Source organism: Juglans regia, chromosome 7, assembly GCF_001411555.2.
Source record: "Juglans regia cultivar Chandler chromosome 7, Walnut 2.0, whole genome shotgun sequence".
Taxonomy (NCBI): Eukaryota; Viridiplantae; Streptophyta; class Magnoliopsida; order Fagales; family Juglandaceae; genus Juglans; species Juglans regia.
In genome coordinates, this window is record NC_049907.1 from 33,427,900 (window position 1) to 33,499,365 (window position 71,466).

Genomic DNA, 71,466 nt, shown 5'->3' on the forward strand with positions numbered 1-71,466 from the left:
CATTCCTCTTAAATTTCCTCATTCAGCACCCACCTCATAGTACATCCACCAACCTGCATTCAACCATTGTTTTACCCTGTTTTCTTTTTGAAAACCTCCTCCCCACCCATGTCTATTCTATCTGACTCTAACCCTCCCCCACCCAAACTTAAAGCCTTAAAATGGGAAGATCTAAAACTTGAACCTAAAACTCAAGCAACCACCCGCTTGTCTAAACATGTCCTAGTTAGGCATGTAATACCGACCAAAGTATTGAACAAACACTCACTTCATGCAGCAATCAAAGCAATCTGGAGCTTTTGCGCTGGTCTTTCCATTGTAGATCTCCAACCCAATACCTTCCTTTTCACGTTCCAGTTGCAACAAGAGAAGAATAGAATCCTTGCACATCGACTATGGAATATTACGGGGTTTCATCTTCTCCTCTCCGAATGGCACCCAAGTTTGAGCCTCCTTGAACTTTAAAATGTCGATCTTTTGGGTTTAAATGCATGGGTTACCGTTGGAGTTTATGACAATACCAAATGCTGCGCAAATCGGTATGGTTTTGGGTAACCTTCTGCAAGTGGAACAAACGTCGAAATATGGGGTTGCATTTAGAAAGTTTATGCGGATCCAAGTTGAAATTAATGTAGAACAACCCCTTCCTGAAGGTTTTCCTCTAATCCGCCTGAGAAGGCTTGCAACCTGGATATCTTTTAAATATGAAAGATTATCTGAATTTTATTATTGTTGTGGGCATTTAGATCATACCCAACAAACTTGTCCAAACCTCCAAGACCTTCAAAACCCATCCCCTTTTGGCCCCTGGATGAGGGGCGTGTTTTCGGATTCCGGGAGGTCAAACCCCTTTGAGGAAAACCACACAAAACAGGGCATCCAACAATCGGAACTCATAGCTTTGTCCAACCCTACCCAGCAATTCAATAGAGGAGCATATGCATTCAATCCCGAACTTTGCAAAGGCATGTCAAGTACTCAAGTCCAGGACTCACAAATGAGAAATGAAAAATGGATGAATTTGAATTTCAAAGTTGCAAACACTGTCATTGAAGAGGATCCATAGTGTAACAGTCCAAGGATGAACTTCTTCCGAAACAACCATTTTTGCGTGAGTATGGATCTTTCTGGGATCAAATACGAGAGACGTGGCGAGTCCTCAAGTCTTCTGACTAAAACAAAGATATGAGGACTGAAAGCGGCGTGGGTCAGAGCAAATCAGCAGTCTGGGGAACAACAATATTTCCCACAAAGGTACAATCCCTTTCCCCTTTTGATTCAACCAACATCCGTGCTTTTAATTCCACCTTGGCAGATCCGAGGGACCTTATAAACCCTACACTCATAAAACCCAAACCAACATTTTCAGTCGTCGAATCCAGCCTTTTAAACCTATGACTCCACATGCTAAAACATTGGAAAAGCAAAGTCTGTCTGTCCCCCATGAACCCAGCCTCTACAATCTCTCATTGCCTAGTTCGATAATATTCTCGGGCATTCACTATTTGTCCTTGTGATCCCATCCAGACGAGCCTGTCTTGCCCTTCGACCAAAAGAACCGACAAACTCCTTTCTGATCTCAAAGCAGCATACCCAAAAAGCTTGTTTCCTTTATGAAGGCCCAACTCAATGGAGCCAAAACCTTTCCCTTTTTGCGAACCCACCCCACAACCAAACCCTATCTCTCTTCTCCAACCCTATGAAACCCGAAGGTCAGGGAGACTCCTTGCAGCATGACGTTACCTCAGGGCAAACATCAAAGGTCAAGAACAAAGGGAAGCAAACAGAAAACGTGAACAAAGGAGAGGACAATGTTCCTATTGCAAACCTGATCAAATCAACAAAGCTCAAACGAGTTGATTTAGGGGTTCAGGGAGGAAAAAAACCATGATTCTCTCCTTACTAGTGCACATGTGAAATAAGATCTGGTAATGTCTCTAAACCCAAACTCTCCAACTTTTCTCTCTTCATGAAACTCCTATCTTGGAATTGCAGGGGAATTGCCCATCCCCATGCAATAAGAAATTTGAGGGTAAGAATTAGGACCTACAATCCTGATGCCATTTTCCTTTTAGAAACTTTAATTAATTCGGATAATGCTAGTTATGTTGTTAACAGACTGGGTTTTGATATGTATTTATGTATTCTACCCACTAGTAAATGGGTGGACTTTTACTTTTGTGGAATACTGATTTGGATGTAGAACTTATTTATAGTGATGCTAATGTAATAGCTATGTTAGTCTATTCGAATCCCACCCATGCTCCTTGGTTGATTAGCTTGGTTTATTGCCCTGCTGCCATAAACAAAAAATGAAAATTTTGGGACACTTTGCATAAACTCATCAACATGTTTGGGAGTCCTAGTCTGTCCATAAGTGATTTCAATGCCATCTTGAGTCAGTTTGGAAAATTTGGAGGTAAACCCTTTGCCTCCTCTTCTCAAAAGAGTGGTTTAAAAAAAAAATAAAAAATTCATGGATGACAATGGTTTGGTTGATGTGGGGTTTTTGGGTCCAAAATTTACATGGAATAATAATAGACAAGGTTGGGGAAATATTAGAGAGCGATTAGATAAGGGGAGTTGCAAACCATCTTTGAATCACTCTGTTTCGAAATGCTTCCATAAAACATCTTCCTATCTCAACCTCGGATCATGCCCCATGGATCTAGGGGTCATCACAAGTCTTTCCATTTTGAGGAGTTCTGGATTAGGGATCCCACTTGTCAATTAGTCATTCAAAAAGCTTGGGATACTACTTGTGTGGGAACCCCAGCTTACATTTTGACAAAAAAACTCGAGAAGGTAAAAAAAGAATTAAAAATCTGGAACATAAATTGTTTTGGTCATATTCTGACTCAAATTAGGAATTTGACCAACTTTCTTTCCCTCCTTCAATCCAAAAAGTCCACTCAACCATACGATTTTATTGAAGATGACATTAAAAGGCCAACCTTCAAGAGATGCTAAAGAGGGAGGAAACTCTTTGGCGCCAAAAGTCTAGACTCCAATGGCTCACCACAACGAACTTAAACACCAAATTCTTTCATATGTCCACCACCATGAGGAGGAGAAATAGAGAGTCTGAGAACTAACCAAAATCAATGGACCAGTGAACTCTCTAAGATTCAATCCCTTTTTCTGGAACATTTCAAAAACATCTATATTTCCTTTAACCTTGAAATTTCCCCCGAGTTGGAAGAATTATTCCCTCAAAAAATTTCTAATCAAGACAACATCTTCCTCTACCAACTTCCCTCAGACGAAGAAATTTTTTCAACATAAAGGATTCCCCTTCCTCCAAAGCTCCTAGACCAGACTACTTTACGAGTTTGTTCTACAAGCACTATTGGGACATGGTAAAAAATGATGTGATTGAGGCTATTAGGAATTTCTTTTTATATGGAAAATTGTTAAAAGAGCTTAATCACACACACATCTTTTTTATCCCTAAAACAAGAAACCCAATTTTGTCCATCGATTTTGACCAATTAGCCTCTCTAATGTGTGCTACAAGATCATTTCAAAAATTTTGGCTAATCAGCTCAAGAGAATCCTTGGGAAAGTCCTTTCTTCCTATCAAACCGCTTTTGTACCAGGTAGACAGATCCATCAAAACTCAATTCTGGCCTGTGAAATCATTCATCATTTGAAAAGAAAAAGAGGAAATAGTCACTCTATTGCAGTCAAAATTGATATGGAAAAAAATTTGACTATATGGAGTGGAATTTTATCCTGATGATTCTTTCTTTTCTCGGTTTTTCATCCGTGTGGGTGAATTAGATTAATGAATGTATTTAATCTGTCACTTTCTCAATCATTGTCAATAGTTTTCCTAAAGGTTTCTTTCAGCCATCTAGAGAACTACAACAAGGTGACCCTTTATCACCATTCTTTTTCATCTTGGGGTCAGAAGTCCTTTATAGACTCATTGCAAAAGAAGAGACCAAAGGCAATCTTAAAGGTATTAGTATTAGTAGAGGTGCCCCTAAAATCAGTCATCTCCTCTTTGCTGATGACCTAATACTCTTTGGCTCGACAAATGCACATAATGCTCACCTAATACTCTTTGGCTCGGCAAATGCACATAATGCTCAATCTTTTCTTTCATGTATTAAAAAGTATTCCACTTGGTTTGGGTAGAAAATTCACAATGGGAAGTCATCTGTCTAGTTTAGTAATAACACTCCCACGCAGGTCAAAAGAAATATTAGAGATATTCTTATTTTCAAATTGGAAAATTTTAAACTGAAGTATCTGGGTCTCCCTCTTGCTTTCACACAAAAAAAAAAAAAAAAGGCCTTTTTGAGGATCTTTAGGAGAAAATTGCTAAAAAAACTCTCTTCTTGGAAATAAAAATTGCTCTCCCAAGAAGGAAGAACCATTCTCATTAAGTCAGTTGTAAGTGCTATGCCTTCCTATGTAAGGCCCACTCTTTGTGTAAGGATCATGAGGATGTGAGTAGTGCAATGTGGAATATATGTGCAGTAGCAGAAATTGGCTAAGTGTGAAAATTAAGAAGCTTTTGTGTCCTGTGGGACTGAAAATCAAAACGGTGTGTTTGAGATATTAATGAAACAGTGTGCAACAAGTAAAGGAAGAAGGCATTAAGTGAAATAGTGCGCATCAGCTAAGTAGTTCATGAAGGCAAGAACAAGTAACAAAAATAACAGATTGAAGGCAACAATTCTATTGCAATACGATGTCATTTTGTTTATCTTCTTCAGTGTATAAATATAGTGGAATTCATCAGAATAATCCATTCATCATTTAACTTAAAGATTGTTCATTTCTAGTAAAGAGGTTCAGGGTTCCTCCAAAACCTTGTTCAATAATCAATAAAAGTTGATTCTTGGTTTATATCTTTGTTTGGTGTGAGTTGGGTATTTTCTAGAAGCTGTGTATTGGTATCTTGCAGGGATACCTTACAATTGGTATTAGAGAGGATGATCCTTTCTTGGAGAATTCTTGGATGGCTGAGGCACGTGAAGGGCTATCAGGGCCCAGGGCGAAGGGAAACAATAGGTAGTTTAGAGGCAATTGGATGACCACAACAATGCAATTCATAGTATTGTTGACAGGTTAGAACAATTATCTGATATGATTAAATCTTTGGTTGAAAGTTACGAGGGGCTATCAGGGCCCAGGGCGAAGGGAAATAGCAGGAAGCAGTTCAGAGGCAATTGGATGACCACAACAATGCAATCCATAGTATTATTGACAGTTTAGAACAATTGTCTGATATGATTAAATCTTTGGTTGAAAGTTGACCAGTAGTTCACAATTTTGATTTGCATGGTAGTGGCGAAGAAGTATTGATTTTACCTCAAGGAGTGAGGCTAGAATTTTCTCATTTTGATGGCACTAATCCCTCAGGTTAGATCTTTAAAGCAACCTATTTTTTTGATTACCATCAAACACCTTTGAATAAAAGGTTAGTGATAACAGGGTATCACATGGAATGAGAGGCTTTGGTCTGGTACCAAGATGCCTTAGATGGGGGAATCTTTAATAGTTGAGATACTTTCATTAAGGCATTGCAAATTAGATTCGGGCCCACTTCCTATGATAATCATATGGAGGCTTTTACTTGCCTCAAACAGACTAGTACAATTACCATTTATAAGGCTCAATTTGAGGCTTTGTCTAATAGACTTAAGGGTCTTTCTGAAAGACATAAGCTGAGTTATTTTTTCAGTGGGTTGAGGGATGAAATTCGATTGCCAGTTAGAATGCTTAATCATGTTAACCTTAATGCTGCATTTGGATTAGTTAAGATCCAAGAAGAATATGTGGTGGCTTCAAGGAAGTCAACCAGAGTTATGGACAGTAATTTTGATAAGGGGCATTTTGACGGGCCTAATGATCGAGGTTAGAGGTTTGTAGGACCTGTTAAGAGAGTTTTTTCTTCACAAATGGATGAGAAAAGAAAGAAGGAGCTGTGCTACCACTGTGATGAAAAGTGGAGCTCAACTCATGTTTGCAAAAAGCCTAGAGTGTATTTGTTACATGGGGAAGAGCATGGATTCTCTGTTGCAAGAATCTAATGATCAAGAAGTGGAATTAGAAGCAAATGCTAACAGTAATGAGGGAAGGATGGAAATTTCTATACATGCATTATTAGTATGCATAAATAATAATTCAATGAAGCTGTTGGGAAGAATTAGAGATGTTTCTGTTGAAATATTAGTGGATTCTGGATCCACTCATAATTTTCTGGACCCTCTTGTTGTTGAAGCAGCCAATCTAAAAGTTAAAGAGGACGCTAACTTGTAACTTCGAGTTGTAGATGGAGCTACTCTTTTTAGTCATGGGAGATGTGAAGAAGTTCTCAAGTTTCAAAACTCTAAGTTCCTAATTCCTTTCTATGTGCTTAGCTTGGGAGGATGTGATGTGGTTCTAAAAGTTCAGTGGTTGAAGATCTTGGGGCCCATTATTTGGGACTTTTCTACTATGTCAATGAGCTTTACAGTTGGTCAGTCTGAGGTGAAGTTGAGTAGTATCTTAAATGCAGATTTGAAGTTGTGTGAGGGGACAGGGTACTTGAAATCTTCTTTTGTTAACCAACAAGCTTGGTTTCTCCAATTGGTGGCACAAGATTCTAATAAGCCAATGAGTAATCGTGTGGAAGAAGTGACTGTAGTAGTTGATGAATTTGCAGACATCTTTACTGAACTAGTAGGGTTACCTCCTAAGAGAAGTTTTGTCATCAAATTCTCTTGAAGGATAACACTATGTCTGTCTCAGTTCGACCTTACAAATACCCCATTTTTAGAAGACAGAAATAGAAAACATTGTTAAAGATTTGCTAAAATCTAGAGTTGTGAGGCCTAGTCAAAACCCTTTTTCTTCACTCGTTCTTTTGGTAAAAAAGGCTGATGGTTCATGGAAAATGTGCATTGATTATCGTGCACTTAATCAAGTAACTATTAAGGATAATTTTCTCATCCCTGTTATTGATGAGTTACTTGATGAACAATTTGGTGTATCACCAGTAACTATCAAGGATAAGTTCCTGTTTTTCAAAACTGGACCTTAGATCTGGGTACCACCAGATTAGGGTTAAGGAAGAGGACATTGAAAAAACAGCTTTTCAAACTCATGAGGGCCACTATGAGTTCTTAGTAATGCATTTTAGGCTTACTAATGCACCTGCAACTTTCCAAGACTTAATGAATGACATATTCAAGCCTTTTCTCAAGAAATTTGTCTTGATTTTTTTTTTATGACATCCTTATTTACAATTGTTCTTTGGCTGATCATTTGAAGCATTTGAGGATGATTTTGGAAGTCTTGAGGCAGCACACTTTGTTTGCAAATAGATCTAAATGCAAGTTTGGCTTGCAAGAGGTTGATTATTTAGGTCACTTATTTTGATGAAAAGGCTTGGAAATCCATTTATCAACCAAAAGCAGCTGGAGGGCTGGGACTGAGACTGACCTCCAATTTTAACAAAGCTTTGTTGAGTAAATTAAGTTGGCACTTCATGAATGGGACATATTTCATCTGGAAATCTATCTTGACTTTAAAATACTTGAAAAATCCTCCTTTCTTGAGGTCAAACCAAAAGGCACAGATTTTTGGATCTGGAGAGGGATTCTTAGGGCCCGTTTGTTTTCAGAGATGAGATGAGATGAGTTGAGATTAAAGTTAAAAAGTTGAATAAAATATTGTTAAAATATATTTTTTAATATTATTGTTGTTTTGGGATTTGAAAAAGTTGAATTGTTTATTTTATTTTGTGTGGGGATTTGTGAAAGTTGTAATGATGAGGTGAGATGAGATGAGATGAGATGAAATGTTTTTGGAAAACAAATAAGGCCTTAATCAGCGAGATTTGGTAAAAAGAAATTCTTGTTTTCAGATTAATAACAGTACAAATACCCATGTTTGGATGGATCCCTGGATTCCAACACATCCCAATCTCATCCCCACTCAACAATCCGATTCCATTTTAAGTAGTCTAAATATTCCCTCTGGTGAGAGTCACACCTTTCAATTGTTTGCTATTCTCGCCAGGGACTGTCTTAGTATCTGAGGAACAAAACTGTGCAAGAGGCTAGGATCCCGAAAATTGATGAGTCTAGTGTCCATCATACATTTTCTGAACATAAAGCAGCATGAGACAATAAACCACTAATTACACCTAGTAACTGGTTGATGTTTCCCAATGCTCATTCTTTCGTGACCTTCGATGTGGCGGTAAGAGGAAATTGTAGCACCATTGCAGCAGGGGACATTTTGTTCGTCACCACATGTAATATCCAAAGTACCAATCCGAACCAAGGGGAAGCGATGGCTCTATATGATGGCATCAAGGAAGCAGTTGCCAGGTCCATTAAATATATAGTTATAGCCGGAGATTCTCAGATTGCCATTGATGCTGTTAAAGACCCCGAAAAGGCCATGGACTGGTCAGTTCAGCCTATAGTAAGAGACATCAACCATCTCCTCCTCTCCTCTGAACGCTGGAAGCTTTGGAATATACATCGAGATTTTAATTGATGTGCGCATTCAATTGCACAATGGGCAGCCTCAACCAAAATGTATGGCCGCCTCCCTCTCATCTTTATACCGCCAAGTTTGCTACGATTTCATAGTGGGAAAGATCCTCCAGTGGATCCATAGCATGAGCACTAGTTTCCGTTTTGTATTAACTAAAGACAATGTAGCTGCATCTATCTATATAATCTTGCCTTTAAAAAAAAAAAAAGGAAAAGAAAATGACATTAACCTTCTTCTGGAGTAAATCCACTTGGTACATAGCATTCAGACTTGCTCGAGGGAAAAAGCATGACACTACCAAAAAGGACAATGATAATAACAGCGTAATATCTTAACATAGCTGATACCACATGTTTGAGTTTGAGAAAAATTTCAAATGAATCTGCAAGGAGAACAATTACTGCTCCGATTACAAGACTTCACAAGTTTTCTCCCTGAAATTGGCATGCAGATAAATAAGGTTCAAGGGGGTGTTGTGCAAGTACATCAGATCTTCTCCGAACTTCTAATTTTTCTCTTTATTTCATAGAAAAAATTGTATACAAATCTTCTTAGCAGGGATATAATCTTCAATGTCAACCACCATAGCGGGTTTTGAGGGATTCTGGGGGCTCCTCTTCCATAATGCCTGAACCCGTTGTTGCAAAGTACTCACGGATGGTTGTTTTACGGTCTGCAAGGAAAGTGTGATCCAGAAAGTTGTCGTAGGCGACATTGCTGAGGTTCTTCGCTGCCAATACACTACAGAACGTTTCATCAGCTTCAATTTATGTACAATGTGGTCAGCATAGCATATATGTTAGAAACAAAAGTTGTCGTAGGCGACACTGCTGGGGTTCGTATCGCTTTGCTGCCAATACACTACAGAACGTTTCATCAGCTTCAATTTATGTACAATGTGGTCAGCATAGCATATATGTTAGAAACAATGTATCTACATCGCATTATCTTTAATAACATCTTTGTAGGAAATATATATGATAAGTAAAGCCAGGAGAATACATTGGGTAGGAACGAGTGAACCGCCATCTTATATCATATAAAGAGAAGCGACTTCAAATCATCTCCAAGATGTTGATATATATGGTTATTAGGCAAAAGTTTGTGCTATGTAAACCACTCTGTGCGTGTCATGTCTGATCAAGACATCCAACCAAACCATGGAGAATGGCAGTCACACACACATATTAAAGAGTAGAAAAGAGGTTCCCACATGTACAAGTGCAAAATTTTCTACAGATCATTGCGGCTGCGCCCACAAGATTACAGGCCAATATTTTGTTTCTACCAGATTACTTGTCATCATGTTCCTTCATAGAAATACTTTTTTATCTTGAATTATACATAACAGATATGGATTCAAATAGCACTTACCAGTGTCTAAGATAAACACGGCAAGGTAAAATATCATTTCGCCAAATCTTATCGATGTTATAACGTCCGTAGTGCTGAAAATAGATCTCCTTGCTTCCTGTTGGAAAATAACTAGCATAACTATCATCACAGATACTCGCTTTTCATTTCTGAGCTTACAGTGAAAAGGGTGAAAACACTAAGTAAAATGAAGGGATGCAAGGGAGACCTCCCAAGTCCACATACAGTGAAAAGATGAGATTCATCCACATACAAGGGATGCAAAGGGAGACCTCCCAAGTCCTCAAGCTGATATATGATAACAGATAACTAGCAATAGCAGCATACACAATATCTTTTCAAGCATTTGAAGCATAAATGAGGGATAGCCCCTATCCCTACAGTGTCTGAAATAACGTTAGCAATATTTAAGATTGACAATTACAAGTATATTACTTGGAAGCTGGCTAATAAGCCAAAACGAAGCCGAGGATTCTTATCTGAAAGATGAACAACCTGAGTAGACAGGTAGTTTACATGATAAATCTCTAAGATAAGCCCCTATCTCAAAGTTACCGCCGCATCATATTCTCAAACTAATGATAACTAAAACCCTGAAAAGGAATACCTTTGCATCGAACTTGAAAAAATTCCTCATCACTAGACCGAGCACAAAGCACCTGTATCAATGTCCCAGCAAGTTTAAATTTATTATAGTTACCACCCAAATTACTATTATGTAACTTTTAACCGACATATTAGAAAACCTAACTGCTAGATTATCAAATGGCTTCCCATCAAGTGTTGTTGGCTGAACCTGCAAGAGAAACAGATAAATCTACAATTAAACCCGAGAGCCAATCCCTGGACGTAACTTGATATGATAAATTCAGTGTTTTATAACAATATAGCAACTCACAGCTAGAAACCGAAATTCGAGCTCCCTCTCGATAAAAGCCGGAATCTGAACATTAACAAAGTAACATTTTGAGTTGAACTTTGAAGAGAATTTAGCTCCTTTCACTTGTAGTTCATAATAATTTTCCAATCAAACACAAGAAAGCAACTGAAGCCATACACTACATATATACCTCTGATTTTTGTATCTCGAAAAGTGTAACTATTAGTGTTTCGTCTTCACAAGGCTCGACACTCAAGCTAGAAATCTCCTGAAAAGTTAACGAGCAACAAGCAACGAGGTCGTTATATTTTCATCCAAATTTAATAATTCTACAAAATTGAAGTAAAAGAAATGAAAACTGAAAATGGCGCAAAAACCTCAACTCAATATATCTTGTAATTTTCCCAACAGATTATATAAATGAAAATAAAAATAAAAAATGTTATCCTGAGGAACCTTGGTTTCTGGCTTGGCAATGCCACGCTCGAAGAAAATCGGAGCCGCGTGAGCGAATACGCGCCGAAAGCCGGTCAATTTTGCGACTCTGAATTTGATCAGATCCGGGAATGTACTCCTTGCACTCCTCTCTGGTTCGCACAGAAAGATTGGCCGTCCGAAAGAAAGAAAATTAAAAAACATAGAAACAACGATGATGATGAAAAATGTGACTTGGTTGTACGTACCGGAGAGAAGGGAACCGAAGCCACAGATGGAGATGAAGCCATCAGGGGAGACGATAGTTTCGAAATCGGACTCGTCATTGAGTTCACTGTAGTTCGCCGGAGAACTAAGCCGGCGGTGGTCGGAGGACATGTTGGTCCGATTACGTCGCCGGAAAATTCGTCTGTGACCGGATTGGAGAGGAGTAATTAGAAGAGGGAGAGCTGAGGGGTGGGGTGACGAGCGAGGCGCCAGTCGGGGAGGAATGGAGGGGAGTGAGAAGGAAAGAGAATCGAGCATGAGAGTCTGTAACTAAAGTCGAGAAAAAAGAAATAAAAGAAAGAGAATCGAGTATCATGTCATCTACAAACAAAACCAACGCTACAAGTGATTATATATGATAAATAATATAAATTAAATTTCATAATTTTCCATTAACCTAAACTCTTTTTTCATATAAATACAAGATGAATTGGTTTCAAGTAACTTGTATTTTCCCATGTAATTTGGCCTTTTCATCTTCCTAAGCACTTGAAAACTCAGGTGACGTTTGGATAGTAAATTAAGATTGAAGATAAAAGTTAAATAAAATACTATAAAAATATTATTTTTAAATATTATTATTGTTTTGAGATTTAAAAAAATTTGAATTGTTTATTATATTTTGTGCGAAAATTTAATAAAATTTTAATGATGAGATAAAATAAAATACTTCCTATATCCAAACCGGACCTTAGCATGCATGTAGTGGCTCCGAGTGATGCGTCCTTAACATGGAGAATTGGATCCATCATAACATATTGATATCTTAATAACCTCACAATCGACCTAATTCATTTTTCTCAACTTTATTTAGTTTTCTTTACTGCTACGCAATATTCAAAATTTCCCTTGTTGAGTGTGTTTTCCATTCAATACGCTTCACAATAATGAAAAATTCAAACTTGATTACAAGTATCATGATGTCACTCTTTCTTTGCTATATATCCAATGGTAGAAGTAAGTATATTCAGAACCACCTTGGACAGTTCAAACTCTGTGTATTCATGACAGTCGACAGATTTAGTACAAAGATTATATTTGGAGGACAAGGGCCCACGCAACCTGATTATTTGATGTTCGACAATTTTGATGATCACAGCTAATAAGACAATGGAAATAAGCAATCATTTTGAGACATGCACATCAGGGATTGGTTGAGGGGATGGAGTGTGAAAGAAGAGGCAAATAGCTGAGATGTCGTCCGTCGCAATGCCTCGCTTCTTGTGTTTCCATCCACGGACAGCGCACTCCACAAGCCTTTTTGCTGATTTTTCCCTATCAGGTGTTGAAGACACAATTTGTACAGCTTCTTGGTTCGAAATAACATCCCATATCTGAGAAGAGAAGAAGAAATATCACATACAATTTGAAGTAACTCGGACTCCATTGTTTATAAGACAAACATATGTCAAAAACATTATACTTACAATGGAATTTCACACCATATCTCATCATCTTATGCACAATAAATATGAAATTTGTAATCTTATTCATGAATAAAGCAGCGAAAAAAGAAATGCAAGTCATTCTGTGATTAAGAGAGAGTTGGGGATTTTGCTAGCCGAAAGGGAGGATAAGAAAGAGTGGGAACAACTATCAAGCAAGAAAAATGCATACCCCATCTGTTGCCAAGATGACAAATTTGTCTCTGCTGGTTAGATTCCTCTGTGTCACATCTGGCACAGAAATAAGCCCAAAGTCCTTTAGGCAGTAGTCACCCAAAGCTCTTGATAGTGCTAGTCCTGTTGTCTGACCATTAGGCTTCCAGATCCTGTACACTCCAGGTTCATCTTGTAAGCAAAAGACTCGTCCCTTGGACTCTGCTATTCGCTCAGCCTCCTCTGTAACCAAAATACATAGAAGTTGAAAATCTGTAGCAATAGATGAACATCTGCACAGAGAGAGAGAGAGAGAGAGAGAAAGAGAGAGCTAACGAGGTAAATTGGGCTTAAAGTCAATGCTAAGCTGAAGTGGTACCAAATGGCCAGCATCATCGGAAGTTGCCAATACAGCCCTAGAATCTCCAACGTTTGCAATGACAAGGTTTTCCCCCTGAAGAGACAATTGATGGTCAATACTTCAGGTTACTTATCAACATGAGTATTTCACATATATGCAACAGGCACATATAAAGTACTCAAAACAACCAAGACTTGCATGGGTCAAAGGCATTAAGGCAATTCCTATTTCTCTAAATAATTTTAGAAATCTAGCTAGATGACAATAAATTAATACTAGCTAGAAAGGATTCCAAGTTTTTAAGGGGAAACAGCAACAATAGTCCTATTACTCCAAACAAGACTTTCAAGGGACGACATTTTTTCTATGTTCATGAATGGTTCCTAGCAAGAAAGGAAAATTATTCCTGATTTATGCTAGATGACAATACATAGCATAGCCACAGATACTATGACAGTTGCAAATGAAGATGGAACCAAGTTAGACAAACATTAGGGTATACAGACACACACACACACACACATGTGACATATGCTGTAAATAGATAGTCCGATTACTCTTGTAACAGATCGTGATACAGATAGAGCATTTCCACTTGTATTTGGTGTCACTTATCTGTATCACAAAATTCTTGTATTCTCATTTAGTTTTAATCCTTGGCATTAGTATCATCTACTTTAGTTAGCAAACCGAACATACCCATCAAACAGGCAAAAACTAAGGCATGGTTGATGGAACTCAACATCGAATTTAAAATCTATTCCATGGGGAAAAAAACAAAGATATGGCAAATTCCTAAGCACCTGTTTAACAATCGTCAGAGCTGTAGTACCACTATGACAAGAATCGATTCGGGGATGATGCTTAAGCTCCTGGTCAACGGCAGCATAAGTTTTTAAGTAGGATTGCTTCCATATATTGAACCGATGAAGATTTCTATCCACTTCTATTTTAGGATCCAGGTCCAGTGAGGTCGAAGCTATAGATTCTTGCCAATTGCACAGCAAAGAAGCAGGCACTGATTTCCTGACCCTTTTGGATACAAGGTGTCCCCATGGGCCATGCCCATCAAAAATCCCACAAAAGATCATGTCTTCTTGACATCCAAACTCCTAAAAACCAGGCCATGCATTGATCACAAGTTAATCAGAATGAACAAACTAAAGAAATCATAACTGATACAAAAGCTCGATTTTTCAAGTAGTATGCTAAGTTAATCAATTAGCTAGATCTCAACATTAAACAGGCAGGAACATACCTCCCAAACAATTAAGCAGTCCTGATTTATTCCCTTCTTCCCTCTCTTAGAGCATACAGATGCAAAGTTGTTGGATTTGTTAGACTTAACGGTGCCAGAAGAACTCAATATCAACTCATTCTTCCTGGCTTCCTTTGCTAATGTTTTCGCAGTTTCCCTTCCAACATCATTCTCATAATTCTTGCCTTTCTTGAGGAGGGATTCAGATCGGGTCAGCCCATCAAGAAAGGATGGAAAAAGTACCATCGCCACTACAGTCGAATCATACCCATAATCACCTAGCTCTAGCTGCTTCACAATATATATATAACTTGCTTTAATTATTTGATAAAACTCCAAACCAAATCTCCAATAAACAACAAAAACAACTAAAAACTCTAGAATCACCAAAAGAAGAACAGAAAAATGATATCAGTAATGATAAAAGATAGCTGTTTTTCTTTGAAAGCCTTTGTAGAGAATAAGAGAACAAGTACGCAAAAAAAAAAAAACACTAATTTGATTGATCTTCACCGACTTTTGCTCAAGATAACGAACCAGTTATATGCCTGAAAGCAGAAGCTTCTGCCGGAGAAGCTCTCTTGATCAACCTTCGAGTCTGAGAGGCTTATACTGCACTGAGCATTCTCGTTTTCTCCACCTTGCAAATTCCCGTGGGTACTTACGTAAAGGGATACCTGTACATGCTTACGGCAACAGTATGTTGGTCAAATTACTGGAACACCTTTGGTAATGGCAAGCCGTGTGCCAACAAAGTAAGGGGTATTTTGAACATTCTGGCAGGTGATTCATATCGAGAGTTGCATATATCATCCCCGCCCACTTTTGACATGATTTTAAGTTTAGTTTAATGATTCAAACAAAGACATGTATTTGGAAGCATTAGTAGGTGGATTATCATCATGAGCTAATCGAAATATTTCTTTTATTTTATTAGGTCGGTATTTTAAAAATAACAAATGGTTAATGGTGCCTGCAATTTAAATAAGTTTCCTGAATGTGGAAGGGTCAACAACATGAATTGGGTTCCAAAGAAGGACAAGGTTGAGAGAGTTAGACACTTGTATTAGGTGGACCGTATGGGTGCCCAACTGCATAAAGTATAGATCATTGCTTTAAAATCGTGCATATTTTTTGCTAGAGGGACCGGATATGGGTGCTAGATTCTGGTCGTGGAATTCAAAGGAGGAAAAGACAAATATATAAGAAGTTGGGGCAAGAAGTATAAAAAGTAAAGCAAAGTGAATTCTGGGTTTTTTATATAAGTAATGATATACATATAATATATTTTATAATAATATTATTAGATGAGAGTATTTTTATAAAATAATATTATTTTATAAAAATATTTTTTATTTAAAATATAATTATATAAAATATTAAGAAAACTATTATGAATATATATATATTTTTTATATATATACTTGTGGCCAGTAGAATTTGCAAGTTGCACCTAGTGGATTCCCCAGTCATCATTACTGATAATGATGTCGAAAACATTCATTCATCTGTTTTAATAGAAAATGATAACGGTGGCCCAGCGAGATAGAGCTGCTACCAAAAGATAGATACTATTTCCAAGCTCGAATTGTGGTTGTCTTTCTTCCACCAAATCGAGGCTGCTTTCTAGAGTCAGCTTCGCTGAGTCAAACTCATAGTACCAAGGCAGTTTCATTAGCTCGAACAAGTTAGAGAAATTGGCACGCATTTGGTGGGATATACGTTAAAAATCTTTAGAAATAACACAAACGCTTCCTTTCTTTTGCTACACGTGTGAAGTGGACACTGACACAAAAGTATAATATATATATATATATATATATATATATATATATATATACATGAATAGTTGGTTTAGATAGTAAAATAAAATGATTTTAAATAAGTTGAATAAAATATTATTAAAATATTATTTTTTAATATTATTATTATTTTAAAATTTGAAAAAATTGAATTGTTTATTATATTTTATGTAAAAATTTAAAAAAATTATAATGATAAGATAAGATGAGATAAAACTATTTCTAAATCCAAACATGATTTTAATATCTATGCATGAATGCTAGTTGAGGTTACCAAGTAACCAAGGTTAGGAATCCTCCACGGCTCCGCGTGAGAAAAGATCGATTCTGGGCTAGGGGTGGGCAGCAGGGCCTCGCCCCCGCTACCCCGCCCCGCTTCCGCTCCGCCTCCGCATAGCAGGGCGGGCAACCCAGCTTCGCCCATGCGGGGGCAGGGCCCCCTGCCCCGCATCTAGGGGCCCTAGGGGGGCGGGTGACGGGAAGGGCCCAACCCCGCCCCGTCCCCATTTTTATATATATGTATATAATATATATTTATATATTATATACATATATATAAACATAAATATCTATTTATATTTTACAAATTATATATATATAAATATATATTACAATTTGTTAGACTTGTTCACAAAATATGTATTGACAAATTTAAAAACTACATAGTTTAAAAATTAATACATTACAATTTACACAAAATATGCAGTAACAAATTTAAAAATTATATAATTTTTAAATTATAGTCATATTTAAAAAATTTAAATTTATAATTTGGATCTAAAAATATATTTGTACACTTATAAATAATTTTTAAATAAAATAAATATAGTATTTTTTTTTTAAGTAAAAAGAAGCAGGGTGGATTGTGAATCTGCCCCGCACCCCGCCCACCGGGGTGGGGTACCCAGGCCCCGCATCCCGGGGCAGGGGACGCGGGTGAAAACCCTATTCCCCGCCCCATGCGAGGGCGGGGTGTGGGGAAGGGCACCCCTATTCTGGGCCAGCAAGTTTATGAGTTTTGTAGTTCTTTACACATTGAGACCTCATTTGATTACATAAACTATCTTATCTCATCTATTCATGATATTTTTCTCAAACTTCTACATAAAATACAATAAATAATTTAATTTTTTCAAATTTTAAAATAAAAATAATATTATAATAATATTTTATTTAACTTTCATCTTATCTATCTCATCTATGTAAACAAAAGAAGTCTAAATATAATTCAATCCATCTTATATAACAAGCTGAATTAGTTAGTGCACTGAACAAAATATTTCTCTAAAACAAAGATAATCCAATCTATTAGAAGGAAAGCATCTATTAATATCACAAGGGATAATGAAAGGATTATAGTTTGAACGTAAAAATAGCAGAGACCATTTCACAGCAAATGTGATTTTGTGTTCAAAACTCCTTTACATGCATACTGAATCCACTCACTCAAATGGACCTCGAATGCTTCCCGGAAATCATATGACTGCCCATCAATCCTCATTCGTAACTCATTCTGGGAAGGGCAAATACCAACATACATAATAACATATGAAACTAGTAGTTTCCTTCAAGTGCTCGACTAAAAATAAATAAAATAAAATAAATAAATAAATAAAATAATTAAGAAAAACAAACAATTCCAAAAAATAGCCACTGCCACTAACATGCAGACACCAAGTTATCTCGCCACAACCTCGAGTATGCACGTTTGGCAACCATCATAAAAGCAAAAATAAAAGATAACTGTACTTCTACTAATACAAGTGCGGTTCAAAATTCTCATGTCTTAGAAGACATGAGAAATGTAACAAATACATCATCAAGAAATTAAGAAAAAAAAAGAACAAAATAACAATTAGAATTCCAAGGCTCAATTCTTTATAATTGAAAGACAATCCACAAGAAGGAACCGTATTCAGTGTTCATCGTGGAGATGTTTCACTTCTCACTTCTTGGATTTTTTGCCCCCCCTACAATAACAAGGAAAAAAAAAAAAAAAAAACACTACATTAGACTGTTAAATTTGGGAGAAATAGCTAGCAGCACATGGGGACAGTATTAACATCATAAAAGGTAAAAAGACCCCCAAAATTCATGTCTAGAATTTTGGCACCATAATCTCTCCCTCTTTTTTTTTTTTTAGTCTTTAAGAAACAATAGTGTTAAAAAATCTAAAGTTTTCTTACTCTGCTTGTTGTGGTGCAGCAACTGGTGGTGCCCTCTCTCCAGGACCCTGCGACGTCAAGACAGTTAACTTACACTGCCAAAATATCTAGAAATACAAACATTGGAAAGTATGCATAACGAATGTATTCTGTCCAAAGCGTTCTTGCTTTCAATCACGGGTAAAAACACAATTTCAGTTTACAGGGAAAAAAGGTCATATTCTTCGGTGGCATCCTAGTCCATTCTTCAAAAATAAATAATAAAAAACTATTTTCCAACAATGGCTGTTGAAGCTTTGGCATACCTGTGCCAACCGTTCTTCTCTCCTGGCTATCTTTCTCTCCCTGCTTGCCTTGTTCTTAGCACGCTTGGCCTCAAACTGATCAGAAAGAGTCTTCTCTCTTGCCTTTTCGGCCTTTGACTTATGAATACTCTCCATGAGGACCCGCTTGTTTTTAAATACATTACCTTTCACCTTCATGTACATGTCATGGTACATGTGCTTGTCAATTTTCTTTGATTCCCGGTACTTACAGAGCAAACGCCTAAGCACACGCATTCTCCTCATCCAGAGGATTTTGGTTGGCAGCCTTGCCTCCCTGGTACCCTTGCGCTTACCTAAGAGTAAAAACAAAAAACGAGTGACACAGCTTCAAGACAATCAATGAGGCACCAATCAAGACACATCAACAGAAACAGACACTAAATCTTTTTGAGAAAACCTTCCTGCAGGTGTCTCCTATAACCCTCATATATCGGAAGCCAATGAAAACTTGCCACGTGTGCAGTACATAAAGGAACACTAGAGTTGCGCAGCAGACGAAAGCCCTCCCTCCTTCTCTGAAACGAAAACACTCCCTTTCTCTCTGCTCTCTCACTCTCTGCGTAAACAGACGAAACCCCTCCCTCCCTCTCTGCAGCCAAAACACTCCCCCTCTCTCACTCTCTCTCTCTCTCAATCCCCCTCTCTCTGCTCTCTCACACTGTCTCTTGATTCCGAAAGCGAAAACCCTCCCTCCCCCTCTCTGTCTCTCCAGCCTCCCTCTCTCTTTGCTCCCTCTCTTTGTCTCTCGATCCGAAGCCTTCTCACTCTCTCTGTCTCTCGAGCCTCCTCTCTCTCTTTCATGCATTTGCATACATAAATGGTAATACAAAATGTTGATCCCCACTTTGAAACTAGAACACGACACAAAAATTTGATTTTAGATGTTTGGCTAACTAAGTTACAGATATAATAATTTCAGGTGACCTTGTCAAGACGATCGATAACATCAATGCATCAAACAAAAGAATCGATAGCCATTTCAAGCATCTGGCTATGCACTAGCAGCACGCAAAACATGCTAGTTAAAATTGTTCATCCTGGTCGCAGTGTTGAGCTCCATGAAAGGCCCGTCCTTGCAGCAGAGGTCATGCATCGGAACCCAAGATGTTGCGTCGCCCATCCACATGTTTTCCAGCAGCCATGGGCAATTGTCGAACCTGAGACAACTCTAATGCCAGGCAAGAATTTCTACGTTGTACCCCTTGCAACCATACGGAAGCTTCAGCAGCTGAATGCTTTGAAAAATTCTCCCTCTTCAGGTCCGCAAACCCCAAGCACTCAATCTAGCAAAGGAGATCAGGAAGATCAAGATAATGGCAGTACGGGTTCAACTCGTCCAAAGCCAACACATGCTGCTACTAGCAATATGAAACCTAATACAGCCAAGCGGGGTTACTTTTCTGATGGTAATTGCTTTATCTGCTTGCTAAGGGGAGCCAAGATTCAAGAGAACAACGATATTGATTCGACTTGGGATCCTGTGAGAGATCGAAGGAGAGAGAGAGAGCTTCGACTGATTTCGGGATCCCGTGAGAGATTGAAGGGGAGAGAGAGAGAGCTTCGACTGATTTCGAGATCCCGTGAGAGATCGAAGGGGAGAGAGAGAGCTTCGAGCGATTGAGATCGAAGGAGAGAGAGAGAGAGAGAGAGAGAGAGAGAGAGAGAGAGCTTCAAGCGATTTCACTCTAGTCCTTTCCTTGAGAGATCGACCTGCATGAGAGAGAAAGTCGAGCGGGAAGGAGAAGATGGAAGATGATCACCTGCTATGCGTCCCCAAAGTGAGAATGGAGGAAGGCTTGTGTGGCAGCTTCCTATTGGTTTCCGATAACACCATTTTATAGGAGACACCGGTCAGAAGAGGAACTGAATCTTTTTATATATAAAATATACCATATCCGGAGTGGCGACCCTTCCTCTTGGCCTCCTTCATTCTGTTTGCTCGGGCACGAGAGTGGATCTTTGTTGGTTTCTTGATTATGAGACCATCCTTTGCCAGTTTCCTGACATTCTGCCCTGCGTATGATAATCATTTATAGCATTAGAATAAACTACTTAACACAGCCAACAACACGATAATCTGGATAGATTCATTTCATAAGCTAGCCACACTACAATTATTCAGCAATACCAACCAGGGATGAAGGCACCGGGCAGGGGTTATATATAACAAAAGCCCAAGAAAAACACAGTGAATTTCTGGGGAATTTCTCCCATGGCTATGGAAAACGCTGAAATCCTGGGCAAAACTTTTGGCCCTTGCCTCCGTCTGCCCACCCCACTCGCAGTGTGTGTGCCTGAAAGTGCATGCATTTCATTGGCAGAGCATAAAGAGCTAATTCATGGACAGTTTCGCTATAGCTTTTACTTTTGCCCCTAACTTTAAAAAGTGGGCCCTTCTTACCTTGCAATTAAATTGAGTTGGTGCCGTGTTTTCTTCTCCCCCATCCCCCATAATCAAGAACATAATCTGATTATCAGACTCAGAGAGGAGAACATAAACAGAGAGAAATGGGCACTCCTGACTTAGGCTTTTATTTGGGAATTTGTTATTTGTGCTTCTAAACAAATCGAACCAGATAGATTATTTCAATCCCCGAAAAAGGCTCCCCCGTATTACAATCTTGCTTCGTCCAATATGCCAACAATATTATACAGACCAAAAAAGAAACAGGTGTAGAAAATTAAGCCACTAAGAAACTACTAAGTTAAATGAGGCAGGTACACCTTATCATAATTAATCGCGCAACAAATTAAGAATAAACATGCAAGAGTACCAAATTCAGCACTGGGTTCTCCATTTTATTGATATTTTGGAATACCATATAAAAATATCTCCGGAACCACTTTTTTGTCAGTATTATTTGTCTAAACACAAACATTTTACAATGAGAAGGACAACAAAACAAATATACATTATAACTGGTTTGAGTTTGATATCCGAAAGTAATTATTTGCTGATCTAAAACGATCCCATCAAGAATGAATGGAGAAACTTCAAAAAATATTCCCTGGAAAGGAAGCAGACAATTCAAAATGGATTAAAGAAATCCTCAAACCAAATGGAGAACCAAGGATTTTATGCTACAACCATTAAGAATTTTCAATACGCAACGTCTAAGAATTAAATCATAAGTTTTTTCATATCAAGTTATCTATTAGATTCGAACCGATAAGGATCGAAGATAATGTTGGGCAAACAGAAGTGGGATTCTGAACTGAAATGAACAGAGAGAGGAGGGAAGGACGTACTAGAATTGGCCATAGAGATTTCATTGATCTCATTAGGGTCGAGCCAGACCTTCCCTCTGCCGCAGTTGAGCACGCTCGCGGCGAGCCGCTTCTGGAGCTTCAACGAGACCATGGCTTCTCTCTGCCCCTCCTCTCTCCCTCTCACACGGTGACCAACGGAGGGTTTGTCGCGAGAGAAAACTCGTCCGGGGATTCTTTTATAGCACGGAGGGCCATTTTAGGGTTAAGGTTTTGGGAGAGTTATTAATTATTATTTTTTGAATAAAGTCTCATCTCATTCATAAAAAGATTCAGAATATACATAGAAGAAAATGGAGAGTTTCCTATAAGTCCAGTAGACAGTATGAAACATGCAAGACTAGTATATGTGCAACAACATTTCCTTCCCTACAGACATATTAGTAAAACAAACATCAAAAAGTTGTAACTTCTGTTTTATATCTTCTATGATCATCTCAAAATAGCTCTCATCTTCTATCTGTTTTTGAATTGCCATGACAACTCTTTTTGCATCCCCTTCAAGTACCACTTGTTCCATACCTAGTTGAATACCAAAATCTGCTACAATCAGTTCTTCTATCACCTCTACTGTAGATGGATCATTACTATAACTTCCCTTTTTTTTTTCATTGTAGCCAAGAATTAACCTTCCCTATCTCTTACTGCCATGCCAATCCCTAACATACATTGCCTGTTATCCATAGCTACATCCCAATTAATTTTACAGAAACCTGGTGGTGGGTAATTCCATGTGATATTCCTTCGAAGATTGAACTGAGTTTGGGCCATAGTTCTAACTTGTAAGGTTGCTACTTCTTGTCTCATACTATTAACTCTGCTAATCACTGACTTGGGATCAATTAATATGTTTTTAAAAACATATTCATTCCTTCTCCGCCACAAATTCCATAAGATTAAAGCCAGTTCTTCCATGTCTTCTTTGTCTAGTATATTGAGCATATCTTCTATAAGTACTTTGATGTTCTTGACTGATGTTTTACTTTTTTGTATTCTCTTTGATCCTTACCTGAGAATATTAGAAGCTGATATGCAATCACATAATATATGTTCAACAGTTTCTGGTTCTACTAGGCATAATGGACACATTTGATCAGTTAGAATCTTCCTCTTGTATAAATTGACTTTTGTTGGTAGAATGTCAAGATATGCTCTCCATAAGAAATTCTTTGATGCTGGTGGAATGTTAAGTTTCCAAATCCTTGTCTAATCTTCACATTTCTCTGATTTCTGGGAGCATTGACCTTTGTTTCTGTCTTGAATATCACATTGCATGAAATAGACACTTCTAACTGTGAAAATACCATTGGCAGTTCCTCTCCACATCAACTTATCTTGTCTATTGTTTTTGCTGAGGGGTATTTGACAAATTACATTTGCCTCTTCTTGAGAGAAAATTTCTCTGATGAGAATAGTCCTCCATTGCTTAGTATCCTGGTCAATCAGTTCCTCGACTCTCATATTTGCTCTGAGTGAATTGTGTCCTCTTTGAGGAGTGAAGGTAGTAAGTGTTGGCAGCCATTTGTCTGACCATATCTTTATAGCTTTCCCATTTGCATCCATCCATATCAACCCTTCTTTAAGCAATGATCTTGCATAAAAGAAGCTTATCCAAATATAAGATGGATTAGTTCCCAGTTTTGCATTGAGAAAATCAGTTTAGGGAAAATACTTGTGCTACAGTACTTGTGAAGATAATAAATTTGGAAATTGAATCATCCTCCAACACAATTTTGCTAATAAAGCTTTATTAAAATTTTCAAAGTCTCTAAATCTCAAACCCCCTTCATTATTTGATTTCCCCATTTGAGTCCAGTTAATCCAACTCACTTTTTTCTCTTGATTAATCTGTCCCCACCAATGGCCTTTCATCAGTTTATTCAAACCCTTCAATAGACCTTTGGGAAATCTAAATACCTAGTACGATGGAATTGCTTGAACCACTGATTTTAGCAAAATTTCTTTACTTGCCTTGGATAAAGATCTCATCTTCCAGTTTTGCATTTTGCCTTTGACTTTGTCCATAATATTATTATTGAAATCTTTGATTCTTGTTCTCCCAACTAAGGCTGGTAATCCGAGGTAGTTCTCATAGGTAGTGGTTGAGCTGATTCCTGCAACATTGAGTATACTATCTCTAGTAGAGGCTTGTGTATTGTTGCTAAAATATATGGAAGACTTTCCTTTGTTCAGTCTTTGACCAGAGGCAGTTTCATACATAGAAATCAAGTTCATCATCCTACTCCAATGTATTAAGGAAGCTTGTCAGAAGAGAATACTATCATCTGCAAAAAATAGATGATTTATAGTAAGCTGTTCTCTATGCAGAGGAAAACCAGTTATTACTTTTTGTCTTTTTGCCTTGTTGAGGAGTTGAGTGAAGACTTTGGAACACAAAATAAAAATATAGGGTGATAGTGAATCCCCTTGTCTTATTCCCTTTGAAGGTAGGAAGAATGGTTGTGGATTCCCATTTAGTAAGATAGAATAAGAAATTGTTCTAATACAATTGAGGATCAGATCTATCCATCTTTCATCAAATCCCATTCTTTCCATAACTGCTACAATAAAACACCATTCCAATCTATCATATGCTTTATTCATGTCCAACTTGAGTACCAAATACCCATCTTTCCCTTTCACTTTGCTCTTCATAGAATGTAGGACTTCAAAAGCAACAATGAGGTTGTCAGTGATTACTTTACCTGGCACAAAAGCACTTTAAGTAGTGGATATCAAGTGAGGTAGGATTTTTTTAACCTATTGGCCAGTACTTTGGAGATGGCTTTGTATATGACATTACATAAACTGATTGGTCGATATTCAGTGACCTGAGTTGGATTTCTGATCTTTGGAATAAGAACTATATAAGTTTCATTTATAGTTCTATCCCAACAGTTAGTGTTTAAAGCCTTTGTCACAGTCTCATATATGTCAATGGTGCTGATAGAACCCTGCAGAGATACCATTTGGGCCTGGAGAGCTCATTGGATTCATGCTAAATACTATCTCTTGCACCTCTATAAAAGTAAAATCTTGAATTAACCAATTATTTATATCTTCTGTTACCATTGAGTGCATTGGTTCTAGACACTCTCTTTGTCCAGTGGGATTCGAGGTTGAAAACAGATTAGTAAAAAACCACTGAAACACCTGGTTTACACCATGAGGGGTATAGTAGCACTAACCCTATTCATCCTTTTATACTATTAATCTAAATAGCTTTTTTTCTTTGAGAAGTACATATATGAAAAAACCTAGTGTTTTTGTCCCCCTTTTGAAGCCAACTTTGTTTTGCTCTTTGTTTCCACTTTAAGTTCTCTTCCTCTAGTATCATTGTTACTTCCCTGTTCAGTTTTTGAATTTCTTGCAAATCATATCTTGTATTTCTTTGTTGTCGAAGCTGAAGTCTTGTTTTTTTGTTCTCAATATCTCCCAATGACTATTTTCTTTTGATTCTACACTAGTTCAGTAGCTTATGCTTGCATCGGCTTAGCTTATTCGATATTGCTGTAATAGAGCTAACATTTCTGTTATTATCAAGCCGAGTATTATCAATAAGGTCTTGACATTCCTTCTGTTGCCCCCAGTTAAATTCATCTGAATACCCTTCTGTTGTTCTTGTCATATCGAGCATGTGTATTCAGAGTTATTGTAATAGAATTGTGATCAGAAGTACATGCCATTGTTGCATGTATCTAAATATCTTGATTCAAATTGATAAATTGGGGATTTGCTTGCTACAAATCGATCTAGTCTTTCTTTTGTGAATTCAAAACCTTCTCTATTGTTTGCCCAAGTGTATTTAAGACCATTGTATCCTAAATCACTTAAATCATTGTCTTGTAAGGCTTTACTGAGAAAAGCCATTTGGGTATTAGATCTTGCTGCTCCCCCCACTTTCTCATGTTGTTGAAGAATTTCATTAAAGTCACCCATGCAGATCCATGGTTTATTGTCACTTGGTTTCAACTTTCTTAGCGATTGCCAGCTCCCTTCCCTAAGTGTTATACAAGGATTTCCATAAAATCCAGATAGATATCATTCCTTCCCATTTTGAGGCTCTATAACTTTGACAGATATATGTGAGTTTGTATAGGATTCCAACTCTGCAAAAATAAGAGAATCCCACATAAGAGCTATTCCTCCACTAAGACCTCTATTGTCAATAATGAAACTCCTATTAAAACCAAGTTTGTTTCTAATTTTTTCCATCCTTTCTCTCTTGTTTTTTGTTTCAATAAGAAAAATGATGTTTGGCCACTTTTTCTTTACTAAGCAGTAAAGCTCTTGAACTGTATGAGGGTTCCTAAGCTCTTGACAGTTCCAACTTATGCATTTCATTGATGATGGTGGGGCTGCTCAACAACCACCACATTTTCCTCCTGAGTTAAGATCCTTACAGGTTTGAGCATGTCCCTTGGTTTCTTGAAATGAGTTTGTTGATTACTGTTGTCGATTTCTGTGTTATCTCTTTTTCTACTGCTTGTTTCACTACCATCAGAAGTTTCCATTGCATTTTAGTTGTTCTGTATATCTCAGTTTGTCTTGCTCTCTTTTTCCAGCCAATCTATTTTTTCCTAGCTTCCTCACATTTCGCTATTTCCACAGGTTTTGTAACTGAATTTGACAGATTAATAGGGGTATCAGAAGAATTTGTTATTGAACTGCTTTCTGCTTGTGACACCCTCAATCCCCCGCTTGGGATAGAATGGAGACTTAGAGCGTCGGGACATGCAACACAAGATTACATACCCCCATTCGTGACAATTATATGCAATGCATCCTAGTATACAACTAGCAGTATGCAATAATCGTAGCGGAAATAAAAGGTTAAGGAGAAAAATATGCCAGAATAACTAAAACATCTCAACTTCAATAGATAATCATCATGTTCGAAATATTAAAGTAGCATAGACTTATATACAAAGTCATATCATTCTCTTAATGTGATCTAAAGCATAAAGGACTTGGGCTATGGACATCAAAATTAAGTCCAGCTTCCTCTCCAGATCCAACTCCTTCTCAATCATGCGAATCAGTGCTCCATCAATCTCGTCCTGGTCGATTTCTGACACAACTTCTATCATTCTGAGTGGAATGATAGTGGTCCTATAAAAGGGTGAGATTTACTCGAAATCTCAGTAAGTTAAATAACAACTGACACAAAGATAAATCAATCATGAAAAATAATAGATATGCAATGCATGAGATGTGGAAAAATCAGTATGCATATCTCCCATCCAGATTCTCAACATCTTTTTTTTTTTTTTAAATATGGAGACACGAGTTTTTACTCAATAAGTAATTTCGTCATCATTTTGAAAAGACATAACTTTTTCATAAAATTTTCATCATAAACTTTCATCATCATATACTTACATAATTATCTTAATTAATAATATAACGTGTGGTAATATCACAGTTCCCCATATGCACTATGAGTACCTGCCGGTGACAGTAGTATATAAGAAACTACGTTGTCTATAGACTCATTCTCAATGCATTGGTAAATAACATCACATCATAAAATTCATAACGTGTACATCCACCAGCGTTAGGTGTCATAACATCTTGACTTCGCTCCGGCGTTCTTTAAAAAGAATCCATTCGAAACCTGTTGGCTGTTCTTTGTCAACCCATTGGTTACTACTCCATTATCAAATACTCCAGAGTGGACAGAGGAGTTCCACCTGAATAATTCCCCATCCCAGCCTTTGGGGTCGTGACAAAATGATTTTCATGCTATGTTTAAAAAAATATATATTTTTCATGACATGTGCATATAAATGTAATATGCAAAAAAAGTGAAAATGTCATATGTTATGTAAGTATGCACTCAATGTGTCATATAACATGATAATTTATGCTCAAAATGATAATTGAATAATAAATTAAATATTTATCAATAATTCATAAGAAATTTATCAATGTGTAAGTTAGAGGCCAACTTACAAACTTCCGGGGAAATTCGAAATTAGCGTCGTAGCTTCTTAAATCGTGTGTATACCAAGTTAGGATTAATACTCTTATGGATAGGTTCAAAATCAAAGGCTTCAAAAATTAGATATTTACAAAAATACCCCTAGACTTTCAAAAATTGTTATTTAGGCCCTAAGTTTTCACTAATTGCAAGCGAACTCCAAATTTAACCAACTTTCATGGACTTCATATTTTTGACATTATAAAACTATCTATGCCCTTTATATTTTCAAAATTCAAAGTGGAATTTGTCCAATTAGTCCCAACTCATGGCATGCATCCTAGTTGATACCTATGTGTATTTTTAACTATTGATCCCTATGAATGCATGCATATGAGATTTTATTTAATCATTAATGATCACTAAAATCTTTAGGAAAATTATGAAGTCTAATCCTTGAATAATCAAGTTCATCCCAACACTTAATCAAAGCTAAGAAATCCTTAATCACCAATATGCTTAAAACCGATTCATGCTTGATGATCAAAACAAGATAGATTTAAAACCTATCATGACATGCTTGTAATCACAAATTTAACCTTCCATAATCATGTTAGGATATGGATAGATCAATCTTAGGACATGCCATAGCTAAATTTCCAATTAAAAACATTCAATCACTCAAACCTTCCTTTAATTGATCCGGTTTTGCATTAAGCATCATAACCTTCTCAAAACTCAACCAAATTCCGTACCAACACTTGAAAACAAAGCTTGACATGCTATATAAGATCAAAAGGAAGAAAACTTACAAATGTCATTTTTCTTAATGATATGTGGAATAGTTTAGCTAGGGTATTAAAATGGTCTAATCATGGTTTAAGGAAGTATTAATTCAAGAAAATTTGAATTAAAAAGTTTAAGAAAAGATTAAGCATGATTAAGTTTCAAAGCATGTCTTAAAGTGCACTAACCTCAAGTATAATGGTTAATGGCCTTAGCCAATTTTCAAAACTTAATTTGGGTACTTTGAGTATGATTTGGGCTTAAGGAAACCAATGGCATGGTGTATTGGGCCTTTGGTTTTTGAATGGTCAAATGAGTCCAAACATGGCTTTGGGCCATATGAGCTTGAAAAAGGCCGAGACTCCAATCTACACCAAAAGCCTTATACTTTCCTATACTTGGGCCAAGACTAGTCTTGATTTTCTAAGGGCTTGGTTCAAGGTTTTCTTGGGCTAGGCTCATGAATGTACTTGGGTCCTAAAAAGCCTCATCAAAATTCCTAATGGGCTTGTCTATTTAATCCATAGCTCATTAACACTAAGTACTAACATTAATGCTAATCTCACTATCAACCTTAATGAAAGTGATTAACCCATAATTAAAAGTCTAATCTAGAGTACTTAGGGGTTAATTAAGCGGGGTGTTACAGTGCTTTTGTCATAACCCCTTTTGCTTGATGAAATATTTTTTCATGTTCTATATTTGACTTATTCACCTCAATTTCAGCATAGTTATTGTGATGTTCCAAATGTAAAAAAACCTATTTCCCTTGTTTGAACAGCCTGGCTCTGATAAAGTAAAATTAATCACAGGTTCTTCTACAAGCAAGATGTCATCTGCTTTATTTTGTTCTACCATACCTGGGAAGTGATTGGTCTTGGCCTCTCCCACGAACTCCATATCTTCTATCCCCCTAGCCATTTGTACTTATAGGGGATGCCCTCAGCCAGTGACCATACTAAGATATGCTACCAAACCCAGTTGTGTTTTTTCTTACCTTCTCTACATCACAACTTCTGTCAGCATGTTTAATAGCCTCACAATGAAAAAAAAACAAAGGTAACCTTTCATATTTGAATACTATCCTCTTTTGCTTTCCTTCCACTCTAATCTTCTTACCTCTGACAAGAGGTCTGGTAATATCTAGAATTACTCTAATTCTAAGATATTTTCCCAACCAATATCATTTTCATCCACATCGATAGTTAGTACCTCCCCCACTGTTGAGCCAATTCTCTCCCCCCTTCATAAGTCATAGTTGCCAGAGGCAAACCATGAAGTTTAATCATGAAATCTGAAGTTGAATCCAGAAGATTTCATGATTAAACATCATCTCTTGTGGATGAGTATTACTATCAAATAGTTGAATACAAATCAAATTTTTATCGAAAGACCATGGTCTGTCGTGTAGGACTCTTTCTAAATCCACTAGTTTATGAAATTCAACTAAAAATTTGTTGTATCCTAACTTTTTAAAGAGTAGCCATCCTCTGGATTCCATAATTGTGTCATCGTGGCTTTGAAAGCCTCCTTGCTTATAGCTTTTTCCATTAGAATCAGCATAATCAGACAATTTTGACTTATTACATCTGATCTCCTTGTTTCTTCCTCTGTGAATACTACAGTTTCCTCTGTGAATACTACAGTTTCCTGTTCTTCCTTTCTAAGTGAATACTACAGTTTCCTGTCCCCAAACACAAGGGTTGTTTGGTTACTGAAACTTTGAGAATTACAGACAAGACCTAACCATCACCTTACACTTTAAGGAAAGGACAAAATACCTTACCCTCAAAATACCTTACACTTTAAGGAAAGGACCGGCTTTGAGTTGATAATTGAGTGAGTTGTTAAGTGAGTCGGCAGCAAACGAGCAAGTTTATTCGTGGAGAAACGTTACGTCTCATCCCCACGCCACACATACTCTAATATGTAATTTATCATTTTATTTAAATACACATATTTGCACATAAAATATGTATATGTTTAAATAAAATGATAAAAATGACATATTACATGTTTGTGTATGGTGTAGGGGATGACAAATCCCACTCCAAAACTTAAACGAAGTACATAGGTTAGTCAGGTAAGTAGTAGCCCTCAACCAGTTCGTTTCTTAATCAATGGAAAAATGCCTACTGTTCTTTAGGGTATTAAGGAAGGCGTAAACCTGGGATGACAAGTGCAACTAAGCATTTGAGAAACTCAAGGAGTATCTTACCAGCCCAGCACTCTTAAGCCAAGTCGAGCCAGGAGAAACTCTGAGCATGTACCTGTCCATCTCTTCGCAAGCTGTTTCAGCGGCAATGGTAAAGGAAATGAAGGCCACCCAAAACCAGTATATTACACTAGTCGAGCTTTTCAGAGAGCAGAAGTGAGGTACCCTCAGATGGATATGGTGGCCTTTGCACTGATGATGACAACCTGATGATTGAGGTCGTATTTCCAAACCCACTCGATCAAGGTCCTGATAGAAGCATCTTTGAAGAAGGTCTTGTAGTAGCCAAACGTCTCAGGCCGTTTGACGAACTGAGCGAGTTCAACATCAACTATCTCCCTGAAACGTGATAAAGGGATAGATACTGGCCTACTTCATTGCAGAATTCATAGACTTCCCTAAAAAAGTATGAGATGCACCTATGGGCAAGCATTGGCAGATCTTTGTCAACGGCTCATCCTGCGAGGCTGGAGGGCGAGAAGGGCCACAGATGCTAAGGAAGAACATAACTACGCGATCAAGCTTGCTTTCAAGGCTACCAACAATGAGGCAAAATACGAAACACTATTGGTTGGTCTATTAGTCACCGAGTCATTGGGAGCCACCGAAGTGGAAGTAAGAGTTGACTCTCAAATAGTCGTCAACCAAGTCCTCGGAGAATTCGCCACAAAGGGTGAGAAATTGAAGAAATACTTGCAGCTGGTGTGGGAAAAACTTAACCATTTATGATATTTCCATATCCAACGTGTGTTGAGGGGAGAGAACTAGAAGGGTAACAAGTTAGCACGAGCTACCTCAAGAAAAGAAGATTCTCCCCTGCTAGAGCAGACGATCACCAACACAATTGATGTACCCGTCGTGGGAATCGAAGTGGGAAGCATGAAAAGTTAAAAATCAGGTAGCACGCTTCACTACGGTAGATGTGATCCTGTACAGGAGGGGCTTCTCAACACTCCTCCTAAGGTGTGTCTCGTTGGATGAGGCACAGTACATACTGGCCAAGATACATGAAGGGGTGTGCAGGAATCATTCCGGTGAGAGAGCATTAGCCAGAAAGGTGGTAAGGGCAGGGTGCTACTAGCCACACACCCTTAAAGATGCAAATGAATTTGTTATAAAAAGCCCAAAGTGCCAACTGTATGTCTGGATAACGCATTGCCCACCGGAGGAACTGATGTGAGTCATGTTGCCTTGCCCATTCGCATAGTGGGGAGTTGACCTGGTCGGACCCTTGCCCACGAGTAAGGGAGGTAAAGATTCATGTTCCTCAACGTGGATTATTTCACCAAGTGGGTAGAAGCGAAAGTCTTGGCGACAATTACAACGAACAATATCACCTAGTTCCTGTGGAAGGTCGTGGTTTGCACGTTTGACATCCCTCGTAGCATAATCTTGGACAACGGTCGACAGTTCGATTTAAACCATTATTGTGAGTGGTGCATGGAATTGGGATCAAGTTCAAATACTCTTACCCGGTTCACCTACAAGCCAACAGACAAGTCGAAACAACCAACAAGATACTACTTGGGATACTAAAGAATAAGCTAACTGATAAGAAGGGAAGTTGGGTGGATGAGCTTCCTAGGGTCCTATGGGCTTTCGGGCTGAGCATTGACCAAGTTGGAGTCAGAAGGCCCAACCTCCGACCTTCGACTTGTCGGAGCGGAGTCAGATTTTGAGCTTTTTATTTTGTCTTCTTTAACTTTATTTGGCCCACTCTAAAAAAAAAAAAAAATCTGTGGGCTTTTAAATTTTAATTTTTTCAATAACTACAATCTAAACTAAATAATTCACATTTTATTATAACAAAAAATACAACTAAATAAAAACAAGTAACATATTAACATGCTTCCAAAAATTAAAAAAAAAATCCTATTGTTACAGGTACTCACATCATTAATTATCCACATCCAACTAATCACTATAATAAATATCCACACCCACCATCCATCATCCATATCCAAAATCATACACACTCATCATCCACACCCATCATAATAATATTTACTTACCACTATTACAACAAATATTTTCTAAGTTCTTATTCTGACAACAAAAGAAATCTAACATTTTCTAAGTGCAAACCAAATTAAATGTTTCTAACAACAACAAATTACAAACTTCCAAATGCACCAAAATAAATTAAATTACAAACTTTCAAATTAAAAACTTCTAAATGCTGAACAAATGAACCAAAATAAATTAACTGTTACAAACTTCCAAATGTTCCAACTTCTAAGTTGTGTCTAAAAAAAATATATAAAAAGATTAGTAAGGAAAACTGCCCCAACTTTAATTTATAATCAAAGTTTAATCATTCAAAACAATCACAACTTTTGCATCATATTAATAAAGAAAATTACAAAGTCAAAGTGTGACTAGATTAATCATTCAAAACCATCCAAAGTTAGTAAGTTACACAGATATTCATGACTAGATTATAAAGTTCATCATTTCATCATGTTAGTAAGTTACACAGATTCATGACCAGATTCATTTTCATCAATAGATTCACCAACAAATTCATATTTTCCAAAAGTCACCATCTGAGATAAATGGCTTTTATTCGTTTAGCCAGGTTTCTTAATTATAATATTTTCTATACGGATTTGTTCAGTTTGGAATAAAAAGAAAAGTGACAATTTGAGTTGGTCATTACGTAGTATTCCTAGAGAAAAATTATTGTTTGCAGTACAATTTCTTGATTTACAACCAATTCAGATTGAAAGAAAACTTATTTGCAACCAATTTGAGTTGGTCAGTGACAAACTGGACCTACTGAAATAGTCTATTACACAGCCCCAAAAAGAGACTGGATCTACACAAACTGGACCTACTGAAATCAATCACACACAGCCCCAAACCATACTAGTATTCTCCTAACTGAAATCAAACTATTACATGCACGGCCCCAAACCATACTAATATAGTAATATTTTCCTAACTAAAATCAAATTGCAAACACAGCAGAAACATGCATTGAAAAAACCATAGCGGAAACATATTGCAAACACGCATCTACAAATATACAAGCATCTACAAACTACTTTACAAATATACAAGCAAAAATGCATCTAAGTGCAAACACACACACACTGATAAATAATATCAAATAATTCATTATACCAAAGGAAATAAACAATAATACAAGCAAAACCCTAATGATTTTGTTACCTGCATGATGATACATTCATCAAACCTCCACAATCAACCAAAGATAAGATCCAAACCTCACAATCAACCCGAGATAACGGAAGAGGCACTTAAAGTTACTAACGTTAAAAAACAGTGGTTGAGGATGTGACTAGAGGTGTAATCGATCTGGTTCGGTCCAGTTTTGGATATATTTTAGAACCGAACCAGTATACACCGGTTTTGAGATTTGAATAACCGATACAGCACACCGGTTACACCCCTAAACCAGTACTTCCAGTTTTACCGGTTCCGGTCCAATTTTGTTGATATATTATATATGTAGTATATATAATATGCTCTATATATATATATTATTTTATGTAATAATATAGTGATAATATATTGTAGTATATTCTAATATATAGTTATTTATATAGGATTTTAAATTTTAATGTTATTTTAATTAGTAATCTAGCACATAATACAAGATTATTTTATATATAATTATATATATTAGATACGAAAGTTATATATAATATAAAAAATCATACAAAAAATATTTTATATAATATAAAAAATTAAAAATATATTTATACGAACCGGTCCGGTCTGGTGTTAGAAAAAGGAAAATTGGAACTTAACCGATTTCGACCAAATTTTAAAAAAATGGAAATGGAACTGATACCGGACCGAACCAATTTTTAGAACCGAAACGAACTCAGCGGTTTGGTTCGATTCGATTCGGTCCTATCGGTTCACCGGTTTTTTTTCACCCCTAGATACAATTGAGTCAAAGAGTGGGCGTGAGAGTGAGTGAGTGATTTAGTGGTTTAGAAGAGAGCAACGACGTCTGCATGACAAGGGAAGAGGTTGAGAGACGAGAGATGGTTGGAGGCTAGGGTGAGGTCGGGGGAGGGGGGTTGATGTCGTGTTTCGCAGCCCAAGCAGCTCCACCACAACCAAGCTCACGGGACTTGCAGCTAAGAGAGGGAAGAGGCTCCGATGATGTTTGGGATCACTCCAATGCCAAATTGGAAGAATCATAAAAAGTTCACTCTCACGTCTGGGGTCACTTGGGTGATGAAGAGAGAGCTGAGTAAACTGGAAGAATAGTAAAAAGTTCAGAGAGAGCCTTCCGGTGGGAGGGATGACTATTATTTATACCTAGTTTGGACCTGACTGCCGAGGAAGATTGTGGTGCGTCAGGTCGTACCTGATCAGACCTGCTACCACTCCCTCCTACTGTGACAATGCATTAGGATGCAGCCCAAACTGCTGAGAGATCGTGGGGTGTCAGGTCTTGCTCGGTCAGAACTAATGCCACCATCCTATCATGGTAGGGTGTCAGGATGTGGTTGAGTTGTTCTACGTACCACCAGCAGCATGTCGTGGCATGCTGGGTTTCTTGACACGCATTGAATGCTACGTGTCTCGGGCTTGACGTGCCCACAATCGGACATGTCCAGCCGCCTGCATCCAGCAGTGGTAGTCACCTCTGTACCTTATGGCAGGGCTTGGTAGGTCACCAAGTCCCGAGGTAGGATTCTTGGCGTAGCCAAGCTCGGTGCCAAAGCCATTCTGGATAGGCTTATGGTCATGGGCTCAGTACGCGGTCTCCCGGTCTGGGCTTCAATCCCGTCTGGGGTCTCCGTAGCTTGATCTCTTTGGGCCTGAGCGTGGGCCCTTCACTCAGAGGGCCCCCCCCCCCCTCATAGAACCCCGTGAATTCCTATCACAGAAATGGGGTGGGAATTCAAAATGCTCCACAGTAAGGGTGTCACCCATTTGGCTCCAGCCGATTAGAGCTCCCGAGGCCACGTGTCCATGTGATGAGTGTGTCTCATCGACCCCTGTTACCCTTCCATCTTCTATCTTTAATGAGCCGTCTGCCAGTTGAGTTCTCAAGTTCACTCGTTCGGCTCCTGCCGATTTGAGTGCCTGAGGCCACGTATCCATTCAATAAATGCCTTTTCTTGTTTCTCGTGGTCATTCTGTCTCCCGTCGGTTGATTGGACATGCCGACCGCCTTTCTCTCCATGTCCCAGGACCTCATTGGTCCGTGCCCCCCACAAGCCTGACACAACGGCTGCCATACTTGCCCTCACCTCGGCTGCTGAGATCCACGTGGAGTTCGTTGTCGTCTTCACTGTTAGGGTCACTTCATTTCCCACGCACCCTCCAACCTTCCTCTGCTATATAAAGCCCACTTCTCCTTCTCTTTCCTTCCGTCTCTCCCAGTCTTCCTTCGAGTTCCTCCATTTCTTTTCCTTTGAGTTACTCCATTTCTCTTCCTTCGAGTTCCTCCATTTCTCATCCTTCGAGTTCCTGTAATTTCTCTTTCTTCGAGTTCCTGCCATTTCTCTTCCGCTGTCGCGCCTTATTCGCCTTCCCAGGCCTTTTGGTCTGCCTCTGCCGTCGTCTCCCACTTTTTTTGTGTATTGCATCCGTTGTTTTCTTCCCGTTACTTCTCACCACCACCATGGCACCCAAGGCTGATTTCGTTGCTCCATACTTTACCTGGAAAAGCTGGATTTCGTCAGTCTCTGGTGCAGACCTCAAGGTGTTTCGTGCCAAATACAACATGCCCCCTCCGTCGTCTTGGAAATTCCCCAGGGGACGAGCCCGTTGTGAATCCTAACGGCACGGCTTCACGAGTGGCCCTTTTCCCCTTGATGATTGCAACCGCCCTTTGCCTCTCGTTCTGCCATCCTGTTCACGAGGTTCTCAATTACCTCGGGCTGGCCCCAACACAGCTCCATCCCAAGGCATAGCGACCCATGGTGTCCAGCTACGTCATCTTCTGGATCGCCCCTAGTAGGCTGCTAAGGAGTATCCTGACTTGAAGGCTTGGGAGTTCTTGTTGGTATACCGCATCAATCGCCAGCCAGGGAGCATATGCAGTTTCCAGGCCCTGACTCCTGGCCAAAAGATTGCTTTGCTCGAGCAGCGCCACTCGAGCATTAAGTAGAGGTTCCAGAAGTATTTCTTCATTTTGGGCTCGGATTGAGAATACCCCAAGGGGGAGGCTGCCCAAAAGGAGTATCTTGTCTAGGCGGTCTGGGGGTTCCTCCCTTCCACAGAGAGTCTGGGACTCACATTGAACCGCATGGAGGAGGCTCATCTAGAGATGATGATGGCTTGGGTGAGAGCCCATCTTGACAAGTCGTAGACTGATCAAGCCCTCTCTGATGAGAACATTCGAGATTATTTGTTAGTGCCCGATTGCTCTTACGCGGTCGGTAGGAACTTTCTAGGCGAGGTTCCCTCCCCCCGAGGTCGGAAGTGGGCCTTAACTCTTATGGCAGTAAGGCGAAACGGCAGAAGGCGCGTCACCATCGGCCTCGGGAGAAGCCAAGTAGTGACGTAGGGGGGTTCCCCTTCTTCCTGTGGTCGTTCTGGGGAGTCGAGAAGTCGTATCAAGGTGCCCCTCAGACAGGGGCAGCAGCAATTCATGCCCCCGGAGATTCTGGTCCCTTCAACATTGGAGAGCACATCGTTTCTGAGCGGTTTGCGCTCCACTGCCGGGCCTTATTCTTCTTTGTCGGGCCCCCGGCCCGCTTGTGCTAGGTCCCTCCTTGAACTATTGTTCCCTTCCGAGGAAGAGGTGGATGGGTGCAACCTCTAGACACATTTCTTCAGTTCCTTTGCCCACCCCCCCTTGTGGGCCCAACACGTTCGAGCCGTTTGTGTCTTTCGAAATACTCTGGGGGAAGTTGTAGCCCGTGAGGTTCCTCAGCAAACCCCGGAAGCTAGTCATCAGGAAGAAGAGTAGAGTCCCTCCAAGGTAGCGAGCGAAGTGGGAGAAAGAGAAGGAGAGGGAGAAGGAGAGCATCCCGACTTCTTCTTCCAATCAGATGACGAAGAAGAGGAAGAGGAAGAAGAAGAAGAAGGAGAAAGAGGAGGAGAAAGGGAAGTAGGGGGAGGTCAAGGAGATGTCCCTTCTGCTGCCACCGGGAACCCAAAGGAGGTAGCCGGGTCCCCCGCCTACGAGGACTGCTCCCCCCGCCTTCCTTCGCCGAGCCTAGCGAGGCAAACCATGAGGGAAGTTCCCAAGATCCCCCCCATTGTCGTAGAGTTAAGTGATGACGACGATTCTAAGGCTCCATCCCCAGTTGCACCTGGGCCGTGCAACGAGAGTTCAGGGTCGCTACCAAACTTTTCCTGGCAGCTGGCTCATAGGTAGGCCTTTTCTTCCCTCTGTTTACTTAGTTGAACCTTTTCGGCCCCATGCCTTGACGTTTCTAAGTGTTCCTTTCATTGCAAGCCACAGATTAGTTGGTCATGATAATTAAGGAGGAGCTGGGGGAACTGGAAGAGGCCAACCGAGATCTCGGGACATTGGGTCGCTTAAGGTACTAAAAGATAAAGTAGGCGGCCCAAAAGATCAAGGACCTCAGGACCGAGTGCAAACAGTTGATCAGCAAGGTGGTGTTCATGAAGGATCAGAAACAACTCTTGGAGACGCTGTGAGGCGTAAGTAGAAGAAGAAGGCTCTGAGATGCCTTTTGCGCGATGCTGAGAAAAACATCCGCCGATGGTCTTCTGTGCACCAAGGCATTCAAGAGGCTCGTGTCACGGTAGAGTGGAACTTGGTCACCAGGGAAGAGGAGCTGGAGTTTGCTTCGGAGAAGTTGAAGGAGTTTGAGTGGGGTTGGACCTCGTTGCCGGCCAAAGCTCAAAGTTGTTGCTGGGCATTTCAAACTTACCTAGGAGGCCCAGCACCTAAAGGAGCAACTACAATGGGTGAAGGAACGTATTGAAGAACTCTCACGCACGAGAACCCAGAGGAACATTGACCTCCAAGCCCACGACATCGAGATTGCTAGCTTGAAGTCTCAATTGGACAACCTTGTGCAGCATTTCGGGGAGATCAAATCCCGGATCGCGAAGGCCAACGCCATCCGAGACGCGACCTGGTCTTATGGCTACCAGGAGGGTCTTGAACGGATGCACGAGCACCTGCTCCAGAATCCCGGGCTGGACCTACACACTCTGGATTTGGCCTCCCTTCCCCTGAATGCCCAAGTGCATGCTTATGTCAAGAACTTCAAGAAGCTAGCTCTGTATCCAGCGGGTGCTCCTCCACCTCCTCCTCCCTCCTCTGCAGTGACGAGCTTGGACTATATATATATTTTTTTTTGTAGGGCCATTGTATAGCACTTTTTGTTTCCGTCTCTATAACAGTTGTACATTTTTTATGAAATGAAATGGAAATATGTTTCTCCTGATTGCTTTTTCTTTTTCTTTTTCTTCTTCTTCTTCTTCTTCTTCTTCTTTTTTTTTTTTTTTTTTTTTTTTTTTTTTTTTTTACTTTTGACTTCACGGCAAATCTCGTCTTTGTTGGACGAGGGGTCGGCAAGTCAAGATACTTGGCTTCGAGGCGAGTCTGGAGACTTGACTTTGTTGGACGTGGGGTCAGCGAGTGTATGGACCCTACCTTACCTCGGAGCGAGTCTTGGGACTTGACTTCGAGGCAAGTCTATGGATTCAACTTTGTTGGACAGGGGGTCGGTGAGTCTAGGGACTTAGTCTTACCCTGCAACGAGTCTCAAGACTCGAAGTCTAGGGACTCAGCTTCGTTGGAGGGGGAGTCAGCGAGTCAAGAGACTTAAGCTGCGTTTGGATAGCCAAGATACCTCAACACTTTTCAAGTATTCTCATACTATTAGAAATACTTCACATACCAAACGCAATGAACCATCTTCATATCAAAATCTTTCCAAAAATCACTATAATATTTATCACTATAATATATAAATAAAAAATAAAATCACTATAATATTTATCACTATTATATATAAATAAAAAATAAAATCACTATAATATATAAATAAAACATAAAATCACTATAATATATAAATAAAAAATAAAATAAAATCAATATAATATATAAATAAAAAATAAAATCACAATAATATATAAATAAAAAATAAAATTACTATAATATATAATAAAAAATAAAATCACTATAATATATAAATAAAAAATAAAATCACTATAATATTTAAATAAAAAATAAAATCACTATAATATATAATAAAAAAATAAGATCACTATAATATTTATCACTATTATATATAAATAAAAAATAAAATCACTATAATATTTATCACTATTATATATAAATAAAAAAATAAAATCACTATAATATATAAATAAAAAATAACATTACTATAATATTTATCACTATTATATATATGAAAATAAAATCATTATAATATTTATCTCTATTATATATAAATTAAAAATAAAACCATTATAATATTTATCATTATTATATATAAAAATAAAATAAAATCACTATAATATTTATTACTAAAAATAAAATCGCTATGATATTTATGGGACCCACACTTTTTTCAACTACCTATCCAAAAGTCAACAACTCAACATACTTCACACATCCAAACAACTCAAAATACTCTCAATGGGACCCACAAACTCACTCTAATCTCTACTCATAACTATTCACAAATATTCTCAACACTTCTCAAGTATTCTCACTACCCAAACGTACCCTTAGCCTTACGCCACAGGCAGTCTAGGGACTTGATTTAGAGGAGACTCTAGGGACTCGGCTTTGTTGGTCGGGGGGTTGGCGAGTCTAGGGACTTGTTCTTACCCCGTAGTGAGTCTAGGGAGTTGACTTCTTTGGTCGCGAGGCCTTAACGAAGGCTCGTGATCTGACTCCCAGCTTGATCCCCACGGTCAGTCTAGGGATTCAGCTTTGTTGATTGTGGGGTCGACGAGTCAAATGACTTGGCCTTACCTCGCAGCGAGTCTAGGGACTCGACTTCTAGGCGAGTCTAGAGACTCGATTTCAAGGTGAGTCTAGGGACTCAGCTCTGTTGGATGGGGGTCGATGAGTCTAGGGACATGGCCTTTCCCCGCAACGAGTCTAGGGACTCAATTTCTTTGATCGAGAGGCCTTGAAGAGGGCTCGGGATCTAACGCCTGGCCTAAACCCCACAGCGAGTCTAGGGACTCGACTTTGTTGGAAGGGGGTCGGCGAGTCAAGAGACTTAGCCTTACCCCGTAGCATGTCTAAGGACTCGACTTCGAGGTGAGTTCAGGGACTCAGCTTTGTTAGATGGGGGGTCGACAAGTCAAAGGACTTGGCCTTACCTCATAGCGAGTCCAAGGACTCAATTTCAAGGCGAGTCTAGGGACTTAACTTTGTTGGACAGGGGATCGGCAAGTCAAAAGACTTGGTCTTACCTCGCAGTGATTCTAGGGACTCGACTTCTTTGGTCGCGAGGCCTTGACGAGGGCTCGGGATCTTATGCCTGGCCTGAACCCCATGGCGAGTCTAGGGACTCGGCTTTGTTAGATGGGTGGTCGCGAGGTTTTAACGAGGACCTAGGATAGGGTGCCTGATTTTGATCCCGCGACGAGTCTAGTGACTCGGCTTCGTTAGTTCCAAACTTAGACGACAAAGAATTTGAGATAAACATCCGGGCATTCTCATTCATCAAACAAGTTTACAATGTTCATAAAAAGTACTGCCTTTTGTCCCTATACGTAGTACTTCTTCAGATGTTCGGCGTTCCAGGGGTGGGGGAGCTCGTGCCCCTATCCTTGAGGCGATAAGAGCCGAGTCAATATCTTGCAGTGACCATATACGGGGCCTTCCCATCACAGTCCTAGTTTTCTATCTTTCTGGGTGGTTACTCTGGTCTATTGTTGTACCATGTCGCCCACTTTGAAGGAGCGCGACTTCACTCGTCTTTTTAAATATTGCTTTACCTTCCCTTGTTACTTGACATTCACATAGCTGCCTCTTCCCTTTTTTCTTCCAGCAGGTCCAACTGCTCAGCTAACCTCTTGTTATTTGCGTCTGAGTCGAAGTGTTGAACGTGAAAGGTAGGCATTCTGACTTCTATTGGGATTATTACTTCGCTCCCATAAGTGAGGGCGAATGGTGTCTCTTCGATGAGGGTTCGGACAATCGTTCGGTATGCCAATAGTACACTCGAGAGTTCTTCAGCCCATGCTCATTTGTGCATCCTGAGCTTCTTCTTAAGGGTGGAAATGAGGGTCTTGTTGGTCGCCTCGGCTTGGCCATTGGCTTGTGGGTGTCCCAGCGAGGAGTACTTCACCTCGATTCCAAGCTCTACACACCATTTTCGGTAATGTGTGCAGTCAAACTGTCTTTCATTGTCCGAGATGAAGCTCTGAGGTAAGCCGAACTAGCAAACTACTGACTTTCACAGGAACTTGGTGATAGTTTGGGAGGTGATGCTTGCAAGGGCCTTCGCTTAGACCCACTTCGTGAAGTAGTCAACCGCAACGACTACAAACTTGGCCCCTCCCCGGGCTGTTGGGAATCGGCCGATGAGGTCGAGACACCACTGGGCGAAAGGCCAGGGGGCGATGATCGACGTTAGCTTCTCTAGTGGGCAGTGCAACACTATCCCATGCTCTTGACACTTTGGGCATTTCTTTGTGAAATCCTTTGCGTTCTTGAGGGAACGGGACCAATAGTACCTGACTCGGGTTACCCTTGCAGCCAGTGCTCTTCCTCCCAGGTGCCTTCTGCAAACTCCTTCGTGGATTTCTACCAGCACATACTGCGACGAACTTCGTCAGGCAAAAGGCATCTCAGGAATGGCTCGGAGAAACCTCTCTTGTACAAGATCCCTTCCAATAGGGTGAACCAAGCTGCCCTGTTTCTGACCTTCCGCACTTCTTCCGAGTTGTCCGGTAGTTTGCTGTCCTGCAGGAAATTCCTGATATCTCTTGCCCATTCAGGGGACGCTGGGGTGGTGAAGGACACCTCACCCCTGATGGATGGGTGTCTACTATTCTGACCATGGTGTGTTCCAGGAGGGGGAGTTCTTCCTGCCTGAATGCAGCCTTAGCCAGCCGGTCCACCTTTTGATTCTCTCCACTTGTGACCTGTTGAATGTGGAAATAACAGAAGCAGTCGCGTTCATTGCAAACGATCTAGAGGTATTTCTTCATCCTTTCTCCTTTCTTGGCGAACTAACCCAACACCTGGCTGACGACCACTTGGGAGTCGGCCCTCACTTCTACCTCATTTACTCCTAACAACTGAGCGACCAACACCCCAGTCAAGAGCGCCTCATACTCGCCTCATTGTTGGTTACTTTGAAGGCAAGCTTGACTGCATAGTTGTGCTCCTCCCACCATTCGATTGCTATATGCACCCCCACACTCCCGCCAGCCCGGCAGGATGAGCCGTTTATGTAGACCCGCCAAGGTTTTCCTAGGGATGTGATTGGGACTTCCTCCAAGAAGCTCATGAACTCTGCAACAAAGTCCACCAATACCAATCCTTTGATCATGGCGGGGGGCAAGACTCCATGTCGAATTCACTACGCTTGATCGCCCACTTGGCAAGGCGTCCCAAGGTATCTGGCTTCTGCAAGACTTTCTTGAGGGGAAGGTTGGTGAGTACTTTCACCGGGTGGGCCTGGAAGTATGGCCTCAGTCTTCTTGTAGCGACAACTAGGGTGAACACCCACATCTCAGTTCATGGATACCTAGCTTCAGCTCTGCGAAAGGCCCTGCTTGTGAAGTAGATGGGCTGTTGTCCTTCCTCCGTTTATTGTTCTAGCGCTGTTGACATGGCGTGCGGGGACACAGCTAAGTACACAGTCAGATTCTCTCCTGGTTTCATTGGCTCAGCAGCGAGGGGTGGCTCAAGTACTTCTTCAGATTGGTGAAGGCCTCTTCCCAAGTTGCATCCCAACCTTGGGCCTTCCTCAGAACTTGGAAGAATAGGAGACACCGATAGGTTGATCGGGCGATGAAGCGGTTCAGGGCTGCCAACAGGCCGACCAGCCTTTGGACTTCATGAAGGTTGCAATGGGAAGGCATCCCCATCATTGCTTCTACCTTTTCTAGGTTCGCCTCGATCCCCCTCTTGGAGACCATAAACCTTAGGAATTTTCCCGACTCTACCCCGAACATTCACTTCAATGGGTTGTATTTCATTTGGTATCAACGAAGGACCAAGAAGGCTTCTTGAAGATCTGCTAGATGCTGCCTAGGCTTTTTGCTCTTCACTAGCAGGTCGCCACATTCACTTCCATATTCCGACCAATCTACTCCTTGAACATCTGGTTGACCAGTCATTGGTAGGTGGCCCAGGCATTCTTGAGGCCGAACGACATCGCTTTGTAGCAGTAGAGCCCTCAATCAGTGACGAACGCGGTCTTCTCTTCATCGTCCGGACTCATCCTGAACTGGTTCTATCCAGAATAGAAGTCCATGAAGCTGAGGAGGGGATGTCCTGCCGTTGAATCCACAATTAGGTCAATGCGCGGTAATGGAAAGTTGTCCTTCAGGCAAGCTTTATTCATGTCAGTGAAGTCGACACACATCCACCACTTTCCATTGGCCTTCTTCACCAAGACCACATTGGAGAGCCATTTCGGGTAATGGGCTTCCCAGATGAACCCTGCTGCTAGGAGACGGTCCATTTCCTTAGCTATCACTCGTACTTCTTAGAACTAAAGCTCCACCATTTCTGCTTGACTTTCTGAGCTTTAGGGTCAACGCAGAGTTGGTGCTCAATGATGGAGTTGTCTATCCCGAACATATTCTTATGGCTCCGAGCAAATATGTCTTGGTGTTCAATAAGAAGACATTTTAATGCCTTTCTCAACTCCGGGTCTAGCTTAGTCCTGACCCGAACTGTGCGCTTCGATCTCTGCCGGTCAACTAAAACCAGCTCTAAAGGCTCATTGGGTTCAGCCTACCAAAGGGCTTGCTCGTTACGGACTTCTTTATCGCATTCAGTTAGGGCCGATGGTGAACCCGGCCCATACGTCTCTTCGACTCTTTCCACGGTCGCGACTATTTTGACCTCGTGCCTTAGCTCTTGAGCATAACACTCCTAAGCCAGGACCTGCTCGTCGTGAACTTCATCCACCCCCAGGTTGGTAGGAACTTCATTTTGAGGTGGTAGGTGGATGTCACCGCCCTCAAGTTATTCGGGGGTGGGGCATCCTAGAATTGCATTGTATGAGGATGGGGCTTTGACAACCAAGAAATTGGTCATGGTTGCAACGGTCCTGGGTGCCTTCCCTGCCAGAACGGATAGGGTGATGACTCTCATTGGTTGAACAATGTCACCTGTGAAACCCTTAAGCGGCATAGGGGCCAGGCGCAGTCGGTCTGGACTGATTCTCATCCTGACGAAGGCTTTCCAGAACAGGATGTCTACTGAACTACCATTGTCGATTAGGATTCTTCGACTTGTAAAGTTTGCAGCTTGCATCATTACTACCAACGCGTCATCGTGCAGGTGGAGGATGCCCTCTTCATCCTTTTCCCCAAAGGTTATCATGGCGCTTCCAGGATGTCGTGGTGTCCTGAAAGTACTCATCGATGGTGAACACCTCTTCATAACGTGCCTTACGGGCAAACGAAGTGACCCCCCTCCTGTATGTCCTCTAGTCATTGTGCAGATTTCTCCAATTGGTCTGTATTCCATCGGGAGGCTCCTTTGAGCTTTGTTCCTTGCTCTCTGCCTTCCCTGGGCTCACACCCTGCTAGGGACCTCAACGGCCCCCTCCACATCGATCTTCCCGGCCCTCCGACTGGCTCCTTCGATTCCGTTGGTCTTCAACTTTTTTTCTTCTCAAGGCATAGCAATCCCTGGTTTTGTGTCTGTTGATCATGTGGTACTCGCAGTACTGGTGACCTTTTATGTCCCGAGGCAACTCTCTTCGTGGGCTCGGTTGCTAATCTCCCTCTACTACCAAACTTGCATGAGCGTGCGGCATCCCACGTAGCCAGGTTAGTGCTTCCCTCATTCTCTTCGTATCCGACGGTGACCTCCCCATTGTCCAGCCACCTTTCAGTCTAGCTCCGTCTCAAACTGTTGCGAAGCCATCAAAGCCTTGAGGGTGTCTTCCGCATTGATGAATCTATCTGCCTGGTCCATAAACTCCCCCAACGTAATGGGGTCTTCCGTGCTATCTCAGCCATAAATGGATTCCTAGACCAGATTCCCCCCAGAAGGGTTGCCAAGGTGATCTTCTCGTCTTGGTCGTCGGTTGTCATGCGTTCCCAATTGAACCGTGAGAGATATGACTTCAGACTTTCACCCTCTCACTGTTTAACTGTAAGGAGGTAAGAAGTCGGGTGCCTCCTCTAACGGCTTGCCATGAGCTGCATCATGAAGAGGCTTGCCAGCTCGTCGAAGCTTTCTATGGTCCCAGTCGACAGAGACCCGAACCAGGCCCAGGCGGCTCCTTTCAGTGTTAGTGGGAAGGCTCGGCAGGCGATCTCTACGGTGTTGACAAGTAGCTGGTCTATGGTAGATGGTGTGCCCATTCGCTTAGCCATTTCTGCATATTTGTCCCGAGCTCTCGGAGTTCAAGGTGCATCTTGCACCTTTCCTCTTCTGCTGCAGTATTCGTAGGGACTCTCCGTGAGTCCTAATGTTTATTGCCGCTAGGTTCTCCTCGGCTTCTCCAACCAGCTCTTCGTTGGTCTGCCTGAGTGCCGCGCTCTCCTGGCAGAGCATCCCAGTTTCCTCTGTCAGCTTCTTTATCGTCTCCTCCATTCTAGTGAGTCTTGCTTCCATTTCTTTGCTCTAGTTTTCCTCCTTTCATGTAGCTTGGGACCGTGTCGTTGCCGTTATGCGAAATTCATGCTTTTATGGAAAAATCTCATAGACAGTGCCACTGTTGATGTCGTGTTTCACAACCTGAGCAGTTCCACAGCGACCAAGCTCACGGGACCTACAACTAAGAGAGGGAAAAGGCTCTAGTGACATCTGGGGTCACTCCGATGCCAAAGTCAGTAGAGAATACTAGGGTGATGAAAAGAGAGCTGAGTAAACTGGAAGAATAGTAAAAAGTTCAAAGAGAGCTTTCCATGGGAGGGATGGCTGTTATTTAAACCTATTTTGGACTCGACTGCCGAAGGACATAGTAGTGTGTCAGGTTGTACCTGGTTAGACCTGCTACCACTCCTTCCTGCCTTGACAGTGCGTCAAGACGTGGCCCAGAATGATGAGGGAGATCGTGGGATGTCAGGTCATGCTCGGTGAGACCTGCTGCCACCATACTATCGTGGCAGGGTGTCAGGACGTGGTTGAGTCGTTCTACATACCACCGGCAGCACGTCGTTGCATGCTGGGTTCCTTGACACGCATTGAATGTGACGTGTCTCAGGCCTAATGTGCCCACGATAGGACACGCCCAACCACCAGCATCCAGCAGCGGTAGTCTGCTCTGTACCTTATGGCAGGGCTAGGTAGGTCACCGAGTCTCGATGTAGGATTCTTGGCATAGCCAAGCTCGGCGACAAAGCCTTTCCAGATAGCCTTATGGTCAGGGGCTCGGTACACGATCTTCCGATCTGGGCATCAACCCCAATTTGGGTTTTCGCCTGAGAGGCTTGGGGTCTCTATAGCTTGATCTCTTTGGGGCTTGGGTTCCCCCCCCGGGGAATAGAATCCATATGATATTTGGTCAAAACAACGTTGTTTTCCTTAACAAAATGACGCCATTTTTGGGGGAAGAATAAAGCCTCATACAATCTAACCAAAACGACGCCATTTTGAATGGAAAAACAACATTGTTTTTGCTGAATTTGGGTTGTCTTTCTCCTTTTGGGCTGGGCTGCTTTCATTTTTGGCCATATTGAGCTTCTAAACCCAATTTTTTCCTTATTTTTGGACTTTGTTTTCCCCTAAATCCTAAACTAAACCCTATTTTATAAAACACTAAATTTAATTTTTATCTTAATCTTTGTTTTAGGTATTTAAGCCTAAGTTTTTTTATTTATGGTTTTTATAATTGTTAGTGTTAGTTATTATTATTAATTATCTGTTATCAATTATCATAGATTCATATTAGACTTTTAACATTTTATCATATTACAGTATCTAATTATATGCTATCAACTTATCATTTTATTTATGATTCTTATAATTTTTTCCATCACTCAATTTAATTGTTAGTATTGATTAATGAAAATTATTATTTAAATTGACTTGTACTATATTGACTAAAATTTAAATATAATTACTATACTAGTGTTATTATACATTGGTATTACATGTACACTAATCTATAATGTTATTAAGACAATATGTACTATAAGTCTTTAATGTTATTATACATTATTATAAATACACTTGTACTATAGGGTTTAAATACAATTGTTAGTATTTATACTTTTTTTTTTTTTTTTGAAGAAAGGATTTTCATTGATCAAGAATCAATTACATCATACATGAATGAGTCCCCCTGGACTATGTTCAAAACCTCCGAAGGACCATCCTCTAACTAGATGGTTTCCCTAACATTCCTAATAGCAAGTTTTGTTGTCGTGTGGGTAGCTTTGTTTGCTGATCTATAAACAAAATTGAGGCGCCATGCTTGGTTGTGCTTCATCATTTGCTGCATATGCTCTTTCAATTGACCCAACAATGAGTTATCTACACAATTGGAGTTCATTGCATCAACAACTGTGACGCCCATAGATTCTGCTTGGGATCTGTAACGCCCGTCCTTGTGGTGAGACTTTTTTCAAAATATTTTTATAAAAAGGACGACGGGAATTACCTTCCTGTTTAAAACTTTTCACTTGCATCCCCAGGGTGCGAGACTCTACGTTTATAAATAAAACATGCTTTGATAATAAAAGAGGGTTACAGCGGAAAACATAAATCTTATAATAAAAAGACCTCTTGTACGTTTAAAACTCGTGCCTAGACTTCTGTGCTCTTCCCCATGGGCCGTGTCCGTCCTAATCGTGCAGTTCCTGTGGGGGAGGGACATGCATAACAACTAAAATGAGTCGAAGACTCGTAAGCATTACTTCATACAGTTGAAATATCACAACATAGGTTTTCATTCATGCATTCATCATTCGTACATACTATTACGTGCGTGCCTACGTGTCTTGTGTGCGTTCGCTTGAAAACGTCACTGGAGGAGGCTTTTCTTTCAAAAGGCTTTCCTTTATTTAAAACGTGTCCCCCGTCAGTACCTTCATTTCTTAAAGAGTCCGTGGTCTTGTGCATACATGTGCATTCGTGCGTTCGTGCATACATCCATTCTTTCTTATCGTTTTCATAGGCCAGTATACACAATTACGCCCTGTGTGTTTGGGGTTGGCGGTCTTCCTTTGGTCCCGGATTCCGTCCGTGGCCACGGGTTGGGAACCCATTTTCATAGGGGGCAGCACTGGGTGCACTTCTAGCACTACTTACCCGGCATTGCAATCTGCCCATTCATCGGTACCCTTTCATTCATGTCATGTGGCCGTTACGTGTCTTCATACATTCATGCTTTCATTTCTTTCTTTCTTGCTTTTCATTCATTCGTTCATGTCAGCTCGAAAGAGCTGAAGCTTTCGTTCAGTTCGCTCTTTCATTTAACAGTCCTTTCTTTTTATGAGAAAACATTTTCTTTTCGTGAGAAAATATCATTTCGGGCATAAGCCCAAAAATGGTCTTTTCGTCTTTCAGTTCATTTCAGCTCTATCCTCTCTTTAACAGTTCGTTCGTGGAAAACTTTGTTTAAGAACATACATGGGCTTAAGCGTCAGCTTTCTTGGCATCCCATAAGCGTCACCTTGAACGTCGTCAATCATGGCATCCACGAGTGTTACCTCGTAGCGCACATGAGAGCGTCGGTTCGTAGGATTCACAAAAGCATCCGCTCTCATGCCTTTCATGCATCTTCATCAATTTATAGATTTTCTTAGAAAATACATACAATAGATACAACGTATAGTCATCCATTCACATGCGTACAATTAATACTTTAGATGCGTAAAAAGGGGCTGCCAAGGAGGGGCCGTACATACTTATACTTTTAAACATTTAACATTTTCTTTCTTAAAACGTCTTTAGTCTTTTCGTGAGCATCTTAAAGGAAAAGCGTTTCTTGTATCTTTGAGAACTCTAGAAGAGTATGAACGTAACACTTACCTGGACTCCATGCTACTTGCATGTCATTCAGTCCATTCATGTGCTTGTCAGATGGCAACCTACATGCATACATATAACCTTAGTATCATTCTCTATCTACTGCATAAGTAACTTAAACTATAAATAGAACTACGCTATACTTAGAACACTCTCCTTCTATCCCGTGCACTTACGTGCCCTTCACTATGTTAAACCCTTCGGGGACCACTTACGGTCATCACAACTTCCAACTCAAAGTCTCGTCTCGAGTGCTCATCCACTAAAGTGAACCCATTATTCACCTTAGGATTAAGACACTAAGACACTCGTCTTACTCTTCTTACAACCACATTCGATGCATGATTCCGACCGATGGAATCACACATCTCAATCCTAACGATGCATCCGTCACTACCTTCATGCATCTCAGCCCACACTAAATCCTCATTCCCATCCATACAAGACACATGGCTCTAAGCCAACTCTGAGGCTTAAGCACCGTGTAACTATGCTCATGACAGACTATCCATTACATATGGTGAATCCGTTCAGCACGTGTCTCTCACCATGTTACACAGGTACCTTACCCCTTTATCACCTAAGATCAACATATATAACACGTTGATCACCTGCTTGTAGGGACAAGGGCCATACTCCGATACCAATCTTCTCTTAACCCGACTAGCATGACTCTTCATGCTACCCGTCCCTTTTGACAGTTCATCCCAACACTTAACACGACAAGACTCCATTCATAACTACGTTTCATGTCACGTTATATAGCCCGAGATTGCTCCAGAGCTACACTGTGACCTTGTCGTGTTACCTAACATTCTACTACATCAACTCTTGACTCATCACGAGTACGATTCCTCACGTACTCCCATCACATTGTGACATCTAGTCACGTTTTCGTTACGCCATTTCTACATTTTAACACTTCACCCATCATAAGCATGGCTTCCAATAACCACGTCACTTCGTGACGTTGCCCAGTCATGCTTTCGTTGCGTACTCTTACACTTATTCCACTACTTCACACATCACAAGCACGACTGTCAGTAGTCATGTCACTTCGTGACATTCCCCAGCCATGCTTCCGTTGCGCACTCTTATACTTGTTCCGCTACTTCACGCATACTCCTAGCCATAAGTCCATCGCAGTAACACTTGTCACCTCAGACTACAGGCTACGCCATAACTACTTTGGGACACTGTTCCACAGTTTCCGACACTATCCATCACGTTCCACACCCATCAAACACATAACCATCCATATCTCTATGACACGCCATACGGAGTGTCGCTGCCATGTGGAGTACATTCCACGTATACTCCCCTCATACATACCACATCACCATTATGGCATACCTGCCATATGATACATCACTCCATCACATGGAGCACGTTCCACTCGTACTCCCTTTATATACGCTCCATCACCACTATGGCATACACACCATATGGTGCATCACCCATCATATGGAGTACATTTCACATGCACTCCATCCATACACACCACATAACCATTATGGCATACCCGCCATATGGTACATCATTATATCACATGGAGTACACTCCCCGTGTACTCCCTTCATACACTACGACACATCACCATTATGGCATCCTTGCCATATGGTGTATCACTCCACCACATAGAGTACATTCCACATGTACTCCTCACATACATATCACATCACCACTATGGCATACCTGCCATATGGTGCATCACCATATCATATGGAGTACACTCCTCGTATACTCCCTTCATACACACTACAACACATCACCACTATGGCATATCCGCCATATGGTGTGTCACTATATCACATGGAGTACATTCCACATGTACTCCCCACATATACAACACGCCACATCACCACTATGGCATATTCGCCATATGGTGTGTCACTATATCACATGGAGTACACTCCTCGTATACTCCATGCATGTTATGCCACATCACCACTATGGCATACACGCCATATGGTACATCATCCACCACATAGAGTACATTCCACATGTACTCCTCTTACACGTACTACGCCACTGAGTACACTCTACTTGTACTCATCCCGTTCCACAATATGCCAGGAGGGTATATTCTACATATACTCTCCTTATCTCACATTACGCCACATATAAAGTACACACAGTGTGTACTATTCCCATTCCACGTGCCACATCACCATTATGGCATATCCGCCACATGGTGCATTACTCCACCACATAGAGTACACTCCACATGTACTCCTCACATATACTGTACCCCACACAGAGTACACCCATCGTGTACTCCCTTCATACACACCACGGCACATTACCATTATGGCGTACCCGCCATATGGTGCATCTCACCATCACATGGAGTACATTCCATTTATACTCCCTACATATACAACACGCCACATGCATACAGAGTACCTTCAGTGTGCATTGTATCCATTCCACATACACCATGCCACCATTACAACACATATTCCCCAATCACACTACACATCACACTTCCCAATTACGCCCAGCACATCACAGCACACTGCACGGCACAATGCACCTCCATACAATACAGATAAGCCCTACACTTCACTACACAGAATGCCCAACACTTCATCACACAACACCAGATCACGATATCACAACTCCATTAATACTAACAGCACAGTCCACAACCTAGTCAACTAATCAATATCTAACATAATTACGAGGGATAGAGGGTTATACCATCGACGGGATAACCCGTGCGTTGCTCGTTCACCGTCATAGCCGATGATGTCGGAAGAGTCGTACGTGGTGGCTAACTCACGTATGGTGACTGTTTAGGCATTTGGATAGCTAGGTGTGGTCTTGGAAAGGCTCATGATGGCCTTGTGGTGATGGCAAGGGGCATAACATGGCAGGGGGCATAACATGGCAGATCTAGCCATGTACAGTGGCGGTCAATCACACGCAGTGACTGTCCATCACGTGCAGTGGTTACCCACCACATAAAGTGATGGTTTGGACCTAAAGCTTGGCTAAGGGAGGTGCGGTGGATCTCGTGGTGGCGTTGAGGTGGCGCCACGGTGGCTCGCGGTGGCGGATCTGGCCATACCGTGGAGGAGAAGCCGTGGGAGAGTGAGAGAGAGTGTGCTCTCGTGGGTGGCAGATCGGGTCCATGGGAGGTTGGGTTGGCTTGGTGGCGGCCTGAGGAGGCTGATGGTGGTGGCTACCAGTCGTGGGTGGCGGTGCATGGTGGTGCATGGCGTGCAACCCGTGCATGAGAGAGGGAGAAGTCGTGAGGTAGAGGAGGGGGTTTCTGGCCATAGGTCACGTGGAGGAGCTCGGGGAGGAGCCATGGTGATGCTAGGTGGCCGTGGGTGCTGCGCACGGCGGCGCTAGGGGCCGCGCACGGTGAAGCCGTGCATGGGACTCCTTGTGCGTGCGTGTGTGCGACGGAGGGGAGGTGGCTGCATAACAGAGGCCAAGCTCAATGGGGAATGGTGGCCGGTGGTAGAGGAAGCTGCCGAGGGAGTGGTGGCGTTGGAGGGCGGCGCACGGTGGCGCTATGCGCACTAAGCCCATTCGGGCTGTGCAGTTCCGAAATGGAGAAAGGGAGAGCGTGAGGGGGAGAGGTCGGCATGGATGGACTCGCCGGAGGGAGAGCAAGCCATTGGTGTTGGCGGTGAGAAAGGGCGACGCACGGCGACGCCGGGCGGTGCGGTGGAAGCTTCGGTGTGAAGGGAGACAACGTATCACATACGCCGAAGGAGAAAGGGAGGAGAGAGAGGTTACAGGGAAATGAGAGGGAAAGAGAGGGGTCCGGGTATTTAACACAGTCCTTTCATCTGGGGATCTACACAACGATCTAACGACGAGGAATTAAAATACTGATTTGAAGATGCGTAAAACATTAACTTAATTAAAAGCACTTAGAGGAATTAAGGTAAATATTATTTCAAACTAACTTTAGTTTATAAAATAATATTCTTCATCATTAATAAAATGATGAAGTCTCACTTAACATATTTAAAAGGGTTAAACCATTTAATTAATGAAAGTTCTCAACATAATTTAAATCTCATAATATCTTAAATAATTGAAATCATTTTAATACTAATATTAAAATGATTTCCGGCAATTATAATATTTTTGGAGCTCTTCAATAATATTATGATTGTCGTATTTAAGATCAAATCTTAATTCAATAATGATGGAAATACTTCTTATAAATATTTTCAGCATATTTAAAACACTGGGCGTGCCCTAGAAGTCACACGATATCTTTCGAGACACGCCATCATGGTTCAGCACGCATAACGTGGCTTGCAGTCGCTAGTGAGAAAGGCAGATGATTACATAATCTCTGCCTTCGGGATTTGCTTACGTCACCAAGACGAAACATACGTCAGAAAGAGAGAAGCGTACATAAGAAGAAGGAGCTGGGTATTACAGGATCGGACGGACATCTGAAGCGTCAGGACATGCAACACAAAGTTACATGCCCCCGTTCATGACAACAACAGTCTTAGCATCCCCTTCAAAATAGACTTGGTTAAAACCAAGTTCAGAACACAATTCCATAGCTCTGAGGAGGGAAGTATTCCATAGCTCTGAGGAGGGAAGTACTTTTGGCTTGCAGAGCTGATGAGATCTGGTCTTTATAGGTTGTCAAAACTGCTTGTACACTACCATCTGAATCTCTAATCACCACACCCCCTCCCATACTCCCTTTCTCTTTGTCGAAATCTGCATCAAAATTAGCTTTGAGATATGGCCATGCAGGGGGTTCCCATCTTGGAATTGGAGTTCTCCCTTGAGTCCCTGCAGCACACTTGGACCTATCCTTGTTGTTTTCTTTAAACTGTGATAAATCAGCTCGAGCCCTTATACCAATGGACTCAAGTTTTGAAAACTGATTCTGAAAAATGAAGGCATTTCTCCTTACCCATATCTGATATAACATTACTGATACCAACTCCACGATCTCCTTACTCAGCTTTAGTCTCATTTCGTTCCACAGGAAGTGGAAGTCAAAGAATTGCCTCTTTCATTTACTAAGCAAGTTGTTCTCTCCACCCCACACATCAACTGCAGCAGGGCATTCCCACAGAACATGAATTGTTGTCTCACTTTCCCTCAAACAGATTGGGCATATGTTATTCTCAATAATGTTCTTCTTATTAAGATTGTCTTTCATAGGAAGAATATTATTGAGACACTTCCAAATGAACATTTAAACCTCGCCTGGTCCCCTTTAGCTGCCAAACTTCTTTCCATAACCCATTATCCCCTCCCCTTGTTGAGGCTTCTCCTGCCATTCTATGCAGCCTCTCTGTCTCCATATAATAGGTACTTTTTACAGTAAATTCACCTTTTCCTGAACCTATCCATATCAACCTATCATTGGCTCTTCTCTTACTAATTGGTAGGGAACATATAATCTTTGCCTCATTTTCAATAAAAACTGCCTTCACCAAGTCTTTCTTCCATTCACAACTGTCTTCCTTTTTCAATGTGTCAACTCTAGCCTCGAGATCAAGAGTATTTATGGGTGTTTGAATCTGGTAGGTCACTGGGCTGGGAAGCCATTTATCCTTCCAAATTTTTATGTTAGTACCATCTCCAATTCTCCAAACATACCCATTTTTTATTAGGTCCAAGCTAGACCAATGTTTACAGGGCCCATTCACTGACCCCTCTTTTATCCTTCCAAATTGGGCCCATTCCCTAATCCAAGCCCATTTAGAAACTGTGTTTCCTGAACAATTTCCCGCCCATCAACCTCAGTTCCCTCCAGATTTGCTGTCGCGAGGACAACTTTACGGCAAATATGCGATTGTGTCTCTCCCATTTCAGGTAAAGTGGCAATTTCCCACACCGCGTCTAGTCCCTCTAATTCTGCTGACAATTTCATCCTTTCCCCCCGCAACTAAGGTGCCATTGCTTTGTACGAATCTAGGGTTTTGAACCATGGTAGGGGTGATGCCATGCTTGCCTATTTCTGCCTCCTTCCCCAGTAGCCCTTTCGACTAAGTTACTAGCAGAGATTTCCACCTCCATCAAGCCACTCTCCTTTCGCACTTCCTTCCCACTGTCACCTCTACCATTTCTGGATGGAGATGACCACCTTATCTTGGTCCCTTTTGCACGCAACCAAGGCCCGAATTGTAGCCCCGAAGCTGTTTAATCCCCTTTACCTTCCCAGTTTGACTGGCAACCTTGATCACCGTGAAGGAACCATCCACACTGGAAACAAATCTTTGGGAGCTTATTGTAACGGAAGTGAACCCAATGCTTTGTTCCCTAGTAGCTTATAAAACGGCCTCTAGCTATGTCTTTACAGAGTAACAACTCCACCTTAACTCGAAGATAACTCCCCCATTCAATACCATCCTCCTCGGCATCCACTTCTATAACACGCCCTACTGATCCTCCTATTTGATATCCCCAATCCTCAGTCATACACCCTAACGGTAGGTCATGTATTTGCATCCAGAAAACCTCCCTGTCGAAACTGATCTTTCCTGGGCACTTGGTCACATCGTAAGGCAAAAGCAGAAACAAAGCATTATCGAACGTCCGTGGCTTGCCCTCCAGGATTTTGTACATATCCGCTTTAGTTTCGAATGTAATAATAAATACATTACGGTTAACTTCTTTGAATATGGCCCATTTACTAATCTGCCATATTTTTTACAGAAAAATCTTATTGTAAGCGATTTTGCACACTAATACGCGCACCCATTTAATATGATTGGTCAAAAAGTAGATTTTATTGAAAGAGTGCTAATTTTAATTTAGAATATGAAGACAACAATATTAGTATGCAGATTGGTACGCAAACTTGCTTGTATATAGCAAGACTCATTTTTGACATTGTGTTGCTAATGAGTGCCTTCCCCACTGCTCTCTCTGAGCAAACCCTACCAATGAGACTTCTCTCCCCCTTACGAAGAATTTCCTCCCCCCTGTTGCTATCCACTTCCAACACTGCCTCTTCTTCCTCTGTCAAACAGAGTTTCCTCCAATGCACCTCTAGACCATCCAACCTGATACTCCACTCTTGTGCCATATTAGATCCTGACTGAGCAGAGATGCTCGAGAACTGACTCACCACCACTAGTTCAAGGCAAGCTTAGACCAGAGAGGAGACTTTTATCACTTACCCATTGTTAGTATTTATACTTGTATTACAGTATTGATTATTGAAAATTACATGTTATTATACTATAGTATTACATGTTATCATCTATAGACTTATACTATAGTGATAATTACATATTATAGTCTACAAACTTGTACTATGGTTTTTATAAATAGTGTCTAATTACATGTTATTAACTCATTATACTTTTACTATAACTAGTGTCTAACTTATTCCTATTAATAGCTAAAGTATAATTACTAGTATTGTGTATTAGTATAATAGTCTTACATGTTATTATAAATTTATAGATTAGTGTTTGCACATTAGCATTAAATATTATTATATATTAGTATTACAAAAGGATACGTTAAATAGGAAACAAAAAGATTATTTAATTAGTATAATAAAAAAAAATTATTACACATTAGTATCACAATTAGTCTTTATACATTATTATTACAAGTTATTACAATAATTTATTATACATTAGTATATGTTTATTATAATAATTAATTATAAAATTAAATAATATACAAAATAATATTCCATAAAAACAATAGATATCACAACAACAATAAATAAATTCCAATGTCAATAGTCAATGACTTTGATACCAATAACGTTTCCCAAGTGATATATATATTAGATATATTTAATTTATAATATAATACTAGGCGGTATAACTAGTCATATGCATGATACAATATAGACAGACAGTATAACTGACCATATGCATGAATTATAAAAAATAGAAATCATAATTGATAAACTTAACTTTATTAAAAATGTAATACTTACAATGTGATTAATTCTCAGAAGGTTTGGAAGCAAAAGAAATTCAGGAAGTTTGGAAGTTTTACAAAGAGAGTATTTTGGAAGTGAGGATTGAGAGAAGGGAAAGGCTTTAGATCAAATTTTCTGAATGCCTTCCTTTGTTTATAGACTCACTTTTTATAGACACAAACACAGTAACTATCAATACTCTATTTTTAGTAGAAATTCCTTCTTCTGTTATAGAGAAATGATAAAGTAAGGCAAGAAATGGATTTCCCAATATTACTTTGGTGTTAATATTTTTTACAAAAATAAATGTTATTTTAAAGAAAATTTCATTATTACAAATATGTGCATTAGATAATTTATATTTTATGTTTAATTTTTTTCCATTAGCCTGGCATAATGTCTCTTTTATTTTTTCAAAATATTTGGAAGGTATTAATCCCTATTGTATACAATTTAAATATGTTCTTGTGTCTAATAAGGCAATTGTAATAAAAGAAAATTCTTGGTTAATAGAGACTGTTACTTCAGTATTCCATTTCTAGAAAATTTATCTTATTTAAGATAATAATAAAATTATATGTTTCATTCTCCTTGTTCTTTATCAGGAGTATTTATGTTTTTATCTATTTTTAATAATATAATTTCTTGTAGTAATTGTTCATTTGAAATCTATAATTGAAGATTAGATGCTTTCAAATTTCTAATATCTTGCTTTATTTCATTAATTCTTTGTTGTAGATATTGTAATGTAACTTTTTGTTTTTCTATTTTAAATCTACTTATTTTTCTGAAAAATTATAAGATGCTAAAATGGTTATTGAAGTGGTTTGATTAGTAAAAGTATCTTTTAATTTTACCAATTAATCTTTTATTTCTTGTGGATCCTTAATTTTATCAATTAATTTTAATATAGTATCTTCATATTTTGAGGGTACATTAATGGTTTTATTACAAATACAATTATTCTTATCTAAGCAATTACAAACATGTACCTTATCTTCTTCTGATTCACTACAGATGATTGCTCTGAAAAGTTTGATTCTTTTAATTGATAGATTTATTCTCCTTTTAAAGAGCTTTCCTCTTCTTCACTTGAATGTATTATAAATATATTTAATAATTTTTCTTTTAATATTTCAGGTATATCTAATTCATTAATCTGTTATTTGACTTTACAATTTGATTTGTAATGTCCAATTTTTTCACATTTATAACAAACAATCTGTTTTTTCTTTTTATTATATTTTTTGTATTTTTTATTGGTTTATTATATTTTTTTATATTTTTTTATCTTTTATCTTTTTATAAGGTCTTTTATATTTTCATTTTTTGTTAGAATAATTCTTATAAATTCTTTTTCCCATTTTGTGTTTTCTTGAATGAGTCAATAATGGAGTATAGTCAAACTGTTCACAAAATGTACCTAATTCTTTCTTAGCAAATTTATTTTCTTTATCCATTTGCTTTTTTAATCTTAGATCATTACATATAATTAAACAAATTCTATTAAAAATATTTATTATATCACCATATGTGAGATTAATAAAATCAATAGCATCATTTGATTTTACTAATGATTCTCGTACTTTTTGGACAAAGTAATATGAAAGCCCAAATATGAACTTTTCCTTCCAGTATGGTTGTTGATAGTCATTTCTGATCATAACTTTAGTTAGAAATATATTTTTATACCAACAAAAATCAGATAATTGAGGACATCTTAAATTAATTAACAAATCCCTAGTTCTTTCTTTAAATTGAATAGGATCACCGACAAAATGCTTGGTTAATACAAATATTAAAGTATTAACAGCATCTTCCAATGGTTGACCATCTTCTGTTTTAATGATTTGCATATTTTCATCATGTTTATATTGGGTTAATATTTTTATTCTTTGTTCATGTGAAAGATAATGATCCCACCAGTCTTTTAATTAGCTAGTAAAACATGTAACAATAATATGAGATACTTGATGATCAGTTACCATAATCATTTCCTGGAAATGATTTAATATTTCATACTTGGATAATCCATCTATATTTCCTACATATAATACATCTGGTGAAAAATCAGATCTTACTATATGTTCTCTTTCTTAGAATTGCATATCTGATGGAGTAGACCTCGGATACCAATTACGAATAATAGAAACATGATGTTTAGAATCCCTAGTCGAAAAACTATTAACATGATCTCCCCTAATATTATTTATTTGTTAATCTAAATTTTTAAATTGGTTTTCAATATTACTAATTTCATAATCAAATCAGACAGGCCAGTCTGTCTTGCGTAATACATTAATATGAGGTTGTTTTGAAGTAGATGCGATATTAGTAATGTTTAATTTTTCTAATTTATTACACATTTGTTCTAATAAATCATTTTATTTTTAGAAAAAATTAGTTTTAGATGAGATGAGATTTCATGAGGGACAAATAAAGTGGTTTTTTTTGCTTCTTTAATAGTAGGATTAATAGGAGATAGTTGGGTTTTAATTCTCTCTAATTGTTTACTCATGGTTTTTAGATATAAATTGGTATAATTGTTTTGTTGGATTTTATTATCAATGTTACTTTCTATTGTATTATTAGATTTTTTTATTGGTGAAGCTAATATTTGAGTACTTCTTTGGTTGTACTTAATGGTTTCAAAATGGGGTATTCTTCATAAATGATTTGATTATTTTCTTCCTTAATCCATTGATTAGTAGTCCTGCTTATGGTTGATAATTGGTTTGATTTATAGATTTCAAACCATGTAAAGAAAGGTATATTCATTTGTATACTTTTTAAGTACCCATAATATTTTCTTGGATGTAATCTCATTCTAATTTTGTAAAAATTGAAAAGAATACAAATCTTTTTTATTATTTTCTTTTTTCATATAATCTTGTTTGAGATATTATTTATTAATCTTAAATTCTTCTTTATTAAGTATGTATATTTGGACATCATCTCCAACTATTTGTGAATAAGTTAGAGAAGTAGATGCTATACTAGGATGATTAACAGTATATATTGGTGTGTCAAAGTTTTGATATCTATTCCGAGAAATTAAAATAAAACGGATCTGGGTGTATGATAACTAGAGGGTGTTGGTGAAGAATGAAGTGAATCAAGTCTTCTAAAAGGTTGAAAAGTAATTTGGACGGTTCCATCCACTTTTTCATCTATGTATTCTAGATCATCTTTAGAATTGTTTTCCATTTTAGGTAATAGAGTAATATTTTCTAATTTCCATTCATTAGGGACAATAATTTATTATTTGTGTATTTGATTTTTTGGAACATTAAGAATTGTCCAATCTTGTAAATTTATTTCTATATCTATTATACTATAATCTTCTTAGTTGATGTTATCAGGTTCTATGAGAATACTAGTGGTGAATTCATCAGATTTGAATAAAGAATTCATTGAGATAGATGATATATATTAGATATACCAATAACGTTTCCCAAGTGATATATATTAGATATATTTAATTTATAATATAATACTAGGCGATATAACAAGCTATATGCATGATACAATATAGACAGGCAGTATAACTCATCATATGCATGAATTATAAATTATAGAAATCATAATTGATAAAAAAAAAAAAAAAATACCGATCAAAAAAAAAGAAATCATAATTGATAAACTTGACTTTATTAAAAACATAATACTTACAAGAAGATTAATTCTCAAGAGGTTTGAAAGCAAAAGACATTGAGGAAGTTTAGAAGTTTTAAAGAGACTATTTTGGAAGTGAGGACTGAGTGAAGGGAAAGGCTTCAGATCAAATTTTTTTGAATGCCTTCCTTTGTTTACATACTCCCTTTTTATAGACACTAACACATTAACTATCAATAATACATGTCTATCCTATTTTCTTCATACATCAACTACTTAATAATTGGAAGTGAATAGTATATATAAAGTTCTTTGTCTTTTCCTTGAACAATAATATGATGAACTAAATTGCTTGTCTTTTCTTTGGTAGGCAAATAATCTTGAATGACAATAATCTTGAACAGTATACACAAAGTTCTTTGTCTTTATTCTCTGAAGAGAAAATACTTCTGACAGCTTCCATCTGTCATGTTGAATAATTTGATAAATCAATAATCTTCAAGATAATACTTCTGACAGCTTTCATTTGTCATGTTGAATAATTGGGAAAGAAATAATCTTCTAGAATCACATAATCTGAGGGTCATAATCTCCAAGTTCCAGATCAAATGGGTCTTGAGAATCTATTAGATGTACCGGATGGTAGGATGAGTTGTCCTGAGAATGAGAGGCTTGTTGAAATGAAGAGGCCTGTTGAGCTGGTGATAATATGGGTTGTTGTAATGGAGATAATCTGACTTGATGATGTTCATCTTCTTCATCATCGCTATTTGAGACTTGTGACATTGCCTTAGCTAATTTTTTCAAGTCCTGATGGTTATGGATGCTAATTCAGCCTGAAATCTACTTCGCTAGACTAGGACTTCAGGGGCTTCATTAATTTTTGAAAACATTTTTAAAATATAATTGTAATTGTATTTTTTTCCACCATTTGACATAGACTTGGAGGGTTAAAAACATAATATTTTTTAGACTGGATGGGGTTTGATGACGTATTCCCATTTCATATTCCAATTTAATTTTGTTTTGAGTAAGAAAAGAAGAAGTGGTAAACAATACTTTAATGAGAGTGGATAATCATTTTGTGAAGAAAAAATCTGAAGACTTTCTGGAAAATGGATAAGAAGAAGAAGGGGTTTAGGTTCATAATAATCCCACCATGGTAAAAACTATAGTGGGAATGTCTTGATTTCTTGTAATTTATCAAAGTGAAGAAACTAGGAATGACACAAATTTTTGTTTTGTTTAAGAAACAATTTTTGTCCATGCTTGCTATTAACCATAATAATCATAATATGGAAGATCATAAGGTTGAGAAAATTTTCTTGTTAAATATGATTTTTTTTCCCCATTGTTTTAATGTGAGAACATGTTTAATAGTAACCTTTTGAAAGACAATAATTTGGGATGAAGGTGGAGAATGTTGAGTTTGAAGAGAACAAGAGATTTCAGAAAGAGTAATGGAATCCATGTCCACTAATATGAATTCATAAAAATTCTAGATTTTCTTAATATTTTGTGGAAGATAATGTCAGTCTAGTAAAATAAAGGCATTGAGTAATTTTTGAGGATTAGATAGGTGCTAGATTTCAAATTCAATAAGGAAGACTAGATGACAGTGAATTTTAATGATAATAGGGGATGTAGAAGGCTGAGATAATAGTGATGATTAATAATTTGAGAAGGGTAGAGGAAGAATAAGAAACAACTTTGGAGTATGTTGGTAATTTCGGAGGAGTTAACGGTGAGAATGGAATGTAAGATGACCAAATATTTTGTGATAATGTCCCCAATACTGTGTATGATTTTGGAGTTGTAGAAGGACAAAGTGAAGGATAGAGGGAGATGGTAGCCTAGCATAGGAAGATTTAAACTTTATTTTGACTTTGAGGATAACATGATTTTCTCTGTAAGAATTTTCGGGATAGAAAATCAGGAAGATAATTAGATTCTCCTTTAATATGTTCAATATCAAAATAAAAAATACTTAATATAACTTTTCATCTAGCAAATATTTGTTTAATAGCCAGGTTTTTCACATCTTTAATCAAAACTTCTTTGATTGATTTACAATCTATTCTAAGTAAAAACTTTTGATTCAACAAATCATCTTGAAATTTAGATATGCATAATACAATAGCTAAAATTCCTTTTTTAGTAGTATTGTACTTTTTTTGGGCTGGATTCCAATATTCTAAATGGAATCAAATCATCTATTTTGAATCGGTGGATAATTTGTGTTTCATAATTCCTCCATAACTAAGATCAGATGCATATATTTCAAAAATTTCAAAAGTATGAGGTGATGTGAGTCCCTAAGCATGGTAATTTCTTAACATGAGATTTAATTTGTTTTATAATATTTGTATGCTTTTTTGTCCATGGGGGCGGATTTTTTTTTAATCTTTTGAATAATAGTTTACATAATGGTTTGAGAGATTGATAAAAATCTGTAACATAATTAAGACTTCCCAAATATTTTGTAATTGTTGCTTATCTTTTATTTCATCAAGAAATTTATTAGCTAATTTAATCGCTCTACTAATTGGTGTAATAGTTCATTGATAGATATCATGTCTGAGAAATCTAATTTTTTTTTGGAATAATTTTAGTTTTGGTGATGAAACAACTAATCCATTTTGTTTAATAATTTGGACGAAGGTATTTGGATATTTCCAGTGTTGTTCAATGGATGAGGAAAATAGTAATACATCATCTATATAAACTATCAAAAAGTGAGTAAAAGGAGTAAATATTTCATTCATAATATTCTGAAATTCACTAAGAGCATTTTTTTTAATTCAAATGGCATAACATTCCATTCATAATGTCTAAATGGGACTGTGAATGTTGTGACGCCCCCAGATTTTGCGTGGGATCAGAATGACATCTGAAGTGTCAGGACATGCAACACAAGGTTACTTGCCCTTGTTCGTGATAATTAAAGATGCAATGTTCCGAACATGCATCTAGCATTATGCAATATTTGCAGGGAATAATTTTTTTCTTTAGCAATTCTATGCACCAAACTGAAAATATTTCAAATACTTAAAACATACTTCATACAAAAGTACATGCTAAACAACTGAGATCATAACGCTAGTTGAAAATGGTGATCAAAAGAGTACTAAAGATGCAACTCCGTAGGTACAAGTAGTAATCTAAGTTAACTTTTATACTACCATCGACGTTGTGTCGTAGCTTAGTCAACCATTTCCAATTGGTCGATTCCCGACTCTTCTTCAGATCCTGTAACAAGATTTAACATTTGGGAGAGGGAAATGGTAGTTGGGACTACCGCAGTGAGATTTGTTATAAATCTCAGCAAGTTAACAGAAAACCTCCACACAGGTTAATCATGCATGCATGGTAGTAAAAACATGAATGCATAATTAAAGTTATAAGTAATCATAATATAACTTGACATACAACATAACATAACTGACATAACCTAAACCGAAGCATGAACTGAACGTGACTTGCTTAAACCAAACTATACTTAAACTGAGACTTGACTTGACATGAACTTGATCTGAGACTTGGCTTAACATGATCTTGGACTTGAATTCTAAAACTTAACTTGACATGAATTTGAATTTGAACTGAAACTTAAATTTACAAGAACTTGAATTGACTTCTTTATTTAACAGGAACTTGGACTTAAATTCTAAAACATAACTTGACATGAACTTAAACTTGAACTCAAACTCAACTTTACATGAACTTGAACTGACTTTCTTACTTAACATGAACTTAAACTTAAATTCTAAAACTTAACTTGACATGAACTTGAACTGAAACTTAACTTTAAATGAACTTGAGCTGACTTCTTTACTTAACATGAACTTAGACTTGAATTCTAACAATTAAAATGATTACGCCAGTCGTTTCGTCAGGAATAATGAACAATCAGAATGATTTCGCCCAACATATTTCGTCAGACATACTCAGACAATCAAAATGATTCCATCATGAGTATTTTAAACGAGATACCCTAACAATCAAATACTTGAGGTTAGTGAACTTTAAGCCATGCTTTGAAACTTAATTTCGTTTAATCTTTTCTTAACCTTCTAATTTGAATTTTTCTTGATTTATCATTGCAGTTTATCATACTTAGATCTCACTAATACCCTAGATAAACCACCACACGTCATTAAGGAAAATGACATATCAAACCCCAAACTTGCATTAATTGGCTATTGTGTATCACCTTCGAGTACTTGGACTATTTTGCCCTTAAGTCCAATATTTTGTGGCTTGTCCTCAAGAGTAATATGATCTTTAAAAACCTCATGAGACCCTTTCAAATCCAATTTGAGCCTTGGATGAAATTGGTTATACAAACCAATTCAAGTGACCAAACAGATTGCACCTTAGTCTAGTTCGAGTGGGAACCAGTTGGGTTAAGATCTAACCAACCATCTGCCCTATTTGAGCCACCACCCCATGCCACCTCCTTCACCAACCAATCCCCAAGAGGTCCCATGAAAATCATGATAAATTTGACTCAGATTTTTCCACCCAAAACCATAAAAAACAGAAGTCCAAATCTGCCCAAGCTTGAACCCATCAGCCTCATGGTTTGTTTTTGTTGGTTTCCTTCTATTGCTTTTGCACCATGACTTGACTAGCACCCATAGGAGAACTGTAGCACCTGTAGTGATGAAATGATGGTGGTTTAGGGCATTATTTCGTTTTGCACAAGTGACACAAAGTTATGGATTACAATCTGAAAATTTCAGCACCTTACACCACCTCCCATTTCACCCAATCACCAAGCATCCAAGCCAACGTCTCCATCCCTCTTGAACCCTATAAATACCTCCATCACTTCCTTATTTCCTCCACACCTTAGATCTAAGTTTCCTCTTGATTCTTGAGAGCATTTCTTCCACTTAGAGATCAAAAGAGTGAAGCTGAGTGAGTATTGGTTTTAGAATGCCAAAAATATGAAATCCATGAATTTTAGTTAAATTTAGAGTTCATTTGTAATTAGTGAAAATTTAGGGCCTTAACGGCAATTTTTGAGAGTCTAAGGGGTAATTTTGTAAATATCTATTTTTGAAACCTTTGGTTTTGAACCTCAGTTACAGAAGTATTAATCCTAACATAGTACGCACTTGATTTCAGCTGCTACGACATTTTTTCGTTTACTCAGGAAGTTTGTAAGTTGACCTCTAACTTACACATTGATAGATTATTTATGGATTAATGACAAAGGTTTCATTTATATTTCAATTATCATTTTGAGCATAAAATATCATGTTATATGATACATTGAGTGCATACTTACATATCACGTGAGAGTTTTACCATTTTTAGCATATTGCATATAAATGTCATTTTCATATGAAAAACTGCCACATATGCACATGTCATGAAATACATTTTTCAAGCACAACATAAAAATAATTTTTTTCATGACCCCAAAGGCTAGAATGGAGAATTATCCTAGTGGAACTCCTTTGTTCACTCTAGAGTGTTTAAGAATGGAATTGTAACTCTTGGGTTGACGAAGAACAGTCAACAGGCTTCAAATGGGTTCTTTTTAAATAACGCCGGAGAGAAGTTAATATGTTATGACACCTAATTCTGGTGGGTGTACACGTTATGATGTTATGTTATTGATCGGTGCAAAACTGTAAGTGCAGAGTATCGTAGTTTTATAGTAAAGTGATGAGAAGAGTATCATCCTCAGGAATTCGTAACTTACGATAAATACTGAAATTATACTAATCTTGACTTTATTTAGAAAAGTCACTAAGAATTTTGTAATTGCAAAGTAAAATAAAATAAATTTAAAAAAATACTCAAAGGAAAATAAATATATTGTTCAAAGATCAAATCAATGGGAAAGAAAACTTAAAGGAAATCAATTTCACCTAATACCTCACTATGCTTCATTCATCTAACTAATTGAATTTAATTCTCTCTGTTTGTTAGCAAATCTCCACAAACATCCAAAAGCCTCTTTCGACAGTCAATTGAAAATTATTCTTGTTCATCATTTTACACAAGAGTATGCAATTTAATAAAGCAAGAAATCAATAAGATCAATGATTTTAATACTACATAGGTTCATACAAATCTTTCGATTTCTATATTTACCTATGCCGAAATGTCACAGATCTATCCTATAATGGAACTCTTTCGACAACAAATCACAAGAGTAAAATCATCTAATTAATGGCCAGTTAATTAGAAGCAATAAATTCAGAAAAAATCAGACAAATATAGAAGAGAATTACTTCAAATTAACATAGAAAAACAAGCATAGTTCGGAACTAGATTACATCGTTTTCCTAGAATAAAGAAATTTAGTTCATGCTAAAAATTAAATTTAACATAAACGAATTCACTATAATTTTTCTGAGAGAAGAATGGGAGAAAATGAACACTAAAAAATATTCTTCCCAGTCCGCAGTCTCATCCTCCAAGTCGCCACATCTGAAATGAAAAACTCCAAAGAAATACCCCTCTAAAAAACTCTTCAATTTCGTGCTAATGATATGCTTAAATAGTGTAGGAAAGAAATCTTAATGTCTTCATATTCCCCGCAAACAAAATCGCCTAAAGTTTAGGACTCAACTTGGTAGCCACGTACACGCTTCTGGAGTTCGAATTTGGAAATCCTTATTAGAGACAAGTTTGTAGCCCTTTAAGATAGCTTTCTAGCACATCAAGAATAACATCAATCCGATACTGGAGCAAAAAGTTATGATTATAATCCTAAAGTGTGTCCATGCTATCTGCTAACGCGTTTTGGACTCTGATCCGAATTACTCTCAAACCCTATCATTATCCTTATTTGAAGAATCCTACACTTATTGAAAGTTCTTAAATTGTTCCAACGTCTTACCCACTTGAAAGTCCTTTGAATTCGAATGGGTTTGGACTTGCTCTTTTATAAACACTGAAATTAAACATAAAAATTTGCTCAGGAATATTCTAAAGTAAATAGAAACTCAATTCAAGAATACATATTAATTCCAATGATTTCTATTAAAATTTTAGCATTTTAGTCCAATAATAGGATATTTAGACTAAAGTTTAAAGTTAAGAAGTGATAAAATATAATAAATTATGCAAGTCATCAAATACCCCCAAACTTACAACTTTGTTTGTCCTCAAACAAAAAAATAAATAAATAAAAGATCACTATAGCCTATCAACTTGACCCCATAGAGAAGTTTCATCACTCACCAAGTTATGATCTGAATTAGATTTAATCACTAGTATCTTACTCTTTTAACATCAAAGATAGAAAGAAAATCAATAAAAAATTCAGCAATTTGTTTAAGCATTTACTTCAACCTAAAGCTAAGATCTTGAGTGTGTGTGTGTGATATAGTTAATTCAACTGCAAACTATCTACAAACTCAGATAAAAGTAGAACAACTGAAATCAGAAGAATTCTCTCAAAACTTAACCCCATAGGTCCAATTTTCAGAAATCCTCTCCACTAATGTAGTCAAACCAAAATCAGAGATCAAAAGGTCCTTAATCAGGTTGTAATGACAGGCCACAGGGTAAGGGCTAAGAAAGAAATGGATATAAAAAATCAAAGCAAACTGGGAAAATACTTAGTGAAAAAATTAATAAAAGAGATATCCACATGATTCAAGCCATAACTCTTCCTCGGCTATATGCTCATACTTGTGACATTATTATTGTTGTAATCAATAAAACAATACAAACTACACCTTCAACAAAATCTGAAGTGATTTGCACTCCACTTATTTTTTTTTTAATTTTTTTTTTCTACCATGATGGATAAATCCCTTTGAATAAAAGACAAGCCCAGCAAAAATACTCTTTTTTTTCCTCTTTTTTTTTTCGGCCTCCCACATTTTTCGTTCAGTCACCTCAATTCTTGTAGCATTTTCAAATCTTCAACCACTTCAACCTTTTTCTTTTTTTTCTTCATTCAACTTTTTTTTTTTTTTTTCAAATGCTTTGATCAAATAAGGCATAATTTCCTTTGAACTAACTTTCTCTTTAAATGTAAATTTCCACCAAAGTATTTTCTCAAACTGTAAAGATAATTCATGGTCTTTCAAGCTTAGATCGGGAATGGTTTATATAGTTAAAAAAAACAAATAAAGGCTTATGTAAAATAAGGCTCAAGGGGGTTGACTATGAGAATAGACCATGCAATGATGACATGATAATCAGGACGATTGGGAAAGCTTTTTGGTTATAGCCAAAAAATTGCCTAGATCATTTCTCTAATATTTGGTATCAACTAGGATTTCGCCTCAAGGATCCATCAATGGATTCTAGAGCAAAACAAGATTGAACTCCCCTGACCCAGTTAATTCAACTCATTCTCTTCATAAGCAAAATGGAATAAAGAAAAAGAAATGATTATATACTCAATTATGTTCAAGGTCAAAGATTTAAATCAAAGTACCCACAAAACTCAACCTGACTTAAAAGAAATTTTTTTCAATTTTTTTCAATCCCATCCTCAATCACAAATTTCAGAGTCATAGAGAATCCAACAACTCAATACTTACAAAATCATAAAAAAAAAAATAAATAAATAGCAAACAAGAAGATCAAATGACTATAGGAGTTTACACCCCCAAACTTAAACTAAACAATGTCCTCATTGTAATACAAAAGTGAGACAGATTGAAGAAATGAAAGGAACTTCCCTAGTTTCATGGTCAATCAGTCATAGTTTGTAATTTTCAGCTCTTTATTCTTACTAAATAAATCTGCATCAAAATCTAAATTATTCAAATAAATGAATATATAAAAATAAAAGAATAAATGAAAAAAATTTATGGGCTACCTCTCATAAGCGCTTGTTTTAAAGTCTACAGTCAGACTTTTCAATCTTCATCAACGGGATCTCCAAGAGGAATAAGTGCACAGTTCCTCTCCACTTCATTGCTACGTGATGTATCCTACTGCAAGGCTCGTTCTAAGTAATCAGCTGGTGTATCTTCTTGAAAGACTTCTTCTACACATTGCTTAATGACATCTACCCTAAAACAAGTGCTTGGCTCTTCTGGAATTCTCATGGCTTGGTAAATGTTGAACATAACATCTTCCTTGTTCACTCTCAATGTTAACTCATCCTTTTGAATATCAATTAAAGCTCTTCCCGTAGTCAAGAATGGCCAGCCAAGAATTAGTGGGACTTCTTCGTCTTCCTCCATATCTAACACCACAAAATCAGTAGAAAAAATAACTTTATCCACCTTTACCAATACATCTTCTTTAAGTCCACGTGGATACTTGATGGATCAATCTGCTAGTTGCAAATAAATGGTTGTTTGTTTCTTCTCTTCAAGTCTTAATTTCCTACAAACAGAAAGTGGCATAAGATTAATACTAGCACCAAGATCACATAAAACTTTATCAAAAAATGAATTTCCCATAGTGCAGGGCAAAGTGAAACTCTCTGGATCGTTTAATTTTTTAGGTAATTTCTTTTGAAGAATAGCACTGCATTCTTCAAAAAGTTTCATTGTTTCGAACTCCTCCAACTTACTCTTCTTGGAAATGATGTCCTTCAGGAATTTGACATAATTTGGCATTTGTTCCAAGGCTTTTGCAAAAGGAATATTTATGTGATTGTTCTTAAAAATATCCAAAAATTTAGAAAATTGCTTATCTAATTTTTGTTTTTGAAAACTTTGAGGATAAGGAAGTGGAGTAGAGAGAATAGGAGGATTGTCAGGAAATGAAATTGTTGGAGGCTTGTCAGTCTCTCTTGGTGTATCA

General features: G+C 38.5%; 4 protein-coding genes across 6 annotated transcripts; all 4 read right to left on the reverse strand.

The window, feature by feature from the left end:
* Positions 1-8,794: 8,794 nt before the first annotated feature.
* On the reverse strand, positions 8,795-11,786 carry LOC108988978. 2 transcript variants are annotated; one of them, XM_035691358.1, is made up of 8 exons: positions 11,443-11,786; positions 11,216-11,346; positions 10,950-11,027; positions 10,778-10,822; positions 10,631-10,675; positions 10,487-10,538; positions 9,880-9,976; positions 8,795-9,246 (listed from the first exon to the last, which is right to left on the reverse strand). In XM_035691358.1, exons 1-8 carry the CDS (start codon positions 11,717-11,719, stop codon positions 9,081-9,083), a joined length of 891 nt encoding a protein of 296 aa, XP_035547251.1. In that variant the 5' UTR covers positions 11,720-11,786; the 3' UTR covers positions 8,795-9,080. The 2 variants fall into 2 exon arrangements, with proteins under 2 accessions (XP_035547251.1, XP_035547250.1); XM_035691357.1 differs by having other exon boundaries at positions 8,795-9,235; positions 11,443-11,775.
* A 560-nt stretch (positions 11,787-12,346) lies between these two features.
* On the reverse strand, positions 12,347-15,465 carry LOC108988993 (probable protein phosphatase 2C 34). 2 transcript variants are annotated; one of them, XM_018962434.2, is made up of 6 exons: positions 15,216-15,465; positions 14,679-14,969; positions 14,224-14,532; positions 13,396-13,513; positions 13,079-13,302; positions 12,347-12,795 (listed from the first exon to the last, which is right to left on the reverse strand). In XM_018962434.2, exons 2-6 carry the CDS (start codon positions 14,922-14,924, stop codon positions 12,586-12,588), a joined length of 1,107 nt encoding a protein of 368 aa, XP_018817979.1. In that variant the 5' UTR covers positions 14,925-14,969; positions 15,216-15,465; the 3' UTR covers positions 12,347-12,585. The 2 variants fall into 2 exon arrangements, with proteins under 2 accessions (XP_018817979.1, XP_018817976.1); XM_018962431.2 differs by having other exon boundaries at positions 14,679-14,966; positions 15,216-15,464.
* A 2,738-nt stretch (positions 15,466-18,203) lies between these two features.
* LOC108988994 (60S ribosomal protein L19-2-like) lies at positions 18,204-22,467 on the reverse strand. The gene is made up of 5 exons (XM_018962435.2): positions 22,221-22,467; positions 20,862-20,984; positions 18,951-19,264; positions 18,667-18,713; positions 18,204-18,450 (listed from the first exon to the last, which is right to left on the reverse strand). Exons 1-5 carry the CDS (start codon positions 22,330-22,332, stop codon positions 18,426-18,428), a joined length of 621 nt encoding a protein of 206 aa, XP_018817980.1. The 5' UTR covers positions 22,333-22,467; the 3' UTR covers positions 18,204-18,425.
* A 32,277-nt stretch (positions 22,468-54,744) lies between these two features.
* On the reverse strand, positions 54,745-55,188 carry LOC108988985. The gene has a single exon (XM_018962421.1). It carries the CDS (start codon positions 55,186-55,188, stop codon positions 54,745-54,747), a length of 444 nt encoding a protein of 147 aa, XP_018817966.1.
* Positions 55,189-71,466: the final 16,278 nt, after the last annotated feature.

Excerpts from the sequence above, each read along its gene's own strand:
- LOC108988978 (XM_035691358.1), bottom strand. The coding sequence starts at position 11,719 with ATGCTCGATTCTCTTTCCTTCTCACTCCCCTCCATTCCTCCCCGACTG. Across the intron at positions 11,347-11,442 it reads CTTCGGTTCCCTTCTCTCCG|AGAGGAGTGCAAGGAGTACA; the intron begins GTACGTACAACC and ends TGTGCGAACCAG. Across the intron at positions 9,977-10,486 it reads TTTTCAAGTTCGATGCAAAG|GAAGCAAGGAGATCTATTTT; the intron begins GTATTCCTTTTC and ends ATTTTCCAACAG.
- LOC108988993 (XM_018962434.2), bottom strand. The coding sequence starts at position 14,924 with ATGGTACTTTTTCCATCCTTTCTTGATGGGCTGACCCGATCTGAATCC. Across the intron at positions 13,514-14,223 it reads CTCTGACGATTGTTAAACAG|GGGGAAAACCTTGTCATTGC; the intron begins GTGCTTAGGAAT and ends TTGTCTCTTCAG. Across the intron at positions 13,303-13,395 it reads CTTTAAGCCCAATTTACCTC|AGGAGGCTGAGCGAATAGCA; the intron begins GTTAGCTCTCTC and ends TTTTGGTTACAG.
- LOC108988994 (XM_018962435.2), bottom strand. The coding sequence starts at position 22,332 with ATGGTCTCGTTGAAGCTCCAGAAGCGGCTCGCCGCGAGCGTGCTCAAC. Across the intron at positions 19,265-20,861 it reads GGGTCGCCACTCCGGATATG|GTAAGCGCAAGGGTACCAGG; the intron begins GTATATTTTATA and ends TTTTACTCTTAG. Across the intron at positions 18,714-18,950 it reads GAGAAGAACGGTTGGCACAG|GGTCCTGGAGAGAGGGCACC; the intron begins GTATGCCAAAGC and ends TTGACGTCGCAG.
- LOC108988985 (XM_018962421.1), bottom strand. The coding sequence starts at position 55,188 with ATGAGACTAAAGCTGAGTAAGGAGATCGTGGAGTTGGTATCAGTAATG.